The sequence below is a fragment of the Cavia porcellus genome, unplaced genomic scaffold (assembly GCF_034190915.1).
Source record: "Cavia porcellus strain 051 isolate PalLab524CR breed Dunkin Hartley unplaced genomic scaffold, mCavPor4.1 scaffold_25, whole genome shotgun sequence".
NCBI lineage: Eukaryota > Metazoa > Chordata > Mammalia > Rodentia > Caviidae > Cavia > Cavia porcellus.
Genome location: NW_026947508.1, coordinates 2,045,728 through 2,117,510, shown reverse-complemented (window position 1 = coordinate 2,117,510; position 71,783 = coordinate 2,045,728).

The window sequence follows — 71,783 nt, the reverse complement described above, 5'->3', positions numbered from 1 at the left end:
AACACAAGTAAACTGGGATCCCCAGTTTACTACACTGAGGGGGTGTTAGGTATGGGGAACGGTGCAGGCTCTGATGCCCTCTTGGGGTGCACTGTGCTCCAGGCTCCCCACATGCTCAGCCATCAGAAGCCCTGAGCTCCACCTTCAGAGATTTCCATGGAGACGACATCACAGGAATGATCATTTGCCAGCTCCATCGGGCTCTCCTTTCTCTGCATGGGGGCTGGGGGACGTACAGCCACGTATCTAGACACTATTCATTGCGAAAAGTTCTCGTGCAACTGAAAGAGTTCTTGTGCTGTGAGGCCCCAGGTTTCAGGTTCGGGTCCCTTCCGTGCACACGTCACAAGGCCTAGACTGTGGGGGCTGCGAGGTCCTCACCCGGACCTGCAGTGTGTGGCCGAGATGGAAGGGAGGCACTTCAGAGTTGACCCCGTTCTCTCGGGTGTGGAGGTAGCGTCCTGTGGATCCCGCTGGACCCTATGTCGCCCCAGGGTCAGCCAGGTCTCCTGTGACAGAAACATCGGCTGGGGGAGGCAGGTGGGCCTGAGCCATGTGTAAGCGTCTGCAAGAGCAGGACCAGATCGCTCCAAAACAACGACATTGTGACAACCGTGGACAGTCCGACTTGTCACAGGGAGCCCAATGCTGTCTCCACTGTGAAATTCCATGTGCAAAAAGGTGTGCAATAAAGAAATGAGTAATCACTGAAAGCAGAACACACCAGTCCAGGTGAGACCTGTGTGCACACCAGAGTGTGCCCGCAGAGCCGCCCTGTCCCCAGCACCCCGGGGCATGTTCACACACATACCACCTGTTTGTGTATGTGGTGCACGTTTATACACTCTGCATAAATGCACATATGCATCACATATATGCTTACAAACATGCATCATGTATAAACATGCATACACACACTTGTAATAAACATGTCTATACACATCATGTGTACATATTATCCATATATGCTTGTATACTCAAAATTACAACTTATAAATATGCACCACATGTGTACATACATGTGTTATACACACACATCAATATATACCGTTGTTATACACCATGTACATGTTATACACAGACACATATATCATGTGCATCTTTAATTATTTCTTCTTTGCACATACTGTAGGGTGGCATGCGGTAACCTGACATACGTATTCAATGTACAATGAGCAAATCAGTGTGTTAGCACTTCTATCTCCTTAAACATTAAAAAGGTTTTAGTAACACGTAAGTACACGTGTGTGACATTCAGCACACGTGCATGGCATAGTGGTCAGACCGGGACAACTCTCTCATCTCTGTGTCATTGCTCTGTGGCTGGAGCCTTGTGACCCTCTCTGTGCACAGGCCACACACACGCATATCACACACAGTGCCCCTTTATATAAACACTCCAAGCACAGATAAATCACACACGTTTGTAGACACACAGTATACACATACACACATCATGCATGTTACACACACAATTACACACTTCACATCTATGCATGCACGTATGTCATCCACTTTTATATACACACTGACTCCTCATGCTCTCTTGCACACTGTCTCACACTCATGTAGTTTTATTTTCAGACTCGTGCTAACACTGCACACACACACATCTATTCCAGTCTCTTGCACACCCATACACACTGTAAGAATCTTGTTTCTTACACACAGCCATGCAATCTTTCACACACTCAACCACACTCACACTTATTACCACACTTATTGCTGCTTGAGTTGCTCACACACTCACACCTTCTCTGTCTCTCTCTCTCTCTTTCTCTCTCTCTCTCTCACACACACACACACACACACACACACACACACACGGTCTCTCACAGTCACAGGTGCCGCACTGAGCCGTGCTTACGGATGTAACAGGAGGAGAATGTGCTGTTATCACAGCCCAGGCTCTGGGCGTGAGAGGGTCCGACCTGCATGGGCTAAAGCATGACGCGTGCACACTGTGTACATGTATGACACACACACACTGAGCATCAGAGCTGGGACGGAGACGCTGCCCCACAGGGTTGCAGACTGCTGTCATCTGTTCATGAGCCCAGAGCCAGGAGTCCCACGCCTTCGCCCCAAGCTGCTGAGAAGCCAGGGCAGCCACATTCCGGGACAGGAATCTCTGGGCTCCTCGGGTAGAAACGGAAGGACGCCCCCGAAGGGCTGTGTCCACCATCATCCTGACAGACATCCCGAGAGCCGGGTCTGGTGGTGCCTGTGCTCTGAGAACTCTGGAAGGCTGAGGCAGGAGGATCGCAAGTTCAAGCCTAGCCTGGGAAACTTAGCAAGACTCTGCCTCAAAATAAAAATAAAAAGGGCTGCAGATAGAGCTCAGTGTAGATGCTCAGACACACACACACATACACGTAGGGCCATTTCCTGGACTGGGGCAGCGAAGGCGTCAGAGCCAACGTGCTCTCACACACACATACAGGCTGTCCTGGGCCTGTGACAGGACACAGCACAGTGCTGGGGACCCTCGGCTGTGTGGGCCACCAGACTGCACCCTGCAGACCCTGCCCAAGCCACCCAAATGTTGCCAAGCACTGTTGACCTTTGGTGAACTTCAGGGACAGTGACAAAGGCCCGGATTTTGTGTCTCTTGGGTTTTCCAGCTGTGACACTCCGCTCTTAGGAGGTTCTGTGGACCACATGCAGTTCATCTGGATTGAAGGGGCCAGGAAGGTGCTGCAGGCAAAGTCAGGTTTTCAAAGTACACGTTCATCTCCCGTGTCCCCCAGAGAGGTCACTGCCTGTACCGGGGGTAGCAAGCAGGCTCATTTCCGTGGTGGATGATCTCCCAGTAATCTCACCCCGAGCAATTCGAGCTGCTCTAAATGGAAGGAGAGAGCGAGCTGTCTTGCATCCGCTGGGCCTGGGAGGAAGAAAGATGCTCCAAAAGGGCTTTTAAGTCCTCAAGGTCTTAAAAAGTAACCTTTTAGTTGCTACTTAAAACAAAACAGAAGTCTGTGAAGGCTGGGGTGGGCGGTAGGCTGCTGGGGTGAGATTTTATTAATTCCTTTAAAAAATGTTTTTCCGAAGTGTTCTTTCGTAACCATAAGGCACAATGACCCTACATCTTTGGAGGATAAAATCTGGGGCTAACTTTTAAAAATTCCTCCACAGATTCGCAGTGTGGTTTCTATGGGAACCTGCAGAGGAACTCCATGATGCCCAAGAACATCTATTTTTACATTAACCTTTCAGACTGCAAAGAAAGACAAGCAGGCAGGAAGGCCGGTGGGCAGGAACTGCCCGGCCGCCCTCAAGCCGGGTTCCAGAGGATGCAAATGCAGTGCGATCGTTGCAGCTGCCAGCCTTCACCTGCCCAGGACAGGCAGCCTGGCTTGCTGCTTCCGCTTGGGATAGGACTGGAGAGCGGCCACAGTGTCTCTGTGAGCTCTGCCCAGCTGCTCCCCGGCCCACGCTGTCTCCCGATTGTGTCTGTGCTGATGGCAGAGGCAAAGTCAAGGAGAGGGGCGCCCAGGCCGTCCTGCAATGACCGTGGGCTTGGGCCTGGCCTGAAGCACCGTCTAGGTTGGCAGCAGCCTGGGCCTGCAGGCAACCGAGCAGAGCCTCACCTTTCAACAATCGGGCGGACCTCTTCCTCCGGGTCCTGGCCCGACTCTGAGACCCCTGGGGGAGGCCACTAAGCCTCTTTGAGAGAGAGGGAGAGGAGGAAGCTGGGGGAACAGCTGCCAGCAGCAGCGCTGGGAGTGAGGGGTGGGGCTCCCTCACACTTTTCAACCTGCCCAGTGGTGGGGAAAAGCACCATCATGGCAGCGACCAAAACAGAGGCGCTGGGAGTAAATACGAGTGGGTTTTTCTCAGGTCACATTTCCCCTGAAAATAGACCTATTTTAAAAATAATACGTGAATCAAACAGCAACAGGAAGCTGATGAGGGAAAATGTGAGCACCTGTTTTTTTCTTTCCTACACAAGAAACTAAAATAAACTCACCCTGTAATGAGAACCAAGTGCACAGAAAATGATTGCCTCATTAATTGAATGCCTAAGTGATTAGCAGGGCTGGGTAAATGTCTCCAGTGTCTTTTCAGCTGACTGACAGGACAGGAAAGACAGAAGGAGGTAGCCTCCTCACCGCCTCGGAAGGACCAGGAGTGAGATTTCAAGGGCGACTGGATGCGGGCTTGACTATGGTGAAGCTCAGAGCCCAGCACCTAGGGACCCGGTGGCCTCTGCCCCGCCCACTTGACTCTGGGCGGTGGAAGGCCTGAGGGGCAGCACAGCGGGACGTGCTCCAGCACTGGACATGTGAGACACCCACCACGCACCTGTCTCCTCTCGCATGTGTGCTGCTGCAGCGTCATCCTAAAGTTTAGATCCAGAATGTCCCTCACGTCAGGAGAGGCCAGTCACCGGGAACGTGGCCTGGAAGGAGGTGTTTTCTCCCTGGTGCCTTCTCGCTCTTTCTGGTCTCCACGGAGTGGGCAGCTCCCCCCTGCTCTCCTCCACTATGCTTTTCCCAAGTTGGAGTTGGCCAACTTGGTCCAAAACCTGAGCCAGATAAACCTCCTTCCTTTAAATGGTGTGTGGCAGGGACTTTGGCCCAGTGACAGGAATGTGACTAAGATGGTCATGCTGTGTGCTGACCAATGTCTCCCGGGCAGACTGGAGCTCCCAAGGTCAGGGACAGCAAGGGCTGCAGGGTTAAGAGTGCTAGTTCCTTCCCCCGCTGTAACAAACCACCCGGTACAATGGTGTAAAAGAAGGCAAACTGACTCTCACAGCTCCGGGGTTACGAGCCTGAAAGGGATCTGGCAGGACTAGGATGGAGGTGTGGGAAGGGCCGGAACCCAGCTCCTTGCCGTTTCCAGCTTCTGCAGGTCACCCACCTCCTGGGCTCGGGGGCTCTTCCTCCCACAAAGGCAGAATGCCAGCAGGTCACAGTTTGCCCATCAGACACAGTTTGCCCATCCCCACCTCCTTCTCCTAGGAGACTCGTGATTACACCAGACCCCACCCCCAGGATAATCCAGGACAACACCCCAAATCCTCAAGTCAGCTGATTAGCACCCTAAATTTTATGTGCAGCCTTGATTGTCACGGGAGGTGAGAGCCACAGGTTTCACAAATCTGGACACGGCCATCTCCAGGGACCACTGTCCTGCTGACTGCACTGCATCGAAGAAACAGGTTTTCGGGGAGACATTCGTGACTGTGGAGGTGGTGTCCAGCTCATTATCCGTGTGCCCACGGAGTCAAACAGAGAGCACACACAGTAACTGGCTACCAAATGTCTGTGGGATAGATCGTGCTCCATATGCATCTTTCAGACCCGTGACCAGCTGTCCTGCCCTCCTGATGGCACAGGCTCTGGGCACGGACTCCAGCCACATGTAACTTGCTGACAGTGACCAACACACAGATGGCCACGACCCAGTGTTCCCAGAGCACTCGCAGTCTGCGGGGTCCTTTGCTGATGTCACCCAGTAGATCTGCAGAAGGGCAAGTGGAAATCCAGAGATGCTGAGAACCCAGCAAATATCGAGGCCACAGAGTACGGATCTGCAGTGCAAGCTTCGCCCACTCTGTCCCTCCTCACTGGGCAGGAAGCAGGACCCCAATCTCAGCTGAGCTTTTGTTGCAGGATACAGACCGCAAACACTGCAAAGGGGTTAGGGCAAAGGTGCAGAGCTCGAGGACTCCTTGCTCTCTGCCCCAGCACCTCCAGGTACTCCCCAAGGCTGTGTCACCCCAACTTCCCAGCACAAGCCCAGGGACAGCAGGCTTTAGCTGTACATCTGTGTGCAGAGCCCAGCAAGACACCGTTTCCCTGGATTACTCCTCTCTGAGCTGATTATCTCCAAGGGAAGGAGGGCGGCAGGGATGGAAGGGGAGAGGGTGGAGCAGGGATGGGGCGATGCCTGGTGTCTCTTCTCGAGACTGACAAACACGACCTCGAGGCTTCTGGAGAAAGCCTTGTCCTTCCCGTTGCTTGCTCAGGGACCAGTGTCTTGGATTTGCTGACTCGGAGGAAGGACAGGCACCCTGTCTATGCCTCATGGCGTTAGTGATGTCTGGGATGGGTTTCCACTAACCTGGGCATCTGCCTGCACACGTGTATCACAGTGTCTCTGCCCACAGCGAGCAGCGGTCACAGATGGCGAGATGCTGGCATGAGTGGATGGAGCATTGTGCGAGGCTCACACGAGAGGGGTTCAAGGTGAGGAGCTGCAGTCCTGCCCTTGAGAATCCACTGAGATGGGAGGAGGAAAGTTCCTCGTGATCCGTGAAGTGAATGAAGGACAGTTAGAGCTTTACTCACCAACACGTGGCTGTGACACAAACTGCACACAGCAGAATGCTGTTAGCAGTTGAAAAGAATAGGGCTGAGCCAGTCCCAAGTCCTCAGGTGACCAGGTGTCCAGTTAAGGCAGGATTCGTCCCCCGGAAAGGGGAGGCTGGCTGGTGTCAGATGACCTAGTAAATGAGGAGCATCCAGCTCCTGTGCACATGGACACAAGATAGCCAGGGTGCCCAGGGTCACGAGTGAGAAGCCAGGTGGAGGCACCTGTGACAGAGGGGGGAGGGGCTCCAACCCCAGCTGCCATGGTCCTCTCATTGTACTTCCTTCCAGGTGTCCCAGCTAACATTATCAGCTTTGTTGACTGCTTTCTTGCATATTTGCCTTTTTTTTTTTTTTTTTTTTTTTTTTTTTTTGTACCGGGGATTGAGCTCAGTACCTCGTGCTTACCAGGCAGGCACTTGAGCCACTGAGCTAATCTCCAGCTTTGCTGACTGATTCCTTGATTTCACCCTCTGCTCACAAGAATGCTGCTTGGGAAGGTTCTCCAGTTCCCTTATCATCAACATGGCCTAAGACACAGTATCCAACCTCAAAACACTCTGCCAAACAGATAAGAGCAAGGACGACAGGCGACGAGACACAGCAGCTCTCCGTCAGTCAGTCTACACCCGTGGGACAGGAATGTCCGCAGACACCTGAATGGGAGGCGGCTGCTCACAGCTGTTGTCGGGTGAGACTTTGCTGGTGACAGCCTCCACCTGCTTCAGCACTCGGGCATCTGCATGGCCTCCGGCCGTTCAAACCCAGATCACCTTAGGAACAGCCAGGTTCAAATAAAAGCAGCAAATTACAGCAGCAAATTAAAGCAGTTGCCGTTTCATACGGAGAAGGCTCGGCCACTTGTCCTCGCGCCAACAGGGATTGTGCTGCGTGTGGCTCTGGACACATGGCAAGAGCTCTGCGGCCCTATTTCCTTCTAGATCATGGGCAGACTGCACAAAATAAAGTATCTTTCACTGCTCTGTGCCCCAGAAGCAGCTTGGGAAGTGATCACCAGGAGGCTTTCGGCACAAACGTTTTCTGAGCTTTCCATGCACTTGAGTCCCAGGCTGTTGGCTTCGAGTGAGGGGCAAAGCGATGTATAAAGAGTGTGCTTTTGTAATTGCTTGTAGGATGCTGGGCTTGGGGACTTCGTTCTCTTCCCCCTGGCACAAAGGCTGCACTGGGCATCTCCTCGCGCCTTGGCATAGGGGAGCCATTAGCTACAAACACACACAGTGCTACCACACACAGCCTTACTGAGGCCAGGACTTCACGGAAGAATCCAGTCTCAGAGCAGCAGCCAGAGACACCAGGCCAGGTGCGTTCCAGCATGGACCCACCTGCTCAAAGAGGGAAAGGATCCTAGTTGTTGAAGGAAATACTCTCTCTCCTCTGCTTATCATGCATGCACACGTATATGCACGCATATATGCACACGTATGTGCGTTCACTCAGGCTGAGCTGGGTCCTGACAAACCCTACATCACTGACATCTTCCCCAACCTTTCAGGCTTTTTTCCTGTTGTGCAGCAGCCTCAAAGATGGAATTCGCAGACCACGTTCCCTTCAGATTCCCTGCAGGGGAGGCACTGTTGCCGCACCGCCAGCAACCTGCTGTCCCCCTCTGCAATGTGTGCCAGAGCCATTTTCATTGGCCAGCTCTGCTGGTCCCTGCAGCCTGACAAGAGAGCCACTCAAGGACTCCAGGGGGCTGGGAGGTTGGACATGCACTGAGCCCTGGTTCCCTTTCTGGGCTCTCAGAGGAGGAGACTTGGGGACCCCTGGGACACAAAGGGTTGGAGAAACTGCCTCTGTCACTCATCTGCTCAAGCAGTGAGTCAGGCTGGGAGGTGGACTTCCTGGGGGCCTTGCGTCTGCATTCAGACTTGGAGCTGCTGCCCCGCTGCCTGCCACAGCAGAGGCCAGCTGAGGAGGCCCCGTAGGTTTTTATCCACACTGGCCAGGAGAGCGCTCCATGGTCCTGAAAAAGAAGCACTCGGTAACAAGGGGACAGGATCTCAGGACAAGAGGGATCCACAGAGCCCCATGTGGCAGGAGACCTCGACCAGCCTCAGGGCGGAGACTTTGAGCAAGAGCAGGAGATCAGAAGAGCCGGTCCCCAGGGCAGGGCGCCCCAAGAGCAACCCCGACTTGCTGGTTTGAACCATGAGTGCAGCTGCGAGCTCACAAACGGGGCGCAGGTGGGGTACGTCACTTGTGCAGGGTTCTGGGCAGCACGAGGTGGAACTGCCAACAGGGGAGCCAGCACAGTGACAGCTGGCGAGGGCCCCTCCACCAACGAGAGGCGGACAACTCAACACTGAGACCACTCAGAGCCTCGAGCAGCAAGCAAAGGAACAAGGTGTACAACACCAAGAAAGCAGCGCCAGCAGGACAGGAATGAAAGCGAGGCCCCTCTTATAACAGCCCAATTAAAGACCCTGGCAGTGGAAAATGCACTCACTGGAATTTTATTTTATTTATTTGTTAATGGCGCTGAGGATTAAACCCAGGCCTCTCACATTGACCTGCATCCCACCCCCTTTTTAAAAATAACTTATTTTTCAAGGTTTGAGATGTTGTCTGGCTACACTGCTAAGCTGCCCAGGTTAGGCTCGAACTCGCCATCTTCCTGCTCAGCCTCCCAGCTGTGCACCACCAGGCCCCCTTAGAATAGGGATGTGCACCTGGTCAGAGAAAGCATTTGTTAGACAGGAAGGACACAGGGCAAAGTAAAAGAGACACACGTGTCCGTGTTCGCAATAAATGAAATTGGACTAAAATTATGTGTAACAGTCAGGGACTATCTGATTAGCTAACTTTTAGTGGCTCTTCCCTATACCCCTTAAAGGAGATGCAGTGAAACCCAAACAATAGAGAAACACTAACAATAAATAAGGAGAAAAAGTGACTGTGCGAATCATAACTTAGGGATGAAAGCATAAATCAAAGGAGCAGTAACAAGACGGGGAGAACCGTTTGAAAGAAGGGCCACAGTGTGTCAGCACTCACAGTCACAGCTCGTGTGGCCCTTCAGGGTAAAGTCGCAGTTTTTGATGAATTTAAAACACAGCTATAAAACAAGCACGTTCATCATTCAGGAATCTACTAGAATAAGTGCAGGGTAATCCCACAGAGAAGACGGTAAACACAGCTAAGTGCAGAAACCAAGGAGCCAAAAAGATAAGCAAAATATGGGTGGTTAATAAAAGCAGAGCTGCTTCTGTGAGACACGCAAACTAGTCCACTGCCCGGAGCAGGTTAAAGGGAGGACCCAACCTGGCCTGGGAACTTGCAGAGCTCCGACCACAGGCGCTGAGGGGCGCTAAGAATCTTGCAGATATTAGGAGGAGCTGCTTGGCCAGGAAATTTGAAAACCTACAAGAAATAGCACCCTTCACAAAAAAAATTATTAAAAACATTCAGACAACATGTTCTGGTGATTTTTCAGAGTGTTCCACAAAAGCTCTAAAGGACAGAAAATGATTTTCTTATACAAACTGTTCCCGAGAATCGATGAAGCAAATAAATAAAACACCTGACTCAGTTTTGGTGCCGGCATAATTTGATATCAAAACCGGATGACAGTGAGAAAAGGAAATTAGAGACCAACCTCACGAAAAGCACAGATGCAAAACTTCTACATAAACTATTTGGAAATCTCAGCTCGCAACACAGAATGTCATCCTCACTGGACTTAGTTAACCTGGGGCGCGAGAGACGGCAAAGGTGCCCGAGATGCCTGGAAAAGGACCTGCTGTCAGGAGGCCACAGGTGGCTGAGTCAGGAGGAGGCCTTCTGCTTGCTTCCAAGAGCTCAGCACTGGCGCATGCTTAAGACAGACAGAGCAGCACAGACCTGCAGCTCCACAGCAGAAGACAAAACACATCTGACCAGCAGTAACACAAAAGGAGGAGGGGAAAGAGAAGGGGAAGGAGAGAAGGTGGAGACAGGGTCGGGGAGGGATGGCCACACACTGAGCTGCACGGTGCAACGCCACAGCCACGAAACGCAGTGAGCTCAGAACCTGCTGCCACACTGCTTCCTGGTTCCCTCCTCGTGTGTCCCTGGAGGTGCTGGACCACACAAAGGAAGACGGAGAACTAGGAGACTACAAGGGTGGACACATCAAGATGCCGCTGCCAAAGACCATGCAGGTCAGCAGAGGAGAGGACCACCTGCAGGGATATTCCAAGACATCCCGCCTGCGACCCATTCAAACCAGTATGTGACACAGAACGTTTGCAGGAATCAAAACCAATACACAAAAAGCAGAAGTAGTTCTGCATGTCAGCGAAAGCCCAGCTGAATGCATCACGGGAAAAAACAAGGCCAAATAATTCACTTACCAAAACCATAAAAACTACCACATACCCAGGAATAAATCTCAGGAAACATGAGCTAGAAAAGACAGCTATAAAACTGTTACTGCAGGATGTGAAAGAAGTCCGGCATAAAGGAAGTCACGCTTTACGGCTGCAGGTGATGAGAACAGTACCCTAAAGATGTCAGTAACCCTGATTTACCCATAATTCCAGCAACACTCCCAACCAGAGGCGGTGCTGACAGCTGATTCTTACTAAAATTCCTGCGGGAGAAGAAGAGTCAAATAATACCCAAGGCGCACTGGGAAAGGAAGAATGAGCACCTTCCTGGCCCTTGAGGGCACCAGGGATGCCCTGGTAATGAAGAGGCTGTGTATCCAGGTAGGCGAGTGGCCGTGGAGGGCAGACACATCGCAGTGCCGCCCAGGCCCGTCACCTGTCAGCGGTAGTATAAGACATGGACGGCACAGAGGACAGCTGTCTATCCACTCGAATGTCTGGGTGCTCATCTGCTAGGTCTGGGTTTGCGCATGGCTGCGTGGACTTCCCAGGTCCTTGGCCGTGAATCTGACCGTGGAATGCAGTGGAAATGCTGACAGCGGCTTGGGAGGCAGTGGGATGTGTCCTTCACTCGTCCCTCCACCAGGCTGCTGGGCATCTCTGTGGACAGTTGACACTTCATCCAGCACCACAAGGAAACCTTCAGAAATACCTGGACCAGGCCAGGAAAGGCCGCTGGGCCCTCACGCAGAGTGAGACTCTGGTCTCCTTTCTGCCTCTAATCTTGGGGTTTTGCATGAGGTGCTGGGAACCAGTGAGCCCCTGCTAAGTCATGCAGGGACAACTGTGAAGCCATCTGAGAAGAAAACACAATCAGAAGTGCACGTCGTGTTCAGAAATAAGCCCCAGATGGATATGGATACAACACAGGCAATAAAACTTGAAAACAAGCGGTGGAAACCACGACCAGCGTCAGTCCAGCAGGCAGGTCAGGCGGGGTATCAGAAAGATCAGCACAGAAATGGTGCAGGCAGAGGCCAATATGCGTGGCCCTCAGGTCACAGCTTCTCTATGGCAGGGCACAGGGGCAAAAGACAGCGCAGATCAAGGGGAGGCTCGGGATGAACAGGCCGTGCACTGATGAAGCAGGTGAAAGGTGTCTTGGTGTCATAAGAGGAAGAGAGCGCAGCACTAGCACGGGCAAACCTGTGCAGAGGCACTCGGGGCACAGCCCAGCCTCCACTGGCTCCAGAGAGCCAAGGCAGCAGCACCAAGATTCCTGCGCACCTGGGCTCAGCAGAGGGCGGGCGGGCCTTGAGGAGCAGATTCCAGAAAGGCCTGCTTAGCCCAGTGCAGTCAGACTCGACCTGGCTGACATCACCACTCGGGCAGGTGAAAAAGCTCGGAGACGGAGACAGATCAAGCAGCTCTCTGGGTCCCCTTGGGAGATGGCCCCCATTCTGGGTACCACAGGTCGCCCCACATCCCCAGGTCTTGAGTGTTCATGAGCTCAGCGACACAGTACCCACCCTGGCTATGACTGGAGACTGAGGGCCGAGAGCCGGTCCTGAGCATGGGTGCCTCGGCCACCACTCGGATCCCCCTGTCCCGCCTACAGTGGGGGCACACGACCTACCCACAGATGGAGGCGATGCTTCCAGCCTGAGCCACGCGTGGTGGCGGGGCGGGCACATGGTCAGCTCGGCCGCTGCATGGACTCACTGCGCCCTCTCATTCGGGGCAGGGTCTATGTTTCACCTCATTGCATATCATCATGTTTTCTGAGCTGGCTCCCCAAAGCTTCACGGGCTGTGGACTTTGGGAAGGTGACGGACCATGCGGCGTAGGGTGGACTTGCTGTCAGGAGTCTGCCTGGAGAGACGGTCACTGAGGCCAGGCCCAGAAGGGTTGATCTCCCTCCGGACACCCTCCGTCCCACTCTGCTTCCTGCCCACCGTGCTGTGAGAGCTCTCCCTACCTAGGTCCATCTGCCTCGGAGCCAGTCACTGATGGCTGAAACCCCTGCAGATCCTGAGATAAAATAAACCTCTCCTGCTGTAAGTGGCAGGTATCCACTATTTCTTTCAGTAACAAAGACAGTGGCTCAGACGCACGCCCACCAGTGCACACACCAGTATCTTGCCGTTCAAATGAGTCAGAAAGCCTTGCCTAGCCATGTATGCATGTGTGGAACAAGAGTGTGTTCCATAAGCTTCTGTGATGACGTGGGAAGGGAAACACGGGTGCCCACGTCCCAGGTAGGCATGGAGACCAGCCCGTGTGCACCAGAAATAGCTTCATCCATCCTGATCCCCGTGAGAGCCCACGCGGTGCACAGTGGGATCCCTGCTCTCCACTAACTGTGAAGAAGGACTTTGAAGGCCACCAGATGAAAGCAGCTGAGTCCAGCAGGCCTCTGATGGTGTCAGCTGTCCCTGCTGTACTCACGATCCTCACATCTGTCTGACACGTGCCCTGGGGGGGCTGACACCGTCGAACCCCTGCTTTCACGATGCAGGCTAAGATGTCAGAGGGTGCCAGGCTTGCAGCTCACCAAGGACCCTGGGAGAGGATTAGTTGGCTCAGATGTGTCCTGCATGTTTCTAAGCTTCCCTCTGGGGCAGTGCAAGGGAAATCAAGCCCATCCAGGATGCCCCAGAGTGGGCTAGGCCCTCACTCATCCAGAATTCCTTGTGAAAGTGGGTTCCTAGTGGGCAGAAATATCCAGAAATGTCTTTCTGATGTCAACTGTGCTCTGAATTTTAATAGTTCCACATGTTAGTGATCCCGTAGCTTGATGGGGGTCACTGCAGCTCTGGGCGGGCAGCGGGTGTGGAGGCACAAGATGTGTGACCACGCCTCATAGGCAGCCTGGTGGCCTGAGCCCACAGCCCTGTTTTGGGGGTTCCTTCTAGGATTTGCCTGCCTGTCTGATGACAGTCACCAGGTCCCTTGCTCTGCAGTGACCCCTGCCCTCACAGGTCCTGCCCGGGGGGATGAAGGGATGACTCAGTACCTCCCTCGGGTCTAGACCACAGCCCTGGATACAGGAGGGACAGCAGCAGACAGGTGGTGACCCATGAGTGAGCTCCAGCCCAGATCACCTCTGATGGCACAAATGAGAGGGGCAGCATGCCCGGGATGAATGGCTACTTGCTGGGGGAAGAGTCCTTGAGCCAGGATCGGGGAGGAATTTGCCCTTCTTCTGTCCTTTCATTCTGCCTGGACCTCTGAGCACCGGCAGGTGCTGCCACGCTGACAGAGATCCTCACCGCTGGGTGCACCAACTCATGCCCCAACCCCTGTGTGCACGCCCGGATATCCTGCGGCACCACTGCCGGGCTCCACCTACAGCCAGTATCATACTGGACGCCGGGGTCCCCTGCTGTCCTCCCAGCCCTCCCAGGCCATTCCCATGTCTCCCATCACCCACTCATGGCCCACTGGTTAGCTCAAGCTCTGAACTAGACGTGGGCCGTAGAGCTGAAGGGAGGCCTGGGCTTGTGCAGCACCCTGAATTCCAGCCAGACCAAGGGGTGACCCATGCAGGCAGGAGAGGCCCGGGAAGGAGTGTGGCGCTGGTACCTGGTGGACTGCTTCTCCTGCCAGTAAGTCTCAGAAGGCGGGATTCAATGTACAGTGCATGCTTACATTTTTAAAAGTTATACTGAAAGACACATGGCCATTACCCCGCCTCAAGACGCTCTGCCTTTCTTCTAACACACTTGTCTAGTTTTGTTGCCTTCTGGAGCAGCTCTGGAAATCCGTGAGGCTCTTCAGCTGCACTGCTGTGGCTGCTTTGATGTCCCGCACTGATTTAAAATGTTTGTTTCCTGACTCTGGGGAAGATCCAGAGCCACACAGCGTCAGAGTCAGTGAACGAGGCGGTAAGGACACACTGTGATGTTTTCACAAACCTGCCTTTCCGGTGGATGGCACTCGGTGGTGGCAGTCGTTGTGCTTCTGGCTGTACCTTGTAAAGACACTCATGGAAAAGGACTCCAGAACTGCCTCAGAAAGTGGCGAGAACAATGGGACAAGTGTGCACTGGGCAAGATGCTTGAGGGAGTTTAATGACAATGTGCCCTTTTAAATTTTTAAATGTTCTTTGATTACAGTGGATCGCACCTTATAGATAATTAAGAGACACCCCTGTTCCCCTGCAGAGGGGATGATGTGAAGGACCTGACAGTCCTGCACTTGCAGAGGGGAAATGCAAGTGCTCTGGTGGCCGCAGGTCCCAGTCCCAACACCCTCTGCACACTGTGGTGCCTGCTTTTGAATGCACAAACACTGGCACCTCCCACTCTCAAAGTGACCAAGTCAGAACCATGGAGCACAGAAGGGCATGCCTCTTGTCAGCCCCGCTGAGGCCATTCCACAGGACAGCCACACCACACTGTCCAGGGTGGGGTGATTAGGGCTCTAAAGCAGCAGCAGAAATACCACCCTCGCCCATTTAAAACCAGAGCAAGGACACTGTTATCACCACAGCACACGAGTCCCTGTGCCCCACACCGGTCCCATAAAGCGCTTTCTGACCCGTTCCCAACCCACCAGAGGGCCTGCTCTCGGCTGTGGGCAGCTGACCTCAGCCCTCGGCCTGTCCTGCCTGGTCACCCACAGGCCCTGTCTCCGCCTCATCTGAATACTCTTCTTTGTTAACGAAGACTATTTGTTTAAAGACAAAGAATCTCATCCGATCATCACAGGCAGCGATATCTTAGGTCTTTACGGCTCTTTGGGGATACAATTTGTGTGTCATTTCGCCTTTTATTGCTTTTTATCGACTGTGGGACTCCTGGAAAGAAAATGAGGACTATTTATCATGCACAGAGGAAATCTGCCACAGAACGCGGTGACTAGCTGTCACCCCGAGGGGAAGGCGGAGAGAGAGAGACACGATTGGGTAGAAAAGTCGTCTCCAAGAGACAGGCACAAGGAAGCTGCGGGAAGACAACTTCTGTATTCCCCTCCAGGCACACACCACTCAGTGGCCATCCCTGGACGTGGACAGTGGCCATTCCTGGACTGTGGACAATGGCCATCCCTGGACTGTGGACAGTGGCCATCCCTGGACTGTGGACAGTGGCCATCCCTGGACTGTGGACAGTGGCCATCCCTGGACTGTGGGCCAGTGTACGTCCGCCTGGCGGTTACACACTCGCAGAGGATCAGAGACATTCAGAGGCGAGCGGTCAGGATCCCCGATTTTGTTAAGGGTGATGCTTCTCCTGCACAGCCGCAGACACAAGTGTGCCCAGTGGGTGTCTGTAGGGGACAGAGTGTGGCTGTGAACCTGCACCTGGGAGCGCTTGGCCTGGGCTGGCACCACAGTTTGGAGGCTCAGTCTACAAAGAAGGTGGCAGGGTATAGAATTCAGGTCAACCTGTTCTCCCAGTGCAAGATGGCACGGGACACAGACCCTTTCTTTTGAGCTGGAGCACCTCAAAGGACCTCGCAGCTTGGAGAACAGATGCCAGAACATTCTAACCCCCAGCAGCAAGTCAGGGGCAAGGCTGCGTGGCAAGAACAAGGCAGGGATGAAAATCAATTGATTATGGAACAATGTACACGACGTCAGTGTGCCATCTGAACTGCGTGTGCCTACAGTTCCGCAGCTCTCAGCACAGGACCTTTCCATCTTGCAAAACTGAAGCTCCGCCCCCACCTAACACTAACACCCACTGTCCCTTGCCCCAGTACCCACTGACCCCCATTTTATTTTCTGTCACTGAATTTAACTACTGTAGATAAAAGGAGGGAAATTTTAAATGACTTTTTAATTCAAGCAAGTTTCAGATTTACATAAAAAGTGCTCAGATAGTTCAGAGTTCCCGGGCACCCACGCTCAGTCTGTTACCAGCACCTCACCCAGCGTGCTGCACTGGTAGCATCCGCAAGCCCATGTTGACGTGTTATTTTTAACCACGGCCTCCTCTTTCCTCAGACTCCTTGACTCTCGTCTCCTGTCCTGTCTGCTCCAGGATCCCACCCCAGATCACACACGACATGGAGCCATCACGTCTCCTTGGGCTCCTCTTAGTGGGACAGTTCCTGGGACTCTTGATGGTTTCCACAACCTTGACAGTTTCACGGGTGATCAAGTGTGTGCATCGCGTCCCTGTACTGGGGCTTTCCTGACATTCCTCAGGATTCCACTGGGAAGGGAGAGGGCAGAGGCAAAAGCCTGTTTTCCTCACCTTACCCCACAGCACCTACCCACCATGGGACTGTCACCACTGACGGTGACCATGACCACCTGGCTGAGGAGTTTGTGTCAGAAGTGGAGTCTAAGGCAGATTTAATTCACTTCTCTCTTTTTCCTTCTTATGACACTGAATTGCAGGAGACTTTCATACCTCATTCACAGTATGCAAGGACCAAACTCTGAACAAAGGTCTGAAGTGTGAAAAAGGTCAGCCAATTCCAGGTGTGAGGAAGGTCAGCCAATTCCAACTGAGAAGGTCAGCATGGGGCCCAGAATCTTAGAAAGTGTGTACCGCCTTGACAACCACCCCATGGGTGTGACCCCAGCCAGGGACAAGAGATGAATGCAATCACTGGCAGGCATCCTGGTGAAGGGTCTTCATGTCCCCGAACGCTCCAGCCACAGAGTGCCCACCACACTGTGGGAAGGAGACTTTCACCCCATCCCACCGTATGTCATCTTGCACGGCTCCTGGCCAAACCATGGGTTCTCAGAGAAAATGGACAGGGAGAGAGAGAGTCACAGCTCCCCATGTCCATGTGTCACTCTGCTCATTCTGCTCACCGCTTGGGCAGAGTGCCGGCCAACAGCTGAGAGAGTCCACATACACCTGTGGGCAGCTGGTCAGCCACTCATCTTCAGGCTGAGTCCTGGGAAAAACTGAGTTCTTCTAGCAGAAATGGCAGCAACTAAAATTTGAGCTTAATTAAACCCCACCTCTTTCCATGATTTCCTAATCTGCTCCCTTCCCAGGGGCAGGTGTTGTCTGTGAGATGCTGGAAAGTGAGTTGCTCTGGCAGACTGGGGGAACGGATATGGGAAGGCAGCTCTGCTGCTCTGATCACCCTGCAAACCCCGAGATCAAGGTGGCAGCTCGGGTCTGGTATATTTGCTCCACATAGCAGGGCTGCTGCTTTGCAGGTCAGTTCATCACAGGTCCCTTGGTTCTGCCTGTGACAGAGTGAATTCGAGGCCGCTGGGTCTCTCTACATCCCTTTTTGCTAACCAGTCAGAACCTGCTGGTAGTCTTGCTTCCTTGGTGGCCTTAAGGCTCCCAGCCTCTAGCACCCCAGCAATCCCACCTAATCTGAAAGACTGTCACCACCAGCTAGGGCACATGATGGTAGCAACTCAACGTCACTGGAGTGCAGGGACCCCTAGGCCAGCGTGTGGTGGTGTTGCAGAAGAACCAATATCAAAATGGAAGACTCTGCACTGAGGAGCTACAAGGCAACTTTTATTACACTAGCAGGCTGGTAGGAATCAGTTCCGAATCTCCAGCCATGAGTCCGCTTAGAGTTCAGTTTAAATACAGCTGTGAGGAGGAAGCACAAGGCTGATGGCAGGTTATTACATGATTGCTTACATGAATTAAGTCACGTGTCATCATGCAAGCCAGTTCTAAGTAGACTCCTGGGAAGAGGGGAGGGGTTAGAGTGGAGCAAACGGGTAAATGTGTCCTGTCCTTGCCTGGGCCAGTCTGACACAAGCATGAAGTCCGTGAAGCAAGTTGGAAAAATATACATTCTTCTAACTAAGGGAAGACACAAGCCTTGCAGCTGGACGCAGTCAAGCTGACCCAGGGAGGAGGTGGACACAGTCAGGGCTGACTGAATGTAGCAGGAACTGTGTGACAGGCAGCAGGCGCACAGTCACAGGCCACTGACTGACTTTTAAGTAATTGACTCTCTAAGTGGAAGTGTGCGCTGGAGGCTGAATCATCACCAAGAGATCTAAAGAAATCACGCCCAGAGCACACACAGCTGCCAAGCGAAGGTGGGAGTCGAGTTCCCGCCCTTGACCAGAGAGGGACAGGAGGCGGCGTGGCTCTTAATTATTTCTGGTCGGCAGGCCTAGCTGGCAGGCTCTCCTCCGCTGCTGCAAAGCTACCCAGGGTCAAAGGCCGGCCGAGGCACGCAGCAAGGGAGCCAGCGTCCCTCCTCCACCGCTGCTGGGGAAGACGAACCCTCACGCAGGAGCGCAGGTCCCCAGGTACGCACGCTTGCAGGTAGGACACACGCAGGTACGTACACACGCATGTAAGTACGTAGGCAAGCGCGCAAATAGGCACGTGCTCAGGCAGGAATGCACGCACGTACCTACGTACGCACGCACACAGGCACTTATGCACAAGGCACGTACGCACGCACACAGGCACATGTGCATGCAGGAACACACGCACGTGCGTACTTACGCACACATGCACACAGTCACGTACGCACGCACGCAGGCACGCACGCATGCACTATTCCCAGTCATGGAAATGTTCTGCTTCCTACTTCGGGTCCCAAGACGCTCTGTTTCCAATAAGGGCCGTCTTTGCAATAATTGCGTTTAACAACGTGGTTCTTTAAAAGTAACACCTCCCCTGACGGAAATTTTGTGTCGTTTTTTTCCCTTCTTTTTCTTTCTTTTTAATCTCTGAATAAAATGCATTAAAAATAAATAAAACTGTAGAAAACTAAAAAATTAAGTAAAATAAAAATAACACCTACGGAAGGCTCCTGAGACTTTGCAAACAGCTCCTCCTGCGCAGCGCGACGGACTCCTAAGCGCACTTTCCCCACAACGGAGCCTGAGGGCTTCCCGGCCCCCCATCCTTGGCCTGTAGAGCTGCCGCCTTCGCCCTTGGCCTCCTGGGCACCCTCCCAGCCTGCACCCTCACTCCTGTGCCATCCGGACAGGACAGTGGGGGAGTCTCAAAGTCAGGTATAAAGAAAGGCAGGAGGCTCCTGGGGCCCAGCATAATCACTGCAGCCCTCACCACCAGAGGCTCATCCACTTTTGTCTGAGATGTTAATGCGATCACAGGGGTTTATTTAAATTGTAAATGACAAATAATTGACCGCATTGACTTATTTGCTCTTCCTGAGGCTTCCCTACTGGCTATTTCGGGGTCCCCAGGCCCCAGAAGTTATTAATCCAGCGCCGCTTCCTCCTGCGGAAGCCTCGTTGTCTGTCCAACAATGCTCTCCATACTTAATAAATGACGCTACTGATTTTCAGTCAATGTCACTTGGAACCCAGCGTGTGCAGCATCACACAACACTGTGCTCACTCTCAGTTATTCTGGGAGAAGTCCTGTGTTTGGACGAGGAGTAGAGGGAGACAGGGGATGCCTGGCCCAGGGTGGGCTGCAGAACCCAGTGACACCGAGTGTACCCAACACGGAGGAATACAGGCACGGACCAGAAAAGGAAGTTAGGAGAGGCTTATTGGAAACAAGAAGGAGAACAGCTCTAGGATTCCCAAGAGGGGTTCCACATGGGTGACCGCCTGACCCCATGATCTAGAGCTAATTACAGATAAACAGAGCACCAGAATTGTTCAGTCACAAATGGCTCTGTGCATTTAAAGTGACCAATTGGGGCTCAAGTTTTTAACCCAGTGCTTCAATGTGTAAGATTTACAGGAAACCAATCTCAAAAGAAACTGGTTAATTTGCATTATAATTTTCTCAAAATTTAGTAGGAAGTGGCTGTACCTCCCTTTAGGCGGCAGGATGTGTTCCACGCCACCTGAGGAAGTTCATTTTCTGACCAAATCCTAGCTCACTGTCCATTAATTGCTATTCGCATGGCTGATCACTCCGTTCCACCTCGAGATGCTCCAGAAGCTGCTGCCCTACTCAGAAGCTAACTAAATAAACTGTTCTCTGCACTGGCATTGGAGCGTCCATTGAGCTTCTTTTAGAGGTTCAGCCACCTCCCCTTCAGGCCTTGCTCTAGTTTAAAAAGAAGGAAAATGAGAACATTCAGAACCAGAGCACAACTCTGACCCGTACTAAAAATATCAGCATCAAATCGTTATTCACAACCACTTCAGCGTGAAGAAAAAGCAGCTTGTTGGCATAGCTGTCACGTGAGCTCAGCAGCCGAAATAGGGTATGTGGCAACTAGTCAAGCATCACCAGGCCCTGGGAGAAATCAAGAGGGCACAGAGAGGCCCCGAGCTGGAGGGTGCGGCCACGTGGCTGGCTGCCACCTGCCTGGCCCTGATTCCAGGATTCCTAGAATAAAGCCCAAGAGAGCTTTTGCTGAAGTTGGGACAGTGAAAGGAGAAGGAGGTAGCGAAGTGCATCCCCACCCCAGCTGCTCTCGGCTCACTAGAGGATGTCTCTCATGTCTTTGGGTAGGGACATTGTAGCTCCCAGTGAGAAACTAGAGAAGCCACAGCCAGTGGACACAGAATGCCAGATGGCAGGTGGAATTCCACCCTGCTTACCAGGTGGGGTTTCTCACTTTGCAAACTATCTGGCTCCTCTTTGTGTCTCTCAGTGTTTGTGCTGCCCACATTTCAATGCAGAGTTCTCCTGTTCATTAGCCAAGAAAGTTCAAAAGTCCAAAGCATGCAGACAGAGTCCTGCTTTCCAGAGTGTCATCGATGTCCTGCAACTCCTGCCAGTAATTCTTCTATGTGCAGGGAATGGAGATGGAGATGTCAGCATGTTGGTGGCCTATTCCAAGGACCTGTGTCCTGCTTGTTGACTCTGTAGAGGTCCGTGAGTGCCCACAGAAGCCCTGGCTGAGCTGGGGTCCAGGAGCACTGTCCACACATACTTGACCTGCACCCCAGGCAATAGATGTCCCTGATGCCTCCCTTTGCATGCTGGGGACAGTGACTCATCAATCAAGCCTCACAACTGAATTATGTCTGGTTTGTGCTTCAAAGAATAATTCCAGGTGAGTTTTGTGTTTTGGCTTTGTTGATAATGTCTCTATCCGAATAGTTCATTGAAGGAAATTAAGGAGATTAATTGCAGCGCAGAGAAAGAAAGGCAATATGCATCTTGAAATGATGGTGGGGGATGGGGGGCGAGGTAATGGATGGCACCCAGCCTGCAGGTCTGCAGAGCACCCCGAGTCCCCACCTTCCCTTTCTCCACCCTCTGTGTCCCTACCTGGCCCCATTCTGGCTGCCTGCCTGCAGGCTTAGGAGCCCTCTGTTTCCTGCCCATCCCTGTCCTGCAGCCTGCAGTCTCCCCGACACTGAGCCCATCCCTGCACTCACACAGTCAGACAGATTTATGCACCCCGCAGTGGGCACCAACAGAATGACCCGGTGCAGGCTGGGCTCCGAATTGCACCTGAACTGAGCTGGACCTGGGCTGACCAGAGGGCAGACCTCACTAGACCTGTACCTCGGCCTTCAGACTGATGCCCACTGGCCTTCTGCTCTGTCCCCTCAGAACACAGGCAGTGCCCAGGCACCTGCTGATCACACACACTGGTGCCTCCCAAGGGAAGACTCCCATGGGTTCCTTCAGGTTCTGATTGGCTGCTGCACAAAACCTAAACAGATTCCAAGGTCAGCATTGTCCAAATAAGCCAGGCCAGGACAGAGGACAGAGTGTGTGTGAAATCCTGGCTCTTGGCCAGGGAGAAGAGTCACGGTGTAGTTGTGTTTTTTAAAATCCATTTTTGACACAAGATTTATATTAAATAAAGCCCACCACTTGACGACCTCTGACAAAGGCATACATATTATAGAATATATAATGTTTCCACCACTCCACATGCTCTTACTTGTCCTGTTAAAAAATTTTATTTTTAAGAGTAGTTTTAGGTTCATAGCCAAACGGAGCAGAGAGTGTGGAGATGCTGCAGATCCCCCGGCCCTCTCTGCATAGGCAGTGCCATGAGGAGCACCCCACCACAGGACGGGTGGTCAGTTGGTAAGTGGACCCTGACTTGTAACCACCGAGGGCACGGGGTTTACACGAGGGCCACCCTTGCCACTGTCTGTCTTGTGGCTCTGCATTAATGCACGCAGACACTTGTCCCTGTGAATGCATCCTGCATGGTAGCACCACCACCTGCAAGACCCCGCCGCTCTGCCTTTCCATCTCTCTACCCTACTCCCTGGCAGCCCCAGGCTTGCCTCAGTAGTCCTCCCTTCTCCAGAATGTTCTGTAGATGGAATCCTACAGTGAAGCCAACAGCCAGGCTGGCTTCTTTCACTTAGGAACATGCCTTTGGAGCGCCTTGGCATCTCTGATGGCCGGACTCCTCACTTCCTCTCGGTGCTGAATAATACTCCAGCTCTTGGATGCACCACTGTCTGCTACAGGACATCTTGGTTGTGTTCAAGTTTTGGAAATTGTGAAGGAAGCCACTATAAACATCTGCATGCCAGTTTTGTGTGGAGACAACTGTCTCCTCTGGATAAACACCAGGCGTGTGATTCCTGCACCGTTCGGCGTGCCAAGGTTTAGTTTTGTGAAAAATCACCAAACCGTCTTCCAGCACGGCTCTGCCTTTGTGTTCTTTCCAGCGACAGATGAGGATTTCTGTTGTTGCTCCCCTTCTCCGCCAGTGTTTGCCATTGTCAGCGTCTTGGATCTCGGCCATTCCACCAGGTGTGCGGAGGGATCTCACTGTTGAATTTCCCGGCTCCATGATGGCCTCTTCCCATATGTTCACGGTGTATGCGGTGGGGCTGCTCGGGTACTTGGCTCATTTTTAACTGGTTTCTCCTCATTTTTACTGTTAAGTTCCAAGAGTCCTGTGCACAGGTGGGTAACAGCCCTTATCAGTTGTGTCCTTTGCAAATGCTTTTCCCAGCTGTTGGCTGGGCTTCTTATTCTCCTTACGTTGCCTTTTGTTTTGAAATGAAAAAAGAACAAAAACGATGCAGAATTTCAAAGCAAAACAATAGGGTGTTAACAATGGTTAATATACTGCGTGTTATACTTAAAATAGTTGCTCAGATTACAAGATACACACATGAAAATGATCAGTCAGACAATGAAAGCACAAACCGTTTGTGATGAACAGAGGTTAGCAGCAGTTACCTACCTTGTATATTATAATCTTTCCCTTCTTTCCTTTCTCCCCTCCCCCATCCCAACTGTTCTTCCTTTTAAGCAGTTTCTTTCCCTTTCATAAAATCTACTGTATGTTTTGGACCTTACTTACTTTACACTAGTGAGTATGATGCTTACACAGGCAGGTCCTATTTATTTCACTTAGGAGTATGGTCTCAAGTTGCATCCATTTACCTATGAAAGACTCGAGTTTATCCTTGTTTATAGCTGAGTGGCACTGCACTGTATAAAAATGCCACATCCTTTCATCCATTCCCCAGCTGGTGGGCCTTTGGGTTGTTTCCAACGTATATATATTTCTGGGGTGAGGTGGAATCTCAGTGTTGTTTTAATTTGCATCTCTCAAATGACCAGTGATGTTTAACATTGTTTCAGGTATTTATTTGCCATTTGTATTTCTTCATCTGAGAAGTGGGTATTCATCTCAGGTGCTTATTTTTAGACTGGGTCTTTGAATTTGGGGACCTTGTCTTTTTAAATTCTTTATATAGTCTAGATAGAAGTCCTTTGTCTGAGGGACAGTTGGCTAAAAATTTTTCCCATTCTGGGGGGTCTTCTTTTCACTCTGTTGGTGATTTCTTTGTATGTGCAAAAACTTTTTAGTAAGAGGAGATCCAATCTGATGATTCTTTGAAGCACTTCCCATGCAGTCTGCATTTTATTCATGAACTCTCTGCCTACCCCTGTGTCTTCAAGATTTCTACCTAACTTGTCTTCCAGGAGATTCAGTGTTTCTGTTTTAATTTTAGGTCTTTGATCCATTTTTACTTTAGTTTAGTGCCTGGTGATAGACATGTGTCTAGTTTTAATCTTCAGCATGTGGAGAGCCAATTTTTCCAGCACTATTTATTAAAGAGACTCTCTTTCTCCTTTCTTCCAGTGAATATGTTTGGCTCCTTTGTTAAAGATGAGGTGACTGAGTGTCTTTGTAGTTGTGTCTGCATCTTCTAATCTGTTCCACTGATGCTCAGGTCTGCTATTTGTTTACCAGTACCATGCTGATTTTATCACAGTGTCTTTATAGGATAATTTCAAGTCAGATTGTGATGCCTCCTGCCTTGCCTTTGTTGCCCAGGACTGCCTTTGCTATTCAGGGTCTCTTCTGTTTCCAAATGAATTTTAGGAATGTTTTCTCTAGATCTGTGAGGTATGCTAATGGTATTTTAATTGAAATTGTATTAAATCTGTATAGCAGTTTAGGCAATATGGTCATGTTCATTCTTTCCTTGAGCAAGAGATATCTTTCCATTCCTGATATCCTCTAATCTCCTTTATCAGAGTACTATTTCAATATATAGATCTTTTACTCCTTTGTTAGATTGATTCCTAACTATTTCATTTTTTGAATGCTACTGTGAAAGGCATTATTTCCCTAATTTCTGTCTCAGTGAGCTTGTTGGTTGTGTCCGGAAGGCTATTGATTTTGAGTGTTGAATTTGTATCCAGCTACATTTGCTGAATTTGCTTCTTAACTCTAGTAGTCTTTTGGTGGAGTTTTTTGGTCTTCTATGTAGAACATTGTGTCATCTTCAAACTGTTTAACTTCTTTCTTTCCCTGCCTTAATCCTTTTATTTCTCTGTCTCATCTAGTTGCTCTGGCTAGCATTTCCAGAACTATGTTGAATCGGAGAGGGGATAGTGGATATTCTTGTCTTGTTCCTGATTTTAGAGTGAAAGCTTTCAGTTTTGTCCATTTAGTATGATGCGGGCTGTTGATTTGTCAGAGAGCACTTTTATTGGATTGAGGTAGACACTATGTACTTTGATTTTCTGTAAGATTTTTATCATGAATGAGTGTTGGATGTTATCAAAAGCTTTTTCTACATTTATTGAGATGATCATGTGATTTTTGTCTTTGGTTCTGTTGATGTGGTGTATTATGTTTATTGATTTGCATATATTGAACCATTCCTAAATTCCTGGGATGAATCCCACTTGGTCATGATATATAATCTTATTGATGGTTTGCTGTGCTCTGTTTGCTAGTATTTTATTGAAGATTTTTGTGTCTATGTTCATGATGGATGTTGGCATGTAGGCTACCTTTTTGGTTGAGCCTTTCTCTGGTTTTGGTATCAGTATAATACTGCCTCCAGGAATGAGTTAGGGAGAATTTCTTCCTTTTCAATTTCATTAAAGAGTTTGAGGAGTATTGGCATTAAATCCTCTCTAAATTTCTTGTATAATTCAGCCATGAATCCATCAGGCCCTGGGTTTTTCTTTGTTGGTAAGTTTTTAATTATGTTTTCAATTTCAGTAACTGATATTGGGTTATTCAAATTTTTATATTTTCTGGGCTTAGCCTTGGTAATTTAAACATTTCTAGGAATCTGTCCATCTAAGAATCTGTACATTTCTTCTGTGTTTTCCAGCCTATGCAAGTAAAGATTTTCAAAGTAGGACTGATGATCTTCCAAATTTCCATAGAATCTGTGGTGATTTCACCCTTGTCATGAATTTGAGTTTTTCTTTTCTGTTTTTTTTTTTATCACTTTTATTTATTCTTTCAAAGAACAGCTCTTCAACTCATTAATTCTTTGTATTGTTTTATTAGTCTCGATTGCATTAATTTCTGCTCTGACCTTTATAATTTCCTCCCTTCTGTGAGCTCTGGGTTTGACTTGCCCTTCTTTTTCTAGAAGCTTAAACAGCAGCACTAGGTTGTGTACGTGTGATCATTCTGTTTCCCTGCTGTATGAATTCATTGCTATATGTTTCCCTCTTAGGACTGCTTCCATTGCATCTCGCAGGTTCCGGTATGTTGTATCTGTGTTTTCATTTAATGTAGATACTATTTAATTTCTCCTTTAATTTCATCACTGGTTGTTCAGAAGGCTGTTATTTAATTTCCAGGTGTTTATAGAATTTTTTCAGTTTATTTTGCCACTAGTTTCCAATTTCATTATAATATGGTTGGATAATATGATGGGATAATTTCAGTTCCTTTCACTTACTTAGGCATGTTCTATGGGCTAGTATATGGCCTATTTTAGAGAATGTCCCATGACCAGCTGACAAAAATGTATATTTTTACATTGTTCTGTGGAACATTCTGTAAATGTCTAGTAAGTTGACTTGTCCATATGTTTGGGTCAGGTCTGTTATTTCTTTGCTTTTTGTCTAGTTGTTCTATCTCATTGTGAAATTGTTACAATTGTGTTATTATGTAGTTGATTTTTTCACGTCTATTAATATTTGTCTTATATAGTTGGTGCGCCCGTATTTGGTACGTGCATATTTGTGATTGCTATCAGTTCTTGAAATTTTCCCCTACAAGTATATAGTGAGCTTCTTTTTCCTCTTTTGATCATTTTTGGTTTGAAGTTCACATTGCCTTCAAAGAAAATAGCTACCTCTACTTTTTTCTAGGTTCCTGTTGCATGGAGTATTGTTTTGCATCCTTTGACTTTCAATCTATGAATTTCTTTTTGAGTTAAATGGGTTTCTTGTATATAGCATATTGTTGGGTCTTGTTTCTTGATCCATTCTGCCCATCTGTTTCTTTTGATTGGTGAGTTGAAGCCCTTTTCATTGATGATGACAACTGAGACATATTGGCTTATCTTTGTCATGTTACTTTCCTTTCATTGGTTCCCTGCTTTTCTTCTGTTTAATGGCTTGCCCTACCTGGTGGTTTTTTCCTGTTGTTGTTCTTGGAGTTGTGGTCTTTTATCTCTGTATAGAACATCTTTTGGTACTCTGTCTAGGGTTGGTTTGGTGGATATGAATTTCTTTAGTTGTTCTTTTTCATGAAAATACCTTGTGTATCCTTTAATTTTGAAAGATAGTTTTGCAGGCTGCATCAATCTGAATTGGAAGTTGTTTTCTTTTAGGACTTGAAATACTTCACTTCAAGCTCTTCTTCACTTGAGGGTTTATTGACAAGTTGGTCGTGGTTCTAATGGGCTTTCCTTGATATATGATATGTTTATTTTTCTCTAACAGCTTTAATATTCTGCTTTTGTGCTGTGAATTTTAGGAATCTTGATTATTGTTTGTCTGGGTATAGATTTATTTAGGTTATGACTGTTTGGGGTTCTATGCACATCACTTATCTATATGCCAGATTCTGTGTCCGTGCTTGGGAACTTTTCTGCTATTACTTCTGCAAATAGTTTTTTTTTTTTTTTTTTTAATGTCATTTGCGTTGACTCCTGCTTTTTCATTGACACCTATTACTCTTATATTGTTTTTCTTTGCATTGTCTTGGAGCTGTTGAATTGTTATTTCATGGTCTCTTGTTATTTTGTGATCACTAGCCAGGATCCTGTCTTTAAGGTCTGAAAGTCTATCTTCATCTTTGTTCAAGTGCTTTTGCCAGCTTTCAATGGAATTTTTAATCTCCTGGAAATCTCTTTAAATCTATTTCATGCATTCTGTTTATTTCCTATATTGTTCATTCAAGGTTTCCATCATGTTCCTATGCTGTTGTATATTTTTATGTATATCTTCTCTAGATAAGTTGAGAAATTCCTTCATTAAGGTTGTTATTTCTTTTTTTATCTGAGAGATTATTTTTGATCCAATTTCCTCTGTTGCCTTGTGGGTTTGTTTCTTTATGTCACTTGCCATCTTTTCAGAAATTTTAAAGTTGTGTCTTCCAGTGTCTTCTATGTTGATGTCTCCTGTACTTGCTCCAGATGGGTTGGAGATCTGAGGTGGCATTTTGATTTTTCATCCTGCCATGTTGATCTCTTCTTTCATATTTTGGTCTTTTCAATCCCACTAGTATTGCCCAATATTGTGTGTGTCTTAAGGTCCTACTGTGTGGCTGGCACTCACCCAGTGTCTGTGCCCTACCATGTAGGGGAGGGGCCGGTCACCTGAACTCTGCTTGTAGGGCCAGTTGAGTGAATTCTGGATTCTTGCTGGGCTGACTAGCCTGGGAAGATTGATGTGACTCATATTGTTGCTACAACTTCAGACTTTTCTAGGTCACAAAACCCACCTGTCCATGGAGTGCACCCCAGGTGGAGCCCCTCTGTGTCACTGGGGGTCTTCACAGGCCCACTCTGGCTGGGAGGAGCCTCACCAGCACTCTTGATGGCCCATTCAGGTTCCCCAATGGAGGGCAGGTCATCCACACTCTTGCTGTCCCATCAAGGTCCTCTAGGTGGGGGGAAGCCCCACCAGCACTCTCAAGGTCCTCAGCTGGGGAGAGGAGTATACCAGCCCACCAAGCTCCTCTGGATTGGGGAGAAGTCACTGAGGCTCCCGCAGGCCCACTGAGCTCCTCCATTACCTTTTGAGGAGCACATTTTTAATTTTAATGGTGTCCAGTTTACCAATTCTGTCTGTGATGGACTGGGTTTTTTATGTCATATCTAAAACATAATCACAAGATCCAGATTCCTTCTATGTCGTCTTCTTGGAGTTTTATAATTTTGCATTTAAGCCCAGGATCCACTTCTAACTTAATTGCTATGGCAAATGTAAGATCTGGCCCTAATTTCATCTTTGCACCTGGCTGTGCAGTTGTGGCGATACCACCTGGGTAAAGACTGAGATCGGGCGGCTGTTTCTGAGGCTCCATCTCTGAGCTCCCTGCTCTGTCCCATTCATCTTCTTGCTGCTCATTTCCAGTGCCACTCTGTGTGCAGCTTTCTAGTAGATTGTGGCAGGGGTAGCATCTGTCCTGACTGTTGGCCTCCTCCAACACTGAGTCCAGTACCAACTGTTGGACCCCTTCAATTCTGAGTCTTGTGTCTCTCCATCTAAACTTAAGAATCAATTTTTGATCCCACAAAATGACTTGATTATGATTACTTTATAGGTCACATTGGAAAGAACTGACATAAGTCCTTCTGTCCACGAACATTGAACATCGATATCTCCTTATATAGTTAGTTTTCTTCTTTGATACTTTTCATCAGAGCTTTGTGCCTTTCCTCACATAGATTATGCACAAATTCTGTTACATTTTATATCTGTGTTCCATTTTACTGGAGCTAGAGTAAACAGCAGTGTATTTTAAATTACACATTGCATTTGTTCTTTGCTGGTATAGAGAAAATCAATCGTGAATTGTGTGTCCTTGCTAATACCACATATTAATTCTGAGGGGTTTTTTGTCAGTTCTTTTGGATTTTCTACATTGACAATCATGTCATCTTTTAACGAAGACAATTTGCTCACTTCTCAAGCTGTATACTTCTTTGTTTCCTTTTCTTGTTTTATTGCATTAGCTAGGGTTTATTGTATGAAGTTAAAAGGAATAATGAGAAGAATAAAGGAGATAGCCTTGCCTTGGTTCATGAAAATATTCTAGAACTGGGACCTTCATTGACACCAACCAGGCAGTGACGTAGAACTGGAGAATGTGGCCTCTTGGGTGATGTTAGCTGCACATTGTGGGTGCAGTGCACTGGCCATTATTTTGCCACAGCAGCAGCCAGCTTGGGAGTGTGGGGGTGTGGGCTTGTGAGGAAGCCTGGTTCCTGCTCATAGGGATCCTAGGCAGGGCAGAAGGGGACAGGAAAGACAGAATCTCTCAGGGTTGATCTTCTAGGCTGGCACAGAAGGTACGTTCTAGGAGCTCTGTCCCCAAAGGGCTTTGGAGGTGGACACAGTAAAGAGTGATGAGGGACAGAGAGGGGACAGTAGGGCCTCAGTGTTCCCAGGAAGAAATCCAGAGGGAGAGCAGACTGTCCTCAGTTGCTAGCACCCTAGACATCAGCCAGAGGGCAGCCAGGACCCACGGCCTGCTGGCTGGGAGATGCCAAGGAAACAAGCCCATAGGCCAAGCCACTAGGGCAGGTCACTGTGTTCACTCACTACCACCTCTGGAAAACCCAAGGTGGAGAGATCCTCAGAGAGTCTATCAACAGGGGACAAAAGAAAGGGTGACCACCAAGCCAGCCACTGGGAGAAGCAAAGGGAGATCATATCTGGGAAGGAAAAACCAAATGCCTCATGCACCAAAATGGCCTGTGGCCCCCAGAAAGCCCCATTCTGGGAATCAGAGGACATTTGTGAGGAGCTAGTGATGGAACCCTGGCCCTGGGACTGGAATGTAACTGCCAGGGACAGTCCTTGCCCTCACTGGGAACTGGATTATGCTGCAGGGCGATGCACAGACCAGTTTCACGGGGGAAGATTTTGCTATGGGCTTGGAGAAGCACCTTCTTCTCTAGAATAATAATAATAAAAAAAAAAGCTGTGTGGGCTCCAGGGAACCCCAGTCTGCTGGGGAGACTCCCAGTCACTGCAAATGCTCCCTTTACAGGATGGTGACCTGCCTGGGGTGCAGCTGATGGCAGGGAGAGATGGAAACCTTCCATCATGACTCCAAAGTTACAGCCCCAGGGATGGGGATTTAGCTCAGTGGCATAAGAACCTGCCTTGCAAGCAGGCGGTTGTGAGTTCGATCCCCGGTACCAATAAAAAAAAAAAAAAAAAAAAAAAAGTTACAGCCCCTGAGGTCACCATTCCATGAATTCTGGGTGTGTGGGACAGAAAGCACCACACTATTTGTGCTCTTTTAGTGGCGTCTTCCAGGACTCCTCAGGAGACTGCATCTTTAGGAAAAACTCCTAGTGGTCCTGGCCCTGGTCCTGGCCCCAGAGAATCAGAAAGGATCACAGTGGGTGGGCCTCAGAAGAGCTGTGATTGCAGCAGGACCTCAGGAATGTCCGTGATCTGTTTCTCCTCTGAGGTCCTGTTCCATAACCTCTTCCTCCAAGGTAGATCCCCAAAGTCTCCTGCCCCAGAGGAGCCAGCCCTGAGCATTAAAGAGCCCACCAATCACGGAAGTGGCTTATTAGACCTCTCTCATGCAGGCAGAAGGGGGGCCAAGGCATGGACAAGAGTTGAGGACAATCTACATTCTCCTCTTTCTCCAATTTAGGAGAACCAGCCTGGGAGTCATGGGCTTCTCCTTAGGGCTGGTGGTGGGAGCGGTAGCCTTTCTGCTCAAAGGGCCGTGAGAGAGGGGAGAGTTAAAGGGAGGAGCCACAGCCCCTGCCAGCTTGGTTGGTGACCCAAAGGACACCAAGCACATTCTTAGGGAGCAGCACAATCTGCCCTCTTTACCTGGCTGCAGCAGTTTTCAAGGATGACTGTCACAAAATGCCACAGCTTCCAACAGCAAAAATTTATAACCTCACGGCTCTGGGGCCAAGAGTTCGTGGCGAAGTGTCCGCAGGGCTGGCTCCTTCTGAGACCGGAGGAGACTGGTCCCCAGTCTCCCTTTTAGCTTCTAGTGGCTGCTGCACTTTCTGGGGGTCCTCGGCTTCTGGAGGCATCGCCCCAGCCCTGCCTCATGGCCTTCTCCACACGTGTCTGGCCCACTTCTCTGTTTTTCCACACCCACTCCGGGTCAGGAGCACCCTACTGAGCTCATTCTAAGCAGACCACCTGTGAGAAAGCGTGTCTCCAAGTAAGGGGAGGAGAGTCAATACCGGGTGTGTGCACTGAGGAGGTGGGGCGCTCACCCCACATCTCCCAAGTTCAGAGTGAATGAACACTTTCTCTTTTAAATGTTCTATAATTAAAATTCTCTCAATTTTGCCAACCTCAGCATAAATTGTAATAGGAGACGAAAGTGTTTCTCTGCTGTAATGCTTTTTAAAATTTATACACGAGTGGTCCTTTGGATCAGCCTTTGTACTGTCATGTCACCCCATTCATACACCACCCGCCAAAAAGGAGCCCCACAGAGACGTGACCCTGTGTCCCCAGCCGCATTATCCACCGATCTGCTCCGTGTGACTCCGGCTCTTCCCCAAAGTCAAAACGACCATGAGAGGGAAATGTTTTGAAGCGACTCAGGACACTGAGGCAGCCAGGACCGCACAACTCAGGAAAGAGGACTCCAGAGCTGCTGCACAAAATGGCGAGGATGGCGGGAGGAGTGTGCTCAGCGCGTGGGGAGGACTCAGAGGGATTCATGCCGATGTGCCTTTTACTGTAATTTTTAAAAATTTAAATATTTGGCCAGGGATTTATCTCAGTGGCATACGCGCCTGCCTGGCAAATGCAAGGTCATGAGTTCGATCCCCGGTACTAAAAAAAAAAAAAAAAATTAAACACTCACCATCACGCTCTGTGAAAGTCAGAGCAAAGTGCCAAACAGAGCCTAGAGGGGGAACACGTGACTCAGATCAACAACAAAAGCAGCCCTCCTCGGACCATGGCCAGGAAACGGCACGGGAAGGAGAGCTGGACAGTGACCCTCCACACCTCACCCTCTCCACCCCTCCTGCCTGGACCCAGGTGCCAGGTGAATCCCCTGGGGAGCACACTCCCATCCCCTGTCAGGCTGCATGTGGGGACAGAGGGGAGCCCTGGGTAAGAGGGAGACGAGGGTCCAGTCTCCTGGGCGCATGTGTGTGCGGCCACGGCACCCTGGGAACCCAGGGCATTCGTTACCATGGCATGTGTTAACAGATGATGCGGGGAGTCCAGCCTGGGGGCAGAAACGTGCTCTCAAATCTCAGGGACAGGGACAGGGCCACCGAGTGCCAGCTGGTCCCAGCACCCATCTCCTTGGGTCCCCAGCAGGCCTGGGCCCAGAATAAATGTCCATTAAATAGACAATGGATTGATGCAAATGCAGTGAGCCAGGCTGACTTGGCAATAAAATGTCTCTTTTAAATGTTCTATAATTAAAATTCTTTCAGTTTTATGAACCTCAGCATCAATTGTAATGGGAGAAATGTGTGAGTGAGTTTCAGTGAATGAATTCAATGGAAAATTATCTCCAAGGGGTCAGGCCAGCCATGGGGTCCATGGAAACTGCCTTCACCTAGGGTGCCAGCTGCAAGACCAGGGCCCCAGGACACCTGGCTAAAAGTTTAGGGTGTCCTCACATGGTGCTGCTCTGGTGACGCACTGGGACCTCTTGCAGACCTCAGGGGCACCGTACATCTGTGTCTAGCTTCAGTTAGGGCTGGCCACAGGTGGAGCCGGGCAGGGATGGGGGACCTGAGAAGAAGATGTGAAGTGCCGTGCCGTCACCCCCAGCATGCACGCGCCCCCAGTTCTGCCAACTGGAGGAGCACCTCCCTGCACTAGTGACCATGTGGCCATGACAGATTGAGTGTCTGTGTCTCCAGGAAGTGGAGCTGTTTTCCCATGTCCCAAAGTCCGCAGCCTCCAGTCCTGTGGTTGGTCTTCCCAGCATGACCAGACTCCATCCTGGGTGGCTGAATGTTGGGTGCACCCTGGGTCACAGAATCAGCACAGACCACTGGGTGTCCTCGGGGGCCCAGCATGAATAACGGTGCCCTTTGGGACATCCCAAGGGCTTCGAGGCCACCTCCCAGGACCACAAGAAGGCCAGGCCCATGTTAGGTGGGGGTCTAGTCGTGTCTGTGATGATCCTGTGAGCTCTCCTAGTAGGAGGAGATCTGTATTGACCATGATAACTCTGGGTCCAGAGTGGAAGCCAGAGCCCCGGGAATGTTTGCTTGTATGCAGACTGGGCTGGAGGGGCTTCAGAGGATTCTCACACGAACCAGCGTGCTGTGAGATGCAGGAAGTTATGCTGTGCTTTGTGCACCTCTGAGGTGATACGCAGGACCCATCTGTGGCAGAAGAGGTGTCTCAGATGTGGGCATGAGGAGCATCGCAGCACTGCTAGCCAAGTCCTGCCCGCTACAGTCTCCTCCCACACGGGTCCCGCTGACACGGGAGAGGAGCTTTGTGAAAACCCACACGCCCTCCAAAGTCACAACATTACCCCGGAGAGGAGCCTTTCTTTGCAGCCTGCTGCAGGACCCCAAAGAATCTCCAGTTCATTTAAAAATGCTGAATGACAGCCTTCACCCCCCAGAAGTGAAGTGGCCGATGAACCAGCCGATTCATTTTTCTTGCTAAAGAAACAAAGCATGAGCCACTGGTGTTTGGGGTTGAATCATGTCCTGCCAAACTCCTCTGTGTGGAAGCCTTGGACCTCCAGTGTGTCTCCTCGTAGGAAGGGGAGGCCGGGGTGACACACAGAGGCATGACCAGATGGGGACCTAGTGGGAGATACACCGCAGGTGGAGGAAGAGTCCCCAGGAGGAGCAGCCTGCCCACACCCTGACCCTGGGAAACTGAGCAAAGCTACCTCACCAGGTCAGTTAGTGAGCAGAGAGTGGTCTCTTACTGGCAGGTGACAGAAAGGACATCGAGCTCACCATGTCCAGTGTGTGTACTGGGCCTGGACCCTCCCGCTTTCTGCTGTTTGTGTTAGGAAATTTGGGTCACTGGCTAGGGTCACAGTGTGACCACAGTGAACACAGATGTCCCCTCATGAAAAGCCAGCATTGGGAATCTAACCAGATGCCTCCCGCCCTGGCCCTGTGAAGGGATCTGTCCCCCATACCCCCTTCCACAGGCTGATTCCCCTCCTGGCACCAGTGCAATCGTTCCAGGCTGTGCTTCCGGGAGCAGAAGCCATGTGTTCCCTTCCCACTGTCAACCTCTTCCTTCACAGAAACACGGATTTATTCTACTCCCCAGGGGCAAATACATGGGCCTCAGGGTAAGCAGGAGGATCCAGTGTCCCCAGGCACGTGGGCAGCTCTGTTAAAGCTTCGCTGGCTGCCCAAAGACCCGCCCGGCCAGCACATTCAGGACTCTGCAGGTGACTTCTTGTCCTTGTCTTAGTGCAGGGGTGCAGTCAGCACTAGGATGGACTCCTGGGTGGGTCTTGGGGACACCCCGAGTCCTCTGAGAGGTCACCATCCCACAGCGCTCCTCACGCCTCTCACTTGGACCAGGAGGAAGCAGAGTGACTGGGCAGACTCTGGCCCTGTAATGTGGCCCCAAGTTGTCAGTAGCCTTGTAAATGACCCCTTCTTATCAGGTGACAAGAGCACATGGGACACAGTTGCCATGCAGTCCTCTTGGTGGATGTGAGAAATCTGGCCACCCATGTCCTGCAACTGTCCCCTCCACAGCTCCAGTGGGGACCCACTTCCTGAGGCCGAGGGACACAGCACATGCAGACGACGTTCTGTCACAGGGCAGGGTGCATCTGGAAAGGGCTGGCAACACAGGGGGCTGCATATGGGGCCAGTGCTGTCCACCCCGCACTCAGCAGGCCTTCGGCATGACCACCCTCTCCCTCCCGGCTGCCTGGGAATTCACCCTCCCGAGTGTGACCACAGACCTTGACCGCAGATGGCCCTGGAGGCCCAAGTACAGCTGGAAATGAGTGGAGTGGGTCCCATGATGCAGGTGATCTGTGTCACCTGCCAGGACAGGAAGGAGTCTGCCCAGCACGCGAGCTGTCTCAAGCCTCCTGGTTCATCCCCCTTTCTCTTTTCCCTGAGCGTCTGCAAGATTTGTATGTAGTGGAAGTGAAAGGCCAAGGTCCTGTGGCAGCGTCATCCATTCTGACCAACACGCATCCCTGTGAGCTCCGCCTGGACACAAGCCTCCGAGCCAGGATGGCTCCTTCCGGTGCCCCTGCCCTGCCTCCTGCAGCCACAGATGATTTCCTCTTCTGGGATGCCACATCCACGGGGCCACAGGCTGCAGTCTTTGCCAGCCTCCCCACAGCAGCCTCCGCCTGTCCTGTGAGCGCTGGGCCACTCTTTGTGGTCAAGATGGCCCCTCTGTGTGGACACCCCACAGGCCGTTACATCTGCCTGGGGACATCTGGGCTGTTTCCCATCAAAGCGGCTGTGAGCAAAGGCATTGAGCCCCTGCGCATCCAACTCTGGATAGATGTGTGTCCTTGTACCCGGGGCACCCCTGAGCCGTGAGCAGGAGTTGTCCAGCCTTATAAAACCTGCTGATGGATTTCCTGAGGGCACTGCCATCTGCACCATGCTTCAGCATTTGGGGGCCTTGCTGTGGCCCCCAGGGCCCCACTGACAGGAAGGATGCCTTCATTCCTGTCAGTGTCCACTCAAAACTCAGTCCACTTTCTGGTCAGGACTCACGAGGCTCCTGGGCACAGAACTGAATGCCAGGAATGAAAGCAAGGCTCAGGGTGGATCTCAGGTGCGCCTGCCGCCCACCTCCCTCCCCTGCCCTGAAGTCCATCCCAGATACAACGGTGGAGCCCTTACCCAGCTGGAACTTCCCTCTCATTAGTTGGAGCACCCTGGGAAAGTCTCTCATGCTCCCCATGCTTCCTTGGCTATGACCTGAAGGTAGTGACAGCATCCCTTCGTGGGCATCATGAGAACATGAGGAGAGAGCTACTCCTAGAGCATAGGGTGGCACCAGCTCAGAGGGGACAGATGTCTGTGTAGAGGTGCTGATGTGGCAAACATGGCAAGGTTGGTGCTGACAATGGCCACATCACCTCTACTCCCACCCAGCTGAGTCCATGCTCCACCCTAGAAAGAAAAGACACTGGCCATCACCAACATCAGTCATCACCACCATGACCATCGCCACCATCACCACCATCACCATCACCATCACCATCACCATCACCATCACAACCATCATCACCATCATCAACCTTGCACCACATCCATTAGTCGAACAGTCCTCTTCCTGGTCCCTAGGTAGGGTGCTTCCTCCAAACCACGTCATCTGTTATGTGTGAAGTATCCATTCCTGGGCAACATGGTTCTCATGGACACACACACCCCCTTCTGCAGGGGGCCTTTTCCCCTACTTTTACAGTAGAGTCCATCAGGTGAGCAATGACACACCTAATCTCTGGTCACACTGCCGGACCCCGTGCACCCTGGGAGGGAGCTGTCGAACTCCCTCCTGTTTGCTCCCTGTGGGGTGGGCAGTGATGGTGCTGCCCACACATGGCTGTGAGAGTGCCACACCTGGCAGGAAGTGAGCCCTCAGAAGGTGCAAACCAGTCCATCTCTGGTTAAAATGATAAGGAAGCTGAGGCTCCGCAGGGTGCAGCGCCCTGCTTGGGGCCTGGGGATGGTGTCCTGGGACATCGCACCACCATAGAAGGCTGCACCTGCTGCCCCGTGACTGAGGGATGGGCTGCTGGACACCAGGGCCCGCCACCCAGCTCTTTCATTCCAAGGGACTGTGAGGAAGCAGGATCTCACCTTCTTGATTTCTGCGAATGTTCTAGAAATAGCAGATGCCCCATGTTATTACACAGTCTTTCTGTTTTTACAGCTTCGACCTTTGGGAAGCCCCCATCTTCCTTCTGTGCCTGCCTTCTCAAAGCCAATGCTCCACAGACACGATGTCCACCTTGCTCCTCCCCACCCAGATGGCCTCCTGGTCAGCTCATCCTTCACACCCTGCCTGAAACCCACAGCCTCTGACAGCGCCCCTCCAGGCCCAGATGAGAGCCGGGATGTACGGATGGCTGCTGCCCCTCCGTGGATTAGCCTCTGCAGGGCTAAAGTTCCTTTCTGATTACAGCGTAGAAGCAGATTTCTCAGCCTGTCAGCAGCTGAAGAGGCAAAGAACAAGTCACAGCCCACGCTGTGCTGAGTGTGTCAGTGTCTGGCGAGGGAAGGCATCAGCATTTGTGACCCCGGAGGCCTGGGGCTGCGCAGAAGCCTTCCGGTACCAGCTGGGCCTGGTGGTGCACGATTGCAAACCCAGCACTCTGCAAAGCTGAGACAGGAGGATCGCAAGTTCCAGCCCAGCCTGCGGAACTTAGTGATTTAGCAAGAGCTTGTCTCAAAAAAAAGGAATTTAAGAAGGGCTGGGGAGGAAGCCCCGTGCATAGGTCCTGGGTTCAACCCGCAGTATCACCAAGGAAGGAGAGAAAGAAGAGAGGGAAGGGATGAACAGGGGAGAGAGAGAAAGAAGGAAAGAAGTTAGAAAGGGAGGGAGCGAGGAAGGGAGGAGGGGAAGGGGAGAAGGGAGGAGGCCTTCCCACTCGAGCTCCCGAGAGCCACACACAGGGCCACGAGGCTCCAGCCGCCAGGGCCCCCAGCCCTGCAGAGACTGCACTGCTCAGTGTGTCGGGGCTGCTTTGCCCTCCACCCCAGTCTTACACACTGGGGGTGCTGAGCGGGGGGTCACCACCTCCAGAAACCCCACTCTGAATCCAGGGTGAGCTGTCGCAGGGCTTGTCCTGGGGTCCACAGGCACCCTTGCCCTCCAGACGCAGCTCCTGTGGCTGCAGCCCCTGGCGCTCTGCTAGCTCCCAGCAGCCCTCCCTCTGGACGTGTGTGGCAGCAGACGCACAGCCAGAAGGCCCCCAAGGACAGAGCCATCTCAGCCGGCCCAGAAGGAAGAGGGAATGTGACATCCTGGAACCTCAGAGTCCCCGGGGCTGGGCCTGTGCCTCCGAGTCCTGTCCATTTCTCCTTTCTCCCCAGGGTCAGGCATCAGGGGGGAACCAGGCCCCTCGGCTTCTCCAGTCTCCCCCATCTTCCCCTGGCATCTGCTGGCCTGGTCTTGTATTTCTCCTGTCACATCGGCCCCCCACGGGACTCTGGGAATGGTCAGGGCCTCCTGGGTTCTTCCTCTCAGGTTCTTCCTCAGTGTAGCCAGGTCCACAGAAACCCCAGCCCAGACGCGGCTCTCCCTGGGAGCCGGCCCTGACCAGGGCATGATGCTTTGGGCCATGTGTCCTTGGCCTGTGTGAAGGGCCCTCGGTGTCCCGCTGTGGCCTGCAGGTCCCAGGGACACTGCAGAGGGGAACTGCAGATCCACATCTGGCTGTGGGATGCGGAATCTGGACTGGTTCTCCGCTTCTCTGACCCACAGGCGTGCAGCTGCCCAAAGTCGGTGCAGGGTGCACATCCCAGGGGCAGCTCTGGAAGCGCCTGCAGACTGGAGCATCGCCTGCACTCTCACTCCCATATCACCCCCAGATGCCCATGTCCCCCACAGAGCAGGCTGGACCCTGACCTCGGCCTGAGCCCTCTTGCACCCTCCCTGTCCTGTGGAAGGTTGTTCCCGACCTCCTGGATTTGCAGAGCCTGAGCCTGAGTCTGAGCAGCCTCCCTTCCCCATCTGTCCACAGCAGCATCAACAGGAAAAGGAGCGCGGCTCCGTGTGCACGCCCGGCGCCTGCCTCTCCCCGCCATCTGTTAAGGGAGTGGCCTCCCAGGCGCCCAGAAGCTGTCTCACCCCAGCCGGGGACTCTTGGTCTTCCCAGTCCCATCTCCTGACAAAACACCATATGCCAGGAGGAGGGCGAGGGAGACAGGCTCTGCCAGGCAGGTGCTCGAGGTGGCTCCAGGCTTGGGAGACAGCGCAGTCACAGTGTCCCTGACAGAGCTGCACACCCGGGCTGGCAGCCCAGAGATGCCACAGATGAGCACAGAGCCCACGGAGGGAGAGTGCAGAGACACAGGTCACTGAGCGCCTCCCACTGCCCAGAGCAGCGTGCATAACCCTGTACAGAGGCGGAGTTCAGACTAAGCAAGATGTCTGGGGTGAGGAAGCCCAGCCTCTGCCACAGGGCCCATGGAGCACTGCTGGCTGTGGAGCAGAAGCCACCCAGTCTGGACGGGGTCATCCCTCTCTGTCTGGAACCCGGAAGCCCAAGCTCAAGGCTCAGCAAGGCTGGTCCTGCAGGAATCAGCCCCAGGCCTCTCCCACTTCCAGCGGATGCTGTGACCCTGTGCCCTCTGGTCACAGAGCCACCATCTCCCTGCCTCGTCTGTACCCATGTGTGTCCCTGTCTCCATGACCCCCGTCATGAAGATCTCAGTCACATGGGATTGGATCCTGAAGAGTCACCCACAGGGAACACCTCTAGGCCCCTCCAGATGGATGCAGCTTCCAAACAAGGCCCGTCACAGCACTTGGAGCTCGGACTTCAAGCAGGTCTCACGGTGGCCCCTAGGCACTGACCAGAGTCTTTCGCGTCTCAGAGTCTTACAGGCTGGCGACTCGGTCACTGGTCACAGGCCTGCGGTGCTACCACTTCAAGGGAGATCTCCAGGCACAGGGCTTCGTGGGGGAAGCTGGCTCACCAGGCCGTGCCACTGGAGGGACAGGGGCACCCCAGCCCTGTCTCTCCGGCCTGACTCCCCAGCCACCATGCAGTAGACAGACCACCTCTGCCGTGCTTTCCCACCAAGACCAGATGATTGTGGACTGAAATCAAAAGCCAAAATAAACCTTTATCCCTGAGAATGGGTTTTTTGGTGAGTTTTTTGTTTTTTGTTTTTTTGTCCCAGCGATGTAAAGCTGGCCAGTCCACAGCAAAGCCTTCCACTGTGCAGCTCCTGACTGCACTCTAGGAAACCCCACTTCTACATACCTCGCGGGGCCCTGTGTGCCCTGTGCCCTTTCTCCCTGTTACACTGTGCCCACCAAAGCCACCACCCTTTGTCCTCTTGTCGTCAGGCGAGTGAGCCTCAAGATTAATCCAGTTACACGGAAGGACTAAATGACTCATGCAGATTAAGTGGGGAAGAGGGCAGCTTCTGTCTGCAGAGGCTGAAGCGGAGCCCAGCGGGGCACCAGGGCCTGCAGGACCTCAGCCACCAGCCCAGGACACACAGGGGCAAGTCCACAGCCCTGATGCCAGCAGATCCTGGTGACCCGGTGGGGTCTGGTGCACTGGAAGCCCCCGCACTTGGTTCTAAGTGGGTGTCTGAGGACAGGCGTGAGGGCCCCAGTGCCACCCTGTGCACAGTGTCTGAAACCAGCAGAGGGGGTCAAGAGCAAGACATAGAAGTAGAAACGGCACCCACGGAGCCTGACACGCACAGCTGGACACCAGCTGTGCACACAGCTATGGACTCGCACGGCCAGGGCAGGGATGTGAGCAGATACACACAGGTATGTGCAGCCAGGAATGGGACCACATGGCCAGAAGTGGCTGCGGACTCTCAACCCAATGCAGATGCACTGTATTCAGACGTGCGTGACCAGTGTCCTGTGTGCCTCGGTTTCCCTAAGGTGAGGACACCTCAATGTAGAGCACTTCCACCTGTGTTCAGTCTGACACAGCACCCGTGCACCCACAATGCTGCATGACCCTGTGTCAGTACCCGGTTGAGACTACAGGGAGCGCACTGCCACCAAGCCCTGCCAGCTGATCACTCAGTGCAATGAGGAAGGTCACAGCATGGCAGCCTCCAAAGAAGGTGTAGGAGGGGCCCACTGAGGCAACGTGGGGAGGACTGGCTCTGGATGGGGTGGCTCTGGACAGAGTGGCTCTGGACACGGTGGCTCTGGATGGGGTGGCTCTGGACAGGGTGGCTCTGGACAGGGTGGCTCTGGACAGGGTGCCGTCAGAGTGTGGGGTGACTCAGTGGCTGGGTGCCATTGTCACTGTTTTATGCAGAAGGCTGGGGCCAGCGTGGGCATGACGTTGGATGACACACTGACAGAAGGGTGCTGTAGGGCCAGGGTAGAGCTCAGTGGCACAGTGCCTGCCTGGCAAGCAGGCGGTCCTGGGTTCAGTTCCCAGTAGCCTCCCCCCAGAAAGTACTCTGCCTTGATGTCTCACTTGATTGTCAAAGGTTGGTGCCCTTACTGCAAGGTATGTGCATTGTGGGAGGGACTGGGGCCTCGGGGAGTTGTTTCCTCATTGTCCATGTCCCCAGCAGAGAACGGAGCAGGTGGCTCAGAGCAGCCAGGGTCAGGTTCAATACAAAGGTGCAACCAAACAAGATACAGGGGAGAGGCAGAGGTCTGCCCAAGGGGTGCAGCCGTCAGGGCTCCCTGGAGTGGCCAGGCTGTGGGAGGGTCTGCAGCCGGGATGGGCAGGAGTCGTGGTCCGTGGGCATCTGATTCACTCAGCCCACTGTCAGGAAGAGGAAGCTTTGACCAGAAAGGGTTTTCAGAGGAAGCCACAAAGGAAGAGGCCAAACCCTGATGGAGACGTGACTGGACAGAAGCAGAGCCCGAATTTCAGGTCTGCACTGTGTGACGCCTTGGGTCTGAAGGTCGTGGGGGGCGGGGTGACCTCTGTCTGTCGATTTCCTGATACTGTGACAGAGTCATCCTCACTCTGCTCTCTCAATTCTTGTCCCACAGTTTTCTGTCACTTGCTTGTCCTTGCTCAGCCCCTACCTCAAGGGCAGAGCTGTGACGTGACAAATTAGGAGTTCACCAGGGGTGGTGGAGCAGCCCGTTGTCCAGCACTCCAGGAGACTGGGGCAGGAGGATCGAAAGTTCAAGCCCAGCCTGGGCACCTTAGTGACCAAGCAGGACCCTGTTTCAAAATAACACATAAAGGGGGTTGGGGGGGTGTAGCTCAGTGTGAAGGCCCCGGATTAGAGCCCAGTAACACACACACACACACACACACACACACACACACACACACACACACACACGTAGGCGAGGAGAGCACAGTGCCATGTTATGACAAGGCAGAGATCAGAGTGGAGTCCAGGGGCTCAGTGGCACTAGAAGTGACAGAGGGACTTGGTGCAGGTCCACTCCAGGACCCTGAGAAGGACACAGCCCTGCCCACACCCCATGTCAGCCTCTGCTGTCTCCCCTGTCCGAGTCCGTGCATGGCAGGATGGGACACCTTCATCCCATGACCTTGGAGTCCCTCCCACCGCCGGCTCCCAGGTCTGACCTGTCAGGGGGACTGGACGCAGGGCCCTCTCTGGAACGTCCCAGGCTGCGCTGTCATCTGTCTCACCACGCCGTTTCTCAGCTCCCGCCAGCTCGGCCATCACCCGCCGTTGGGTAATGACTATCATTATGTGATTGTGGTGTCGCCGGGGCCAGTGATTTGTCATTGTTAGCGTTTATGAAGCACCTAGTCCATCTGCAGAAACTGACAATAATAGGAAACAAGGACAGCTGCCCTCAGTGGCTGTGGCCCAGCCCCGAGCAAGGAAGAGGCCGGCAGCAGAGTGCCAGAGGGGACGGGGACGGGCAGATTCCGAAAGCACTCGGCTTCCTGTTCGAGGGCCCCTGAAAAGCCCCTAAGAGCTCTCAAAATTGCTCCCTGGTGCTAGTGGCCAGGGACCCTCAGGGCCTCCTGTGGTGACAGCCCTGCTTTTCCTGGATGGGATGATCCTGCAGCAGACACGCCCCACAGGGCCAGCTGCCTGGGGACTTAGGTTTCTGGGGAGGGACGGGGAAGCTGAGCAGATCATACTGAGAGCTTCCATTTGGACGAGGACTTGCACCCGTGCTGGCCCCACCTTGAGCTGAAAGGGTGACCTTCTGACACGAAGGGCATATAGGACTCTGGAGACCCCACTTCCCACCAGGGAGCACCCGGCCTCCTTAGAGACAGCACCACCCCCTCTGTGGCCACTCCCCTGGCCCGACACCCAGGACAGCCACCTCAGTCTCCATGCTAAACCTGTCACTTCCTGTGTGGGGCCATCAAAGGCAGATCCCCAAGCACCAGCTGGCAGATTAGAGACCGTCAGGGCAGGATTGATAGGTTTAATCTCACGCCAGGCTTCTCCCTGGAGAGGATGGGGCTCGTTTGTCAGGATCAGACAGCGATCAGCGAACTTCACCTGCTTCCAGAGGAGACTATGTTATTAAATACGGGCCCTGCTGCCACGGTTTCCTCAAAGAAAAATGTGTGCTTCGGCCAGAGGTCTCCACGGATGACAGCTCAGGCTCTCTCTCCAAGCGCCAGCCAGCGAACATGGGTCTCAGGCTGGCTGCGCCCCAGCCCAGCCCTCTCACTGCCTCTGTCCACATCCATTCCCTGCACAGGGCTCTGCAGGGCAAGGGACTTCCTGGGAGTCCTTGGACACGCAGGGGACATGCAGCAGCTGCTTTAGCATCTTCTGCATCGAGGATCTGGGGCCGAGATCCAGCTGCCGGCAGCCGCGTCCACCTCCCGGGTCAGGGTGGGTTGGAAGCACAGGGCTATGGTTTAGGTCTAAAGGGCTCAAAGTCTCACGCGACCGGAAGGTGACTGCATTATGGGGGCGCTGCAGCTGACTGGCTGTTAGGAGGTGGGTGGGATCAAATGAAGAAGGCCACAGGAAGGGGCGTGGCCTGGAAGGTTCGTCTTCCTCCTGGGCTCCTCTCCTGGCCGCCATGCTGTGAGCAGGTTTTCCCCCACCCAGACCCTTCCCCGGCCACTTGACACCCGAGCCAGAATAAACCTCTCCTCTGGTGACAACCTCCAGGTGTCAGGAAGTGCCTCAGCCACAGCCAGAGTGACTAAGACAACTAACTCACAGGTCCTGCCCCAGGCAGATAGGCCCAGGAATCAGCATTTTCACAAGCCTCCAAGATGATGTGTTTGAGAGCCTTGGCTAGTGTGGACCAGAACAAGATGGTCTGGGGGCCATCAGAGCCTTCTTGGTCCTCCCCTAGCCCTGGGCACTGGCTGCCAACTGAGTTCCCTGGTCTTCCAGAACATTCCTGCGGCTTTGTCAACTGGGAAGGAAGTCCTGAGCGCTCAACCCCTCCCACAGCCAGTATCCCCGGGAAGCCTCTGGGTGTGGGCTGCATAACAGAGTGGCCTCAGCAGTGAAGGTTACCCTTTTGCCATCTCACGGTCCTCGAGGCCGAAGCTCTCAGTCCAGAAGCCAGCAGGACTGGATCCCTCCGAGTCTCACCCCTCAGCCATCGTCTCCCCATGACCCTCGGGGCCACCCCTCTGTGTGTCAGTGTCCTTGTTCTTCTTGGAAGGACACCAGCCATTTAGATTCAGGCCCACTGTGATGACCTTGCTGTAACTTCATTATTTCTGGAAAGACCTTACCCAAAAACAGATGCTCTCTGCCTTAGAAGGGGAGAAAATATTACTAAGTCAGAGGATACATCCCAAACTGGGGACCGTAGGGACAGGTGCAGGGTCAAGGCTGCAGTGTGGGGACTTCGGGTGGACACAGTCGACCTGTAACAGAAAACCAAGAGAAACCACAAGTTGCAGCCACCACCCAGCCTGGCACCAAAATGTTCCACGACCCTGCTCTGCCTGAGTTGGATCCATGCGAATCCCACCCTGGGGACAGGGGTGGGCTTGCCTGTCCCACCCAGAAGCCAAGGCCCTCAGCCGTGTGGGTGGGGTGGGGCCCCAGCTTGGAAGGGTAGATGTGGATATGTGGATGCCGAAGGCCTCCTAATTCAAGAAAGACGCCAGAGTAGTTTCTGCCCCCACATATATCTACACCCGCCCCCGACCACTTAGAGAGGTCACACATTGATTTTTCTTAGCACCCCAACTTTATAGCAGAGGCAACCCATGAATGTGCTTGCCACTCAGAAAGAAGAGCCCAGAGGACAAAGGTCTTGTGGGCATTTCTGGGTCACCCTGTCCGAGCCTCAGATCCCCTAAAAGTCAAATATGATGGGCAGTGCCCATGGGCACAGGCCACTGGAGGATGGGTGGGCTCCCGCTGTCTGAGGACCGTGCCAAGCATCCTACCCGGTGACTCTGTGGAGCCTCTGAAGTGTCCCCCGGTAGGGGTGCCGGTGTCCCCTGTCTTCCCGATGGGAGCAGAGACAAAGCAGGGCTTGTCTCCTCTCAGAGAAAGTACTCAGCTAGCGGGCGGCAGGCCCACACGTGTGCATCTCTGCTGCTGGGTGCCTAGCACTGTGCCCTTGCACAAGGGACTCAGAACCAGCAGGGTCACAATTCGCCCTTGCACCCTCTGTACCCCGCCTCAAACTCACGGTCCTGACCCGAGCCACAGAGTTTTCAGAAGTCGCCACCCCACTGAGCCTCTTCCCAGTGTCTGCCCTGGGTGGCACCGGGGCTGAGCCCGAGTGTGGGGTTCCAGCCATGGTACCCCAGAGCTTGCTTCTGGAGAGCTGTTGTCTCCCAGTCATGTCCCTAAAGTCCCTCGCTCCCTCCATGTGCCCCAAATTCACCCCAGACCTGCCCCCTGAAGACCGGAAGTGCCCCTGTGCCACTGAGTCTGCGTCCCACTGACCACACAGGCACGGCTTGACTCACAGCCCCTCACACTCCCTCGCATCACCCAGGAAGCCACGGGTCCAGGGCCGAGGTGCAGCAGGGTCCACTTCCCATCTGTCCAGCCTATTCTGCCTCCGCCTGCTCCTGCCACCGTTGGTGCCCTGGCCACGCAGATGCCTCCCTTCAGTCTCTGCCTCCACCTTCTGCCCACTCCTCTCTGAGTCCCTCCCTGTCTCTCACCCACATGATCCCATCCTGCAGGGGATCACGTCCCCTCCCCCACAACTTTCTGCCCGACCCTCCCGGCTGAGCAGAAAGACTTCCTAGGTTTCTTCTTGGAGGCTGATTAAAAAGTCTAGGAATGCGACTCACATGATAATTAGCTGGCAGGCTGCGGATGCCAGGCCCTCAGCGCCGGACTGCTGGAATCAGAATAACGTGGGAGTTGATTTGTTCTCTCCAAAATGTACCATTATTGTTAGATTTCCCACTGGCTGGCTTTGGCAACAGTCATTTATGTCTGCGTCCCACCTGGGGGGACGCTCGATCCCTTCCCGGGAAGGGAAGTGGCATCTCCGGCTAGGCTGTAAATGCTCATTATGGCTCTCAGCTGCACATTTGGTCTTTTCTCTCACTCCGGGTCACATTTCATTTTGGTTTAAATAATGAAACCAGCAGACCGGAGATTAGAGCCGTTAAATGATTTTGGCTCCCAGGAAATGGATGCTGGTGTGACATAGAAACTCGCCACCAACTGGGCAGATCACCTGCGCTGGTGGGATCAGAAGGAAGGGACAGAGCCTGGAGCCTCGAGAGGCTTGAGGCTGCCACATTTGAGACTCGTGGTCCGAGGGGTCAGGAGGCGACTGCTGGGCTAGGGGGCAGAGGACAGACTCCAAAGCTGTCCAGAGCCAGCTCTGTCCAGAGGCCGATAATTCAGGAGACTCGGGGAAGTGAGTCCATTGGCCTTTGTGGTATGAGTCCGGTCCGGCTACACTCTTCAAGGGCTCTGTCCATGGCTCCCCAGAAGCTCACCTGTGTACTTTGCTACCCACAGATGAGGAACAATGCAAGTGGCCCACAGATTCCATCCAGTGGTGATCAGAACCCCACAGCTGGCCCAGGATGTGTCCTCTTCCAATGGGGACACCAGGAGTCCAGAGTGACCATGGCAAGCTCAGACCATCCCCTGTGGGAAGGGCCATCTCCCTGGACACAGCTGTGAATCTCAGGGGTCCTCTGAACCTCTGAGCCTCACTTTCCTACTCTGCAGAGAGGGGATTTGATGCCAGCCTGCCAGCCTGCTACTGTAACCAGGAGGCAGCCTCAGGGCCTTCGCTGCAAGGAGAAAGGTGGGCAGGGCCGAGCCAGGACCACCTCGCCCCAGGCCCATCTTGGCTGCCCTGGGCTCCCCAAGAGGGTGGGCCCCAACTAAGTCCAGGCAGTCAAGGACACCCACGAGGTGGCACCTATGCACCAAGGTGGCCCACCGGTCACCCAGGCAGGCATGGTGCAGGGCTGGACACACTCCAGAGGGCAGCTACAGGTAGGGCTGGTCCAACCCCTACTGCTGATTTCTGGCCGTAGCTCAGGAAGTCACTCCACCTGCAGAGCCTGGACCTTCTGACATGAATGGGGCCATAGTGAGCACCAACTGCTGCCTCCACTGTTCCGTCTGTCCCCACTCTGTGGCCCAGATGCACCCTGCTCTGTGGCCACAGAACCTGCCAAGCTCACCTAGGCTTGAGGCTGGACCGGTGGACACGTCACGATGCCTGCCCTTTAGACCCGCTTCTTTCCTGCCCACCCCTCTGAGCTCTCGTTCTCCTGTGGCACTCACTGGCCACAGCTCTTCCGGCCAGCTGGATCAGTCAGCTCAGGCTGCTGGAATGAGACGCCCAATGCCACGTGGCCCCCCAATGGCCATTTATCTTCTCCTGGCTTGGAGTCAACCCGGTTCCATCCTCTCTGGGTCCTTGGTGGCCTTTCCCTGGTGCACAGTTATAGGAAGAGCTCCCTGATGTCTCTCCTTACAGGATGCTGCCCTGAAGGATCAGGACCCACTCTCATACTCCGGTCTGATCCTAATCATGTCCTCAGAAGGCCACCGTCAAATATGGCCACGCTACCTTGGAATGCCACAATCGTCAGTGCACAGTGTCACCTAGAAGGGGCATCTCCGGAGCTGACCCTTGGCTCTCCAGCCTTTCCTCACGCCAGTGCTTCACCCTGACAGAATTCTGGACAATAGAAATGTTCTCACCAAGCATTGGCAGTGTGGTCGGATTGGGGGTGGGGCAGGGTATGTCACCCAGCTCAGAACACCACTAAGAACCACATGTGGAGGGCAGTGGTACCGGGCAGCACAGCCCTCCTCGCACAAACCCACAGCACAGGCAGGCAGAGGCAGGAGGTTGGTGGCCCCCAAGTGCCAACCTCTAGCCTTGACACCCCAGGCTGCTGAGGTCCTCCAGCTGGCCCTGCTCCTCCTGCTTCACCTCTGCAAGCCCCTCACATCATCATCCCACCTTTTAAGGCAGGCGTCACACTCTGCGCATGCTCAGCCCCGCCCGGGTCGATCACACCATCCTCCCAGGCCAGTACTTGTCAGGGAAGCGTCCTCCGGGATAGATCACTGCACGGATTCTGATGGCTCCCTTCTGGCTATTGCCATTTGGGGACTCTCTCTCCCCTCCTTTGGTCCGTCCACTGCGCATCTGTGCACTTGGCCTCCCAGTAGAAGCGCAATGTGGAGAGGGCTCCCCGGTGCCCCACCTTCTCTGTCCCACAGGCTGCCCTCATGCACGGCTCTGATCCCCCCAGCGTGTCCCGGGATCTGCTGTCTGGTCCTCAGCACGGCCTGTGTGCTGGGAACCCGGCTGCTCAGAGAACGGAGGAGCCCTGGCACCTTCAGACGAAAGGCCGCCCTCTTGCTGCAGCAGGGCACAGACAACAAGGTGACCCGTGGGGTGCAGAGCACCTGGGGGGACGTGCGGGGGGCGGGGAGCCAGGAAGCAGCACCTCCTCCGGGATCCTGCCTGCTAACAGAGCTGCCCGCTCACCGCCGCTAACAGAGAATAATTGGGAATAATGGTGAGGAGCGATTCCGTTCTGTTTGTAACTCTGCGCTGAGGAGAGTTACAAATGAAACATTAATGGATTGTGAAAAATGAACCCTGCCTTCGTCTCCCATTTACTAAATTGCCTGCGCATCGCCAGCGGGGAACGGGACGAAGCCCGGAAACTCTGCTTACACCCTGCACGCTCGGCTGGCCGCCGCCGAGCCAAATGGATAAATATTTTATGGACTTTAATTTTCTCATCCAGGGACTCGATGTTCTGTTCATCTTGGCTGTATTTTCCTACTTCATAAATGTTAAAAGGGTGTATTGTTTTCCCTAAGAATAAGGGTCCCATTTCCCTTCCCACAGCCTATAGGACAGAGGTCCTGGGCCCGGAGTGTTCTCTCCATCCGCACCTCTGCCCACAGGAGAACACAGACACAATGCAGACCCACCTGAGCGCCGGCCACACGCCTGCCAGGCCCCGCGGGTGCCACACTCTGCAGCTGCAGAGCTCCCCAGTGCACCATGACCGTTTCCAGAGAGCCCACGCGCACCGCAGGACATTTTAAATGACTTCCAGGTGACCCACAGGAACCAGCACAATGTCAGTGTTATGCAAGTCGCTGCGAGCCTGTGCTGCTTCAGGAATAAAGACCAAAAATATGCCTCGGCGTGTTCAGTACAGGCTTAATTATTTTTATATATTTTCCACTTCCAGTTAGTTAAATCCATGTTTGTAAAACCCACAGAACACAGACAGTTGACTATATATAAATATTTACATACACACATCCTTTAAGTATATACTTCTTATACATTTACTTATATAAAGTGAGTTAATCCCAAAACAGGTTTATTCCACTACTGAGTTAGACAAGCCCCAAGATCTGCAGCGTGGTCAGCAGGCAAGGGGCCAGGACAGCGGAGAATGACGGTGTGGGTCCACCCTACAGACGGGCAGCTCAGGAACCTTGCAGTCTGTGTGAGACAGGAGAAAGCAATGGCCGAGTTTGAAGGCTGCTGGGCAGGAAAGGTTCCTGCTTGTCTCGGGGCCATTATCCTTTTGGCCCGTCCAGGCCTTCAACTAACTGGACAAGGCCCACCGCACTGAAAAGGGTGTCCACTCTCTTCTGCCTAAGCTCAACTGGAAACATCTCACAGAAAGCCCAGCTCCTGCAACAGCTGGCCCAGCCACTGGGTACCCTGCAGCCCAGAATCAATTTCTACCCCTGCCTGACCTGTTTCCAGGCTAGAGCACTCAGAGCACGGTGCCCTTTGAGGGTGTCGCTTCTTGCTGACCCTTAACAGAGCCAACTGCCCCTGGCCGCCCTCTGCTTTCTCCCTCACCATCATCCCCTCCCCTCCACAGACATCAGCCCTCAGAACACACGAGGAACTCTCAGCACGCGGCCCATCTTAGTTACTTTCTTGTTGCTGCAACAAAGCACCCACCACCCAAAAGTTAAAGGAGGAGAGATTTATTGTGGTTCATGGTTTGTAGAGGTTTCAGCCAACCAGCTCCAAGGCCCAGCCGAAAGGCAGAGAGACACGGCTGACACAGTCCATGGCAGGGCTGGCGGGAGGCAGGAAACAGCAGGCTTAGCTTCCTTCTCCCTTTACATTTCATCCAGCCACCAGCTTATTGGTTGGTGCTACCCACACCCAGAATGGGGCTTTCCCCTTCAGTAATGCCATCACCCACAACTGTGCTAACCCAATTAGCGGGCTAATAGACTTTATACACCCATGATCCCACATCCTCACAAAAGCTTCACTGATATACACATGAGGCTTTGGGGACATCTAGAGATAAACCATAGCGAGGCCCCCGCGCTCAACCTGTCATCCCATCTTTCCCTTGGCTTCTCTGTTCTCCAGGACTCAAAAGCCCTTTCTGGTGTGACGAGGGTTCCTCTCTGGGGTGAACATGTTGGCCTCCTGCCAGCAGACAGTGGGTGGGGCAGGGTCCTGCTCAGACAGACCCTTGGAGACTGGTGTTCATGAGCCAGGAAGGGGTCTTGGGAGGCACAACACCATATTCCTCCAAAATTACCTTCCCAGATGGTGCCCTGTCCAGCCTTGTGCTTTGTTAGCAGAAAACCACACGGCCATAACACAATCTTTTACCGTTATACATTTCAAAAATAATAATTGAAAAAGCAATGTAGCAGTGCTATTAACGGAATTTAAAGACATTATGACTGCCAGCTAATCCCACCATCTAAGGGCAGATAGCTACAATTTTTACTCAGAGTAATAAGATCTTCATTTCAAATCTGCCCGTATTAGCAGGATGCACAAGCTTTTTAGGAAAATGAAACACGTGTGCACCCAAGCAGAATATGCTCGGCCCGGCCCCTGCGCTCCCCACCCTCCCACAGTGCAGGGTCTATCCAGCCCCAACCCCAGGAGAAGAGGACCAGTGTATGGACAGGACCCAGGAGGCCCTCAGGGTCTCTCAAAGTGAAGAATATTTTGGAGGTCTTTGCTGTCAGGACTCCCAAACCGTCAGCACTGGGATCCTCCGTGGAGGTTGCTGCTGCTCCTAAGGGATAAGCATGGTATGGATTGGGTGCAGCATGGCATGGCCATCAGGCAGGGCTTCAGGTTCCTCCTGAGCTGGGTGGACAACCCTGGGACAGACCTGCTGTCTTGTCCCCTGACAGAGACCTGGCAACTCCATTGCTCCCTCACAGGAAGGTACAAGGAGCTGTCCCAGAGTCATGGCTTGTCCCCTGACACCTAGCTGTACTGAAGGAAATGTGCCCTGAATGAAGCCTGTCCATAGAGGACGGTGACAAGATGGGTTCTTATGGGAGCCTGGACCCAGGGGACAGAAGACAGGGCTCTGCAGCCCAACCATGGCTTCCCCAGTTTCTATTCACCCAGCTGTGGTAGCCGCTTCCAATGCCAAGCCCAGATCCACGCAGACATCTCTGTGTCTCTCCTGACATCTGTGAGTCTGGCTTCTCCAGTCACACAGCTGGGATGCTTCTCAGAGGGTCAGCCTCGGGCTGTGCTTCAGTCTTGTCCCCATCGCAGGGGACACAGAGGCCCCAGCACTGACCAGCCAAACCAGTGTCAGTATTAGACCCCGGCCCCTGGAGCAGCAGCTGCCGGGACAGAGGGCCCAGCAAGAGCCTGAATCCAGGCCTTTGGTGGCAGGCGTAGGATGAGCTCTGGTCCCTGGGAATGTCACTTTTGCTCAGTTCAGATAGAAATCACAGATCTTCTCAGTGAGTGCCGCCAGTAGCCCAGGCTCTGAGCACCAATGTCCCCAGTGCTATAGCTCTGGCTGGGAAGCCACCAGCTAATGCCAACAATTGCTGGACGGTGCCAGTCAGTGCTGCCACACCCTGATCTCTGCCAGTCACCTTAATGGGTTGCTGGTTTCTGGAGCTATTCAGAGCTAGCATCCGCTGGTGCTTATAACTCTTTTTCCAGTTTTTAACTTTTTTATTGCACGTTTGGTACACATAACTATCACAGTGCTGTGGGCGCATTCACATAACACATCTTTTTTTTTTATCTTTTGAGACAGGGTCTCACTATACAGTTCAGGCTGGACTTGAGCTCACCTTGTAGCCCAGTCTGGTCTCAAACTTATAACAACCCTCCTGCCTCGGCCTCCCCAGTACTAGGATTACAGGCGTGCACCACTGCACCCAGCCACATAAACACATCTTAATTCCTTTTTCCTCGGTCTTCTTTGCAAAAAGATCTATTTCCCTGTTTTCTGTTATCTATCTGCTATTTTGTTCACACTTTGGGTTCCGAGTGATCTCTAAGCCCATTGCCTGATCCATTTCACTCAGGATTATGGCCTCAAGGCACACTGGTTTCCTGCAAACCACCCACATTTACTCTTCCTTACAGCAGAGAAGTTCTCTGTTGTGCGTGACACCACCTGTTCTTCACCCAGCGTCTGCTGGTGGACACGAGGTAGCTTTTCAGTTGTGCTCATTGAAACAGTGCTGAGATCCCACCTCACTCCAGGAAAACCAGCATCACCACGAGATGGAACAGTAATGGTGTGGGGAGGCTGTGGGGAGCGAGCAAGTCTCCACTGCTGGTCTGGATGTAAACTAGTACAACTACTATGGAAATTGGTGTGGAGACTTCTGAAAAGACTAAAACCAGAAATTCCATCGGGCCCGGCCATCAGATCCTATCATACATAGCTCTACGTACAGCTATCAGTATGATGTAAAAATCACAAGCAGATTACAGGACCTTCTGAGCCGACTGGGGAAATAAATCTTGGACTGATTTCCAGGTCACCCTGAGGGAGGCTTTGCTGCCACAGGGCCCGTGTGGCAGAGGGGCAGGTCCATGTGGATCCGGGCATAGGGGGCACCCCCTGGGCTGACTGGGCACATGTGGGAGAACCCCAGCCGCTGACAGGAGCTGCAGCAGCATGGCACTGTACCGATCAGATGATTCTGTGACCCCCTAAGCGGGCTGAGTGGCAAAGTGCGCTCAGCTGGGAGAGGAAGGGGGGGCGTGAAGTGTGAACTGGAGTCTTGCAGCTTCTGCCTGAAGACTCAGGACCAGGGTCAGCTCAGAGGGTGCGGCTTTCACTCCAGCACTCTGCAGGGTAGGTGGGGTAGGGGCCTGGCTGACACGGTAATGCTGTTTCCCTCTCAACCTCCTTCCAGGATTTTCCTGGAAGATCCAAATCCTGTCTGCAGTCTGCTTTCAGAAGCTGACCCAGCACAGAATGGGCTCCAGTCACGAGGGTCTGCCGTCTGCAGTGTGTCCCACGAGTTCCTTCTGCTTGACCTTTGTGTTAGCCCTGAGAACTCAGAAACCTGGTCATTAGTCCCATTTTACAGATGGAAAACCTGAAGTCCTAACAGGCGTGATTTGCCCAAAGTCTCATGAGGAACTGAGGGTGGACATGGCTCCAAGTGGACCTGATGTGTCTCCCAAACCACAGCAACACAGTGTGTTGTGGTTCAGGTCTGAAACGTCTTCCAGGAATTTCATGTGTTCAGAGACAGGACTTCCGGGAAGTAACTGGTGCTGCACATGAGTGGATTAATCTCATGGTCAGTTCACAGCTGGGTGCGCCCAGGAGGTTGTGCCATTGTCCTCTGCTTCTCCTTTTTGTGTCTGCTTGCTGGCTGCCATGAGGTGAGCAGATTTCCTGCGCCACACCCTTCTACCATGCTGTACCCACCTTGGGTCCAGCGTCCCATGGACTGAACCCTCTGAGCCATGAGCCACAGTTAAGCTCTTCTGCTCCAGGTTGTGGTGTCAAGTGTTGGGTTCCAGTGAGGAGGTGACTATTATGCTATGTGCAGTGTTCAGCCTCAGAGAAGGATTCCGAGACCCTGAGCCACCTCCTGTGGTCACTGATGCCTCCCCTGCTGACCTCCCTGGGCTCCTCACACAAAGCTGTATACCAGTCAATCTCCTTCACATCACCCCGTTTTTCTGTCTCTTTGCCATGGTTGTCACAACATTTCTTATGCATGCTTCCCTACCCACCTCCCTGGCAAGGCTGGGAGCCCAGGGCTGGCTTTGCCAACTCCCTCCGCACCGTCACTGGGGGACCTTCAGCAAGCAGATGTTGAAGAAGGGACGGATCATTCCATGAAACCGACATGACTGGCTACTCATGGCTGGTGAGGACCTGATCCACCAGCTGTGCTACGAACTCTGGATGCATTCATACTGAGAGGAGCGCAGATTCCAGGGAGGAAAGACCCTCCAAAACACACAGAGCACTCCAGGGACCACGCCTGGCCGCATCACAGGTGTGGACTCTACCAACCTCCCAGCAGCCAGCTGTGAGGACATGGCATGTGATGGATGTGGGTCAGAGCCGAACAGTGATCAGCAGGAGAGACCTTCACTTGAGTATAATAAAGATAATCCAATTCCTAGTGCATCTATCACCTTCCTCCGAGAAGGGCAGAGTTGGGAACGGCCCGTGTGCTGTGGAGTAAGGAAGAGAAGGTTGCAGAGGACGTCGGTATCATAAATGCTCGCTTTAAGTGAAACAAATTAACAGGCACCACCGCCCACGTGGCCATCGGCTCATCGTGGGTCATTGATCACCCTCTAATTGGCGCCTGTGTGCCTTGTGGGTGACTCTGTGACCCGGCCTGTGTGGTCCCCACCCCGCTCGCTCCTCGCAGCAGGCTTTCTGTGCTTTCGCACCGTCTAACTTCAAACAACCCGAGTACACACTTTTAAAAATAAGAAACTCTGGCCTTTCTCTAATTAGATCATTTGAAATCTGGGCAAATTAGGATGGAACTATTTTCATATGCCTCGCATCTTTATTCTATGCCTGAAAAATTATTTACAGTTCTAATTCCTTGGCCAGCAAAGGGCGGTATTTATTCTCCCATTAAATCTATAACAATTTTACCTTGCTAAAAATAGAGGAGAAAGTGGAGAGGCTCGCAAGGCCCATTTACCTCCCTTAGGTAGTGAATGCTCACAACTCCGGGACAGAGGGTGGCTGCCTGCCCCCAGGGATTGCCTTGAACCCCACAGTCCAGCTGGCCTCACCCTCTCCAGCTCATCCTCGAGGCTGGGTTCCCATCTCTCTGCTCAACCCCACACCCCTGATTTAATCAGCACGTGCTAACGCAGTTAGCATGAGGGGGGGTCCCCACCTTGACCCTTCCCCAGGAACCTCCCAAGTGCAAGACGGCCGAGCCCTGAGTCCCAGAAGAAAACGTGCCTCTGTGTCTGCAAGGCTGTCGACTGCCAGGTGTGGCCAAATTGTGGCACACGTTGGTGGCAAGCCATGCAGCAGCATGGTAGGCAGGGAGCTGTCCCTCGCAGAGGAGCCATCAGTAGGATATCAGGAACAGTGACCTCATGGAATTGCTGCTCCTCACCTGGGCTTTAAGGATGTTCCTTCTGTGCAGGGTGGAATAAGACCTGTACCTGAATCAGGGGACAAGGCCTATAGGTAACAGACAGGGTCCCTAGGTGGCCAGAGGAGGAAGAGGGCTCAGGGTCCCCAGGTCTGCCCTGGAGCTTGGACTGTGGTACCAAGTAGCACCTAAGGCTGAACCTCAGGGAGGGGAGCAGCCCCAGTGTCACTGCAGACATGGTTTCCCTGTCTTCTGGCTGCTTCAAAGCAGAATCCCTGGTGCGCTGTCACCAGCTCTGAGAACAAGAGGATACCCAAAGCCTAGCTTAGCGCCAGGGCATGACACTGGGCAGAGCCTGTTCCCGGAATGTGGGTGACCAAGATGTGGAGGAGATCCCATCTGCAGAGCAGGAGAAGAAAAGGGTGGAGGAACCCCTCGCTTTAAATGACATCAGGGAGGTGCAAGGTATGGGAAATCGTGCAACATTTCACAGAAAAGCACCCACCCAAACAAGGCTGTATCTCTGTAAGCAAAGAATATGTTTAATAGCAATGCAATGTCACATTTCCTGAAGTCCCCAAGAGGCAAAAAAGTATGCATCACTGGACAGGTTCCTTGTTAGAGCTGCATAAAAAGAAAAGTACAAGTGCTTTGGGTTACAAGCTTGTTTTCAGAACAAATTGTGCTCTCAAGCCAAAGTCTTACTGTGCTTGCCAAATGAGAGCCCAGAGATCAACAGCATATGGACCAGAACAGAAACCGTGAAACTGCTTCTGTGCCCAGAGCATGTGATGACACAGACACATACAGCAGCCGAGGTGGTGCACAAACTCTTAAAACTGACCCGTGAACTTGTCAAGGTTGCAAGAGACAAGACTAATATACAAGAGTAAAGGACTTTTTTATAATCTTGCAAAATTAATGATAATGAACCAAACTGCCACTTATAATCATATTGAGCTTATCAAAAATGTAAAAGACTTGTGCATGTTAAACCCAAAGCTGTGCTCAAAAACAAAAGGATGGCTGATAGTATCAAGTTTGAGGGTATAGGCAACTACTTTGAAGGCAATAAGATTCCCTAAGATGCCAATTCTGGTTTGACTCTGGAAGTCCTGTAATGTTTACAATGCTTAAGTTTTATTGGTCTTGTTCTCTACTGTTTTGTTCAACTTTATAATATCTAATGAGATAGACAATTCTTTTTAAGGAAACAAGAGACATTGTTGATAACCTTGTACTCTGTTTTACATCATGTGCTATGTCTATCCTTGGTTTTGACTGACAGCTTTGTTTTGCCATATTTGACTTTATTCTCTCCCCCCCCAAAAAGTAATAAGAATTAAGGTGTAATAAAACCCAAAATGTGTAAATTTTGTTGTAAAAAAGAGAGGGGAAAAAAGAGCTCTAAAGAATACAACAGCAAGTGTGTTTAGGGGTGTTAAATAGCTGACCATATTAATGTTTTTGGTTGGATCATTGAACACAACTGTTTGCAGTCTCACTGTTTGAATGTCCACTTTGTATGCTTTGATATTGTGATTTGAGCAACTATCTCTAAGATGATAATATGTAATCTATTAACTGGTGATTTCTTACTGTTTTTTTTTTGTAGTTCTATATTACTTGTACCCTTACACTGCTTTGTTTTGTTTTGCTTTTTCTCTTTTCCTTTTAAATAAAATTTTTTTTAAAAAGGATGAAATAAATGGACAGAGAAGGAGATAACAGCTCATGCTGTGAAGCAGCTGAGTCTCCCCACACCTGTCTGTGAAGCCAGTGTCACTCCAGTCAAAATTTTGGTTAAATTTTGGTAAAAGTCAACAAGTTGATTTTTAACTTTATGACAATTTTAAAAGCTCAAGAGCAAAAGAAAGTGCTCTTGAAAAAAATAACAGTTATTATAGCTTATTTTGAGACTTTCTATAAAGATGCAGTGGAGTTGGCAAAAGAATAACACAAATAGACCAAAGAACAAAAACAATGATTCTAGAAATGAGTGTGCATGAGTGTGCGAGCATGGGCAGATAAATGCACGTGTATGTGTATGTGAACTAGCTTTTAAAGGCATCAGTTCAATAGAAAAAGGAAAAAATCTTTCCCAAATAATTGGCTAGCCATATGTATAAAATATCCACTCTTACTGAAAGCCACACACAAAAATTACTTGGAGGCTGCTGCTGAGCTGCATCAGGAAAGCTAGAGCCACAGAGCCTGAATAGGAAGCTCAGCCCTGGGCCTGCGAGGTGTGAGGTTGCACAGAGACCTCATAGCACACAAAATACATTTCTTTTTGGGAGAAAAACACCTGGGTTGCCCCTACATGTGGGCCCTCAGCTCCTCAAAGTCCCTCAGCAAGAAAGCAGAAACACAAGCTCAGAGTAAGAGGAGCAATATACAAGTGCCAAGGAACTCACACCCGGATATGTAAAGGACTCGCACAGATCAGTGAGTTCCATCCACGTGTGCAAGACCTGGAACCTGCGCTGCGTGAAATCCCCAGATGCACAGCTGCACAGGAAAGCCACTCAGTGCGGCGGCCACCTGGGCCACCAGACTGGAACTTGCCCACACACCCACCATGTGGCCTGCCGGCCACAGCGCCATGAGGGGATGGGGGGTGGCCACACCACCTTGGGCAACTAGGATAGACACTCAGGTGGCTCCATGGGCTGAGAACCGGGATTGCCGCTCCTGAGCCTGGAGGAACACGCAGGGCAAACGTGCACACTCAGAGTGCCTTCACTACATCATGAAGCCCTGGAAGAATCCAAGCGCCCTTCGGCCAAAGAATAAGCAAACCGTGAACTGCTGGCAGGATCTACCCGGGGGAGAAGGGAAGATGAGGGAGAGGAAGGAAGAACAAATTACCTGGTGGATTGTCATGGAAAACAGACCAAACGTGCAAAGAAATGGCACTGAGGCATTTGAGGTTTACCAGACATGAATGGGCTGTGGGCTCAACTGGGATCTTTCCCAATAAGATGGGGCCCTCCCCCAGCCCTTGCAGGGTTTGGGGGGTTTTATGGGGAGAGCAGGCAGAGAGGTACCAAGGTAGGTGTGGTGCAGTGTGATAGGAGGGTTGGGTGACGTCACGGGTTGCTAAGGGAGTTTAAACATTTTAGGTTACATTGCAAGGCCATCAGCTATACAAAGGCAGTAAAGACAAGGGTTACACAAAGGAACATTTTAAGTTACCTCTTGAGGCCATCAGTGAGACAGGCTTACACAAAGGAAGGACGTGCTGTCATCAGGTTTGTCCGGAGCGGATATGTCTGCCCAGCCTTGGTGTCCTTGGCAGGCTTTAGTTACAATTTTAATTTCCCTTTTGGGATGAGTCTCAAAAGCCTAAAATGGAAGGAAGGAGCACAGGGAACAGAGTACAAACCACAGGAATCCGACGAGGTGGAGATCAAGAGTGAGCGGGCGGCATCTGCGAGGGAAGAAGTCAGGCCCCTGGTCACAGCTGGGGGTGGAGCCCGGGGACAGTGCGGGCTCATTCTGGTGTGAGGACAAGTCCCCTCATCCATGGGGCAAGGTGCCACTGTCAAAATCCAGCCAGCTCCTCCTTGGGACTGCGAGTTACAGGGTGGAGTTTACCTCCCCGTAGAGCCGTATAGTTAATGGATGATGACCCACGACGGGGGAAGAAGAGTGGGAGGCAACGTCCAGGCGCGGCAGCGGCTGTCCATCTGAGCCCTGCAGGTTGATCTCCCTGCCCTGCCCGGCGCCAGTGCCCACTGCTTTACCCCACCCAGTGCCCCCTGCTGGGAGGTCCCCGGCTGCACACAAGGCGGACTGCGAGGCTCTGGGCTTGGGCCCCACACTGCTCTGTTTTCCATTTATTTCAGTAAACCCCACGGCCACCAAGAAGGTGCTTGTTATGACCCCAATTCAAAGGCAAGGTGACAAACTCAGAGTGCGGACATGAGCCCCGCACACCACAAGAAGGCTAAGTTCGTCCTTTACCTGTCTCATGGCTCAGATCTCAGATGTCCCCCAAACCCTCCTGCATACAGAGGTGCGGTTTTCAAAGCATGGCTGAAGCATGGGGTCACTGTCCCCATCAGCGGATTGACCCACGAAGAGCTCACAGTGGCTGCAGGAGGCTGGTGGCCCTGGAGGGGAGAGTGCTGGGAGGAGGGGGCTCCTGGTAGCTCACGAAGGCTGCGCCTCCGAGGGTCCGGCTCCCTCCTGGCTCCTCCCTTCTCTCTCTGCTTCCTGGCAGCCGTGAAGAGAGCAGCTTTGCCCCTCCGTACCCTTCCATCATGATGCCGCTGCCTTGGAGCAGCTGACCATGGACTGAATCCCCCAGAACATGAGCCAAATGTAACCTCAACTCCTGTAAGCTGTGCGTGTCCAGTGTTACGTCCCAGCCACAGGAGGGCTGACTGATGCAGTCTCATGCAGCCCCAGAGTCCCAGCCTCACCATGGCGGCTCTTGCCTGCCCCAGCTGCCTCCCTGTGCTGAGTTGCCCAGGCCTTCTGTGGCCTTCTGTGGCCTCTGGAGCCAGCTGGAGGAAGGTCTGCAGCTCAGGAGGTGGGGGAAACCCAGGACGCTGCTCACAGAGGGACTCCCTGAGCACCTGCGTGCAAAGCCACGGCTCCAGATGATGGGCAGATCTCTAGCTTAATCAGGCCCTAACCAGGCTCTCAGCTCCCAGGGCTGTGTGCCCTGGAGTTCCAGCCTGTCCCTGCCTGGACATGGGCTGTCCCCAGCCAATGTCCCTGGGCTGAACAGACACACTGCAATGTGTTCGCCGTGGTCTTGGTGACATTTGACAGTGGGTGCAGTGCTTCCAGGGATATAGCGCCTGTCCTCCCCCGCCTTGGGCCCCAACTGGAGGCTCTCGGGTAGTGGCTTCCCACTGTCTCCCACAGCTGATGGCAGTGGCTGCAGGGGAGGCTGCTGGCCCCTGGGTAGAGACAGTCTTGGGGAGCCAGCAGCTGGCAAAGGAGGACCAGGCAGTAGAGGCCACACCGGCGACAGGTTTGCTGCTCTGGTTGGACAGTCACAGGGCAGGCAGGAAGGTCACCCGGAAGGCCTACCAGGAGGCTGACTGCCACACCTTGGCCCTGTCCCACCTCCATTGCCCAGTCCCGGGAGAGGAAGCAGCAGCCCAAGGTACCCAGAGATGGCTTCCTGTCCCTGCCTGAGAGTCCCTGAGCGAAGTGGGTGGGGCCAGCATCCTGGGGCAGGAGAGCTGGGGACAGCAATGCTCTAGAGAAGCCCCCGCCCCAGTCAGGAGGCCTGAGGGACGGTGACATTGCTTGTTTCTTACCGAAGAGCAATCTTAGGGTGCCAGGTGCCTTCTCCTCAGTGGAGCCCAGCTTCTGGTGTGAGCTCCACAGGGCCGGGCAGCCTCCAGCAGTGCTGGGTCACCTGCCCCTGCCCCTCCCCGGCCCACACCACATCAGGCAGGCACGTCCTTCCACCTCGGGAGGACAGGCACTTCCCCAGCCCGATTTCCAGGGCCTTTCCTCGCCACCTCCCTGACACCTGTTTTTCCTCCGAACAGACTTAGAATCAGAGATTATGTCACCCCGAGGCCTTTTTGCCCAGTACCTGCCCCTTCATCAACAGGACAGGCAGGGCTGTTTGTCAGAAAGTCACAAGAAGACAGGTTGTTCCCTCAGGGCAGCCCAGCCAGCACCTTTGCCAGACACAGCGGAGGCTGAGAGAGCCACAGGCCCCATCCACCCCGTGTCACACCTCCATGCCCGGCAGGCCAAGGACAGGCTTTGATCCATTATTCACAGCCCGAAGACACAGGCCATGCTCCCAGCCCAGCCATCTGAGGAGCCAGTTTGTGAGACCCGCTGAGTCATGCTGGGGACAGAAATGTCAAGGCTGCCAGCTGGGAGAGGGAGGTGGCAGCTTTGGTGACAGCTGAGAGCCGGTTGAGTTTCCTTTCTGCTTTGAAATGTTCCAGTCATGGCCATCCTTCAGGAAGAGCCGCAGTATGTCCCTGCATTCAGGACCCAACAGAGGGAGTGGGGCTCCTCCACTTGTCCTTCTTGTCCCCAACCCTGCTCTCCTCCTGGGGTGCAGCATGACTCCAGCCCTGGCCAGCATCTGGATGTGGTAAGGTTGAGGGCAGTCCACACATATCTATTTCCCCTTTTGCCTAAATGCACAGCTCATGCATCGTGCACTATATGCTGACATCATGAATGTCCATCATCACCATGGGGAAAGGTTGTCATCCTTAGCACCTTTGTGTGGACCAGGGAGATATCCTTGGCATCCACAGCAGAGAAGTTCACAGTATCTGTGCCCTGAAGGTGAGCCAGCTTGGCCTTGTAAGAGGTCTGGAGAGGACATGAAAATCATACAGGTTCTAGCAGATTCTGGAAGGTTCCAGAAGGTTCTAGAAGGTTCCAGCTGGTTCTGGAAGGTTCTAGCAAGTTCTGAAATATTCCAGAAGGTTGTCCTAGCTCATGCAGAGAAAAAAACGGGATCCTTTGTGTGAATGACCCAAAAGCCTAGCAACAGCAAGGCTTCATGTTACAGCTGCTCACACAGCTCAGGGGCCAGAGGAGAAAAGGGCAGAGAAGAGCAATGATGCTGAATCAGAGGCCTGAGACCCAGGAAGGGCAGATGAGGAAGCTTGGAACTCTCTCTGTGTGGGGAGGAATGGTTGTCTTCTCCATGTGCCTTGGGTGTCCTCTCCTGAACCGAATTCTTCTCCCTGTCACCTTGCAGAGAGGACAGGGACCCTGTCTGCTTCATTCATAATTTTGCCCACAGTCCACACAACAGGGCTTTCTAGTAAATATTCATGGATGGGTTGATGGGAAGACAAATGAATAGTTTGAAAGATGAATAAATAAGTAAATGGATGCATGAATAATGGATAAATGGGTGGGTGAGTGAATAAATGAATAATCTACGTGAATAAAGGATGGATGGATGGATAGATGGCTGAAAACAAAAAAGTAACAACACACAACTCATTAAAATTCTGTATGAAAATTGCAAAAATTATCTTACGGTGTCAGAAGTCAAAATCGGGGTTATTTTGGGGAATAGAGATGGGACCTGCCCCTTTATACAGCTTGGACAGAGGCCCGGCCCTGAACTTGGGGGTAGTCGTGCGGGATACTGACCTTGCAGAGAGTCCCTCACTATACAATGGAGGTGCACAGGTCGTGTCTGGGTGTGTGCTGTCTCCTACCGCAAACGTTTATAAACCAAATAATGCAGGGTGACAAGTGCACCGTGCTTCCTGCGTACAGAGGCCCTCTGGCCTCCAGCAGCCGTCACACACCATTCATCTGCATCCCCTGGGCCAGGTCTTGGCTGCGGTGCTGCCTCTGCTTCCACAAGGATTTGTATTTCACCAGCCATGCTGCAAAAGGCAGAGAGGATCAGCCCGAATCTCCGCTGATTCCAGAACACACCAGATTCACACTGGTGTGAACTCACCTGCTTGTTATGTACGTTCCATGCAACTCTTTTTTTCTTTCCTTCTTTTATTGATTCGTTAGTTTATGCCAGGGGTGGAATCTAGCCCCTTGCGTTGGGCTCCATTCCCCAGCCCTATTTTTAAATTTATTTTTCATTTTGAGACAGTATCTTGCTAACTTATTAGTTACACAGGCTGGGCTAAGATTGCCATCCTCCTCCTCAGCCTCCCAGAGATACCACGCAATTGTTTTAAAACTTTCAGTCAAATCTCCTGTTGTTTGGACTTTCAGTAACTAGAAATATATTTTATAGAGACAGAAACTCCATCTAAACCCACAATATATACCTCAGTACTTTAAATAGAGATTATAACCATCATCGTCACCACCACCATCACCACCATCTTTACCATATCACCACCATCACCCCGTGGCACACCACATAGTGAGACGTTCTCCGCCACCCTCACGGGTTCATGTGGGAGCAACTTTACATGCACATCCCCCCTAGAGCACCACCTTCTCCCTGTGCCCCCTCCCCACAGGTCCAGTCATCTCAGAATCTGCTTTGGGGACACACTAGACAGTCACAGGGTCACTGTGCAGATGGTATAGTTGACCCAAGGACAGCCTAGGGTGGGGCGCTCAGTAAATCTCCCTGTCTTTGAGGTGACGGCTTGTCAAGGCACTCCTAGAATGGAGGGGCCTGGCTGTCTTCCACTTGCGTGCAGGGATTTCACGGCCTCATCTATCTCAGCTCCTGCGGCAGGGTAGAGCAGCTCCCAGGGTCTCTGCCCTGAGCACCCAGCGTGCTGGGTAAACACCCGGCAGCAGCCTTTGCCTTGGCTCTTCCCCGCCAGGGACACACCCGTTCCTTGTGTGGCACACACTCTGGGCTCATCTCGGGGTCCCCAGTTTCTTCCTGTCTTCAGCATCAGTCACAGCAGTGACCCACGTGGTGGCCGCGGGAAAGGCCAGCCCTGTACCCGGGGTGCTTAGTGTTCACCAACCCTCCGTTCTCTTACCCTGACGGCACCCATACTGTCCACATGAGGCCTCCTGACTGCAGCCCTCACCCTCCAGCAGAGGCCACCTGGGGCCCTGTGACAGAGACCTGGGTCTAAGCAGCCCCCTGAGAGCAGCAGCCTCCCCAGTCCTCGGTCATCTGGCTTCATTCCTGCAGGCAGCTCAGGGTTTGAGTGCGACTCTGGTGCAGACCCGGCACCCTCCTGCTGCCCAGGAGAAATGCACTCCATGGGAGCTGACGAAACAGTCACATCCAGGTTCACCTCTTGCTGGCTCGGTGAACTCACTGCTTCTCCAAGTTGTGACTTTCTTATTTGCAAAACATGACCAGTGGCCAGGAAAGCAGGAGAGCCACCGTGGCAACATGCCAGGATTGCACTAAGCTGCAGACAACAGGAAACATCCTACCATGAGGTTTGTTTCACTCAGGGTACAAGGGTGGACAAGCCTGAGGGAGCGAGATGGTCACTGGTGACATCTGAGACCCTGAGGAAAGCCTCTTCTCCTGTGCCATAATTACTACGGCTTTTATGTTCACTAGCCCAAGCCAGCTGCTGTGTCTCAGCCATAGAGTGGAAGGGAAGAAGCCAGAAGAGGCATCTCCCAGCAGGTCTTTGCGTTTTGGTTTGGTAACTGTTGTTCTGTCCTATAAGCTTCCTTCGATTCCATCGGCCATAGTGGGTCAAACGGTCCCACAGGCACCTGGGAGAGCTCTGCTTTCAGTTGGGCTCTTGTCACCGTAACAAACCCACCTGCCAGCAACATGAGAGGTGCTCAGCCTCTTCGATTGCCAAGCCATAGTAAGGAGGGGACAGAGGACACCAGCTTCCCCTCTTACATGAATTTTTCCTTCACTGGCATCAGGTTCTGTCTCAGTTACTTCTGTTTCATTGCTGGGACAAAACACCCGACACCCAAAATGAAGGAAGGAAAGATTTATTTAGCTCCCTGTTTGTGGAGGTTTCAGTCCATAATCAGCTGGCACCATGCAGGGTGGCAGGGCACAGGGGCAACACTTCAAGGCAGCAGTCAACAAAAGCAGCCAGAGCAAAGAGGGGGGGAAAGCAAGCCTCTTTTTCTCCCTTATAGTGCATGCAGGCCACTCCACCCCCACCCCACCCCCCCGGTGGGTGTAGCACTCGCAAAATCCCTGTGCCCTCCTCTTGCACAGGCGGAGGATACTTACCAAGTAAGGACCCTGGCTCCCTGCTGAGAGTCTCAGTTAAACTTCTAAACTTCTCAGGTTGGTTCAGTGTCTCAATCATAATGGTTTCTCATCAGCGACCTGCATCTCTAAGCCCTGGGCTCCCACGGGTGAGCTGCACGATCCCATGGGGCAGCCTCGTGTGACCATGGCAGATACCTGGTGGCACCCAAGACTCCCAGCGCCTCCTCCCATCGCCCCTGTGTGGAAAGCGTGCCTGCCGGTCCCCATATTTCTGTGCTTCTGGGGTACTTTTCTGGCTTTATATGTAGTATGTTTGTGCTTTGTTTCTTATTATTAGTGCGTGTGTGCAGCACAGGATGGTCACCGTCCTTGTGGGCAGCTGCCGTGTGGACACATCCCATTCTTTTCTCAAACTCTCCCACTTCCCGCCTTCCCCCTCCCTCTTTCTCTTCATCCACTTGCAAAGGATCTATTTTCCCGTGTTCTATCATCTCTCTCTCTCTCTCTCTCTCTCTCTCTCTCTCTCTCTCTCACTTTGTTCTTTATTTATGCTTTGAGTTTCCCAAACAAGAGAAACCATGCCACATTTAAGTCTGTGTGACAGTTACTTCAATTAACATTGTGGTCTTAAAATGTTTCCGTTTTCCTACTCAAATGACTCGTTTACGCTTCTTTGTGGTAGAGTAGTGCTCCATGGTGTGCAAACACCAGTGTTCTTCTCTAAAAGCCCCACTGACCCTGTCATACCCAGGTTATGGAATCTGGGATCTGGAAGCAGGAAAAGCAGCCAGATTGCATATTTTATTTATGGGCCTGGTTTCTTGCAGATGAAGGAAGCAAATGTTGGGCCCCTGCCTGGAGGGAAGTTCGGAAGCTGCACAGGATAGGCTGTGTTCTCCAGGGCAAAAGCAGCTGGACGGGTGACACAGCCAGCACCAGACCCGGCCATTAGGTCCTGATCCACCCCTGGGAAAAGGGAACACTGCAGGGAAGACAGCAGAACTGGCGCCAAAGTGACGGCTCTTTGGAGGGGGCTCACCTTGCACCCCACCCTCAGTGCCCCTGTCATTGTGTGAGCCACTCCCCACTGCCAACCAAAAGAATATGGCCAAGGAGAAGGGACTTTTCTGAGACAACAAAAGGGACTTTGAGTCAGCAGAAAGGAAGGTCGCCTGGGTGGGCCTGGTCTAATCAGCTGGGCCTCTGAGAGCAGAGCTGGGGCTCACCCTGCGGGAAGAGTTGTGTTAGCCAACTTCCTGTCACTGGGATAAAACACCCGAGGAATGAGTCTTAAGGAGAAAATTCTTATTCTGGCTCATGGCTTCAGAAGCACCAGTCCATGCTCCTGCAGTGAGATCACATCATAGCGGGGGCCCAACTGCCCACCTCATGTATGTAGAAAAGAAAGAAACACAGGAAGGACGGGGCTCCTGACACCCCTTAAGTCCCACCCCAATGATGTCACTTCCTGCCTAGGCCCCACCTCCTAAGGCCCCTGCCCCAGAACATCACAGGTTGGGGTTGATCTTTAGCATACAGATTTAGGCGGTCATGTAGACCCTCCTCCCTGCTGCTCATGGAGATGAAGTCTGCCTGCACCTGAAAAGAGCTGGAGCTGTCCCCTCCCTGAGAGGCAATCCAAGACAAACACAACCCCAGAAGATCCTGAAAAGAGCCCCCTGGGCCCATACTCTAGAGCTATGGGTGCCGAGAAAAAAGCGTGGCAGGGAGCCCTGCCCAGGGCTCCAGGACTGGCACCCAGCTGCCATCAGCTTCTCTGCAATCGATGAATGGAGCCCCTGCCCCAGATCCCTGTCTCCACTCTGGGCTCACGGGCTTCAGGGCACTGGCTGGTGTTGCTCCTCTGTGCCAGCGTCACCCACTGCAGCCCAGGAATGGAACCAGGCTGGGGGTCTCCAGAGACAGAGCCCAAGGGGTGACCGGCAGCCTCCTAATGGTGTGGCCAGCAGAGGTTTAGGTCAGGTGATGCTGGAGTCTTCATCAACCCCGGGGCCTTGTGTATGATCACCCCCAAATTGAGCTCACTTATACCACACCCAAGTTACTGACCTGGCCGCCGAATCACACAGAGCCACACGCTAAGCAACCCAGAGATAACGAGCCCCTGCCCTGCCCCACGGAGAAATCCCTGCCATGCATCAACAAAAGACACATGTTTACCAACTTTTAAATCGTTTTCTCGTTAAAGTGTCTTTAATGCCGATTAAAATGCGTGTTGCAGATGCCTGTTCTTCATGGTAATTGAAGCCGTCAGGCGACGCTCATTCTAAGAAGCTCTTAGCACCTCTTCGGAAATTATTTTTCATTCCTTTAGGGTTTTACAGCTGCTTTTCTCATTATCTGCCACGTAAAACTCTGTCCCAGTGAAGTCACCTGGAGGAAAGTCAGCTCAGGGGGAGGCCTGGCCCGCCCACAGTGAGCCCCGCTCTGCAATCAAGGCCTGTAAACCCCGTGCACTGGGCAGGGTGGGGATTCAACACCAGGACCATGGGTGCAGGGAGGGCACGGCTGCCACACTTACCCCTAAGTCTTTTCCCACCTGAAGCTCTGCGGAGGGTGTTCTGCCCAGCTCTCTGCATTTGGGCAGGGTGACATCTGTATTTCCACTGCGAATAGAGTACATTTGAAGTTATTACATGAGAAAGACTTGGTCACCCAGCTGGGTCAGAAAGGATGGAGTGGAGTACAGGTAAGTGTCCCCCACAGGACTCAACAAAGGAAAAGCTCAGACTTACCTGTGACAAAATCAGGCAGTTAGGGTCCTGCTACCAGCTGGGGTATGTGTGCGTGTGTGTGTGCATGTGTTGTGTGCACATGTGTGTGTGCATGTGTGTGTGTGCATGAGTGTGTGTGTCTGTGCACACACATGCTTTACTGGGAACTGACCATGGGGAGCATTAAGCCCCATCTCCAGCCTTATCTTTTAATTTCTTTCATTAAGTTGCCTGGGCTGGACTCGAATTTTTGATCTCCTGCCTCAGCCTCCCACCTGGCAGGGATGACAAGTGTGTGCCACTGCTTCTGACTTCTGCCACCAGTTCTGCCGGCTGGAGCAGCTAGAGGAACCCCGGCCGCTGCCTGCTGAGAAGCCACAGCTGCAGCACGGGGCCCACGGGCAGCCCTGTAATTAGCTCAGCAGTTACCAAGCGTTTCCTCTGTGCCCAGCTTTAAACCAGGCCTATGAAGGGCGGAGGAGTAAGTGTGGCAGCGTCCCCAGCTTCCTTCCTGCCTTCACTTTTTCATTCTTTAGTCTCCTACCAAGTGCCCTGTGGGTGGGGGGTACCCCGCTCTCCAGCTCTGCCGCCCTCTGGATCCCCTGTGCCCTGGAGGCCAGCTGGGGTGCCCTGACTGCTCATTGGCCAGTACGTCGTCTTTATGCTCCCTCATGGGGCTGGGCTTTCCCAGTTTGAACAGATGGCATCCAGGTGTCACCTGACCAGAGGCCCCGGATCAGCACTGGGGCACAGATGCCAGGCCTTATCCCCGCATGGTGATGGGTGAGCCAGACATTGCTTTGAAGACCCATCAGTGACAACAAAGGACACAGAAGGCACACACACATGCACACGTGCACACCCGTGCAAGCTCAGTTGCTGGGGGTGCCCGAGAGCTCACACTGCCAGGAGCATCATCGGCCATGTGGTCGTGTGCAAAAGCTGTGGCCAACCTTCACCAAAACAAATACCAAAAGTTCTGATTTGGAGATCTTGGAGGGGGGGGGACCTTGCCCAGCTCTGGAGCCCCCAGCTGGAGGAGCAGCAGGTCCTAGGGCTCTGTGGGTATTGGGGCGCTACTTTGGTTCTGAGAATAACAAACACCCCCTCACTGGTGGTGCGGATCTGTGCTGGCCTGCAGGAATGCATAGTGGCCCGTGGAGGCTGGAGTCAGGTAGGGTGGGGCCGCTCGGACATGCACTGGGCTGAGGGAGGACAGACCCAGACAGGGCCCCCCAACCCACACAAACATCGGCTTCCATTTTCTGAGCAGACACCATGCCCCAGCAAGAAGATGCCAAGGCCTGGACCACAGAAACTCTTTTGCCTCTGGCTGCAATGGGTTCCCCCGTGGGCCAGGAACAGGAAAATCCGAGCCAGGCATCCAACACAGAGCTCGGCCTTCGAGTGGATTTCCTGCAGTCCCCGGCCACGGCATGCAATCCAGGTGACACTTGGACTGCAGGTGGTAACCTCATTGATCAGCTGGAACTCTGTGCTCTCTGCCCTCCAGGCCCCGCATCCACCTCCTCTGCTTCTGTACCAGCTTGGGCAGGGGCAGGGGCAGGACAGGACCCAGTCACTTCCAAACATTCCAGACACACCCCAACCTGGACCACAGGCAGCAGGCGTCCACTCCGACGCCCCTGAAAGTCTCACATCCTTCAAGATAATTGGTCTCAAGGACCTTCAAGGCCATGCATGGCCTCGCCCAGCTGACGTGCTGTGATTTCTCCATGCCCAGCTTTCAGGGGACTCCGGGCCGCCTGTTGGGGTGCTGCCTGTTGGGGCGCAATCTTCTTGAATGGCCAGCCCGGAGGCACAGGAGCTGTGATGATGGCTCCTGACCTTCAGTTCTAACACCTCTGAGTGGCCACTTCCACATAGGTGTCAAGGAGCAGAAGCCTCTGTCCCCCAAAAGGAGCCCCATGGACTTCACACCAATCAGCTGCCTCTGTACTGGGGGGATCACTCCTGCCCCTCGGGCCCCCTGGCACTCTCCAGCACCTCTGTGGCAGCCACAGAAGCCTTGTGACTGGCCGGTGGCTGCAGAGAGGCAACACACTCTGTCCTGGCCATCTCGGACTGCGTGACAAAGCCACACAAACAGAGAGCCAGCGGACAGCAGCTTTCGCTTCTTGTTGCCCTGAAGGCCAGCAGTCAAAGGCCAGGGTGGCGGCATGGTTGGACCCTGGTGAGTATCCCCTTCCTACTTTGTAGATGACAGCTTCCCTTCCCACTGACCCCTCACAAGGAGGGCAGAGAGAGGAGACAGTGAGGGCAAGGAAGGAAAGGAGGAGGAGGGGAGAGGGAGGAGGAGAGGGAGGGGAGGGGCGGGCAGGGAGAGAGGGCAGAGGGAGAACTGTCTGCTGCGCCTTCCTTGGGCACCACTCTCATCTCCAGGCCTCCAGCCTCTCTACCCAGTCACCTCCAGGTGGCCCCGAGTCCAGACACCGTCACACTGGAGCTGGGAGTGGGGACCTCAGGGTCTGACTTAGTTCTCCAGAGGAGCAGACAGCAGAGGAAGAAGTCTCCAGACACAGTTTACTTGGGTGGGTCCCAGGAGCATCGCAAGGCGGACACAAAGCCCTGACAAGCTCGGCGACCTCGGAGCGGGCTGGGAGCGGCGTCGCATGAGCTGCCGGGAACAGTCACGGGGCTCAGCACACAAGGCAAGGCGCCTGGGGAGCTACAGTGTGCTTTAAAAGCTACCTGAATGACTGCCCTGTGTGAGGTGGCCCGCGGCAGCCTTCACCACAGGAATGCGCGTGGGCCTGAGGGGGAGCAGGACTCCTCTGGGGGCTCTGCCGAGCCCTCGCGGGGCTGCACCTCAGATGCACAGTGCGCCCGCAGCTCCAAGGTGTCCCAGCTGCAGCCGTCCAGGCGGAGGAAGGCAGCCCCGTCCTGGCAGCCTGCATGGGGACCAGGGCCGGAGCACACCCCGCACTGTGGGCCACAGCACCGCCACAGCCCATCTTAGAGTCACAGAGGTGAGGCGCAGAGGTGGCAGGGCCAAGGCCAGGTCACATCACTGGGGAGGCACGGCGGGGTTCGAGTCCAGGCCACCTGGCTCCAGTGCCGGGAGTGGACACCGTCCCATGGGCCAGAGCCCCGTCAGCTGGGGGAGTTCCAGGGCGGCCGCACTGGGAGGAGACTGCAGAGTTCAAAACGCTTCAGCCAAGGAAAGCTACAATAAAACCCTGA